Source organism: Zingiber officinale, chromosome 1A, assembly GCF_018446385.1.
Source record: "Zingiber officinale cultivar Zhangliang chromosome 1A, Zo_v1.1, whole genome shotgun sequence".
Taxonomy (NCBI): domain Eukaryota; kingdom Viridiplantae; phylum Streptophyta; class Magnoliopsida; order Zingiberales; family Zingiberaceae; genus Zingiber; species Zingiber officinale.
Window position 1 is genome coordinate 128,251,679 of NC_055987.1, and position 72,089 is coordinate 128,323,767.

At 36.9% G+C, this 72,089-nt stretch overlaps 4 protein-coding genes and 1 long non-coding RNA gene across 6 annotated transcripts; all 5 read right to left on the reverse strand.

The window, feature by feature from the left end:
* Window positions 1-23,641: 23,641 nt before the first annotated feature.
* LOC122032073 lies at window positions 23,642-27,981 on the reverse strand. Of its 2 annotated transcripts, none has more exons than XM_042591326.1 (3): window positions 27,789-27,981; window positions 27,194-27,718; window positions 23,642-24,189 (listed from the first exon to the last, which is right to left on the reverse strand). In XM_042591326.1, exons 2-3 carry the CDS (start codon window positions 27,631-27,633, stop codon window positions 23,967-23,969), a joined length of 663 nt encoding a protein of 220 aa, XP_042447260.1. In that variant the 5' UTR covers window positions 27,634-27,718; window positions 27,789-27,981; the 3' UTR covers window positions 23,642-23,966. The 2 variants fall into 2 exon arrangements, with proteins under 2 accessions (XP_042447260.1, XP_042447267.1); XM_042591333.1 differs by having other exon boundaries at window positions 27,194-27,722.
* Window positions 27,982-28,655: 674 nt separating this feature from the next.
* Window positions 28,656-32,624, reverse strand: LOC122032090 (cyclin-A1-1-like). Its single transcript, XM_042591345.1, has 11 exons — window positions 32,319-32,624; window positions 31,870-32,233; window positions 31,556-31,683; window positions 30,231-30,323; window positions 30,011-30,144; window positions 29,860-29,935; window positions 29,707-29,783; window positions 29,590-29,623; window positions 29,364-29,513; window positions 29,140-29,274; window positions 28,656-29,065 (listed from the first exon to the last, which is right to left on the reverse strand). Exons 1-11 carry the CDS (start codon window positions 32,448-32,450, stop codon window positions 28,985-28,987), a joined length of 1,404 nt encoding a protein of 467 aa, XP_042447279.1. The 5' UTR covers window positions 32,451-32,624; the 3' UTR covers window positions 28,656-28,984.
* A 413-nt stretch (window positions 32,625-33,037) lies between these two features.
* On the reverse strand, window positions 33,038-35,433 carry LOC122002772 (rho guanine nucleotide exchange factor 8-like). The gene is made up of 7 exons (XM_042558086.1): window positions 35,148-35,433; window positions 34,875-34,991; window positions 34,447-34,601; window positions 34,283-34,357; window positions 33,940-34,212; window positions 33,507-33,830; window positions 33,038-33,428 (listed from the first exon to the last, which is right to left on the reverse strand). Exons 1-7 carry the CDS (start codon window positions 35,431-35,433, stop codon window positions 33,078-33,080), a joined length of 1,581 nt encoding a protein of 526 aa, XP_042414020.1. The 3' UTR covers window positions 33,038-33,077.
* Window positions 35,434-42,887: 7,454 nt separating this feature from the next.
* On the reverse strand, window positions 42,888-44,015 carry LOC122002780 (zinc finger MYM-type protein 1-like). The gene has a single exon (XM_042558099.1). It carries the CDS (start codon window positions 44,013-44,015, stop codon window positions 42,888-42,890), a length of 1,128 nt encoding a protein of 375 aa, XP_042414033.1.
* An 11,908-nt stretch (window positions 44,016-55,923) lies between these two features.
* Window positions 55,924-56,868, reverse strand: LOC122009786. The gene is made up of 3 exons (XR_006119655.1): window positions 56,664-56,868; window positions 56,504-56,604; window positions 55,924-55,967 (listed from the first exon to the last, which is right to left on the reverse strand). It is a non-coding gene; the product is annotated as an uncharacterized LOC122009786 (long non-coding RNA).
* Window positions 56,869-72,089: the final 15,221 nt, after the last annotated feature.

The window sequence follows — 72,089 nt, forward strand, 5'->3', positions numbered from 1 at the left end:
TGAGACACCAAAGACACAATGAATTAGTTGCAGATCATATTGATATGAATGAGCATCCTAGGATTAAGACAAATTGGCCAATGGAATCTCAAATGGTTAAGTTGTATACAAAAAAAAATGGGTGGAGTTTCAAAGTGAAATGAGTGAGAGTCATGGTTATTATGTGCAACAAGTATTTATAGGACTTGACTCAGTTGTTTATCATGTGATGAATTTTCAAAGTTGTTCTTCCTCCAAACCAAGGGTTCTCACGCATGATAAACAGAGGGATAACATATCCTGTAGCTGTAGGAAATTTGAGTTTGATGGCATTCCATGCAGGCATATGTTAGCTTTTTTTCGTATCAACCAGGTGTTTCATTTGCCTGATAAGTATATACTCAAACGATGGACACGAGATGCAAAGGTTGGAGCAATATATGCTTTGGGGGTGCAAAGTTTTATTGATGATCCAGATAGGGTTTTGATGTCAAGGCACTCAAGGTTATCTTATAAAGCTTCAGTATTAATTGATGATGCATCTTTGACAGATGAGGGGACAAACTTCTTGGATGAGCAATTAGATTGTATTTACAATAAAATTCAAGAGATGAATATTAGTAAAACATGTGACAATAGAGGTCAAAGGAAGAAATCTATGGATGAGTCCCCTAATATTATTGATCCTTCTTTAGTAAGAACAAAGGGATGTGGGAAGAGATTGAAATCATCAAAGGAGAAGTCAACCTCAAAGTCCCGGTTATGTCGTGGATGTGGGCATCGAGGTGTGTCACATGACAAGCGCAATTGCCCCATTTTACAACAAGGGTATGTGTCGATTAATTCTCCATCTGTATAATAATTTTATTTGCAAATCATCTTTTATTAAATATATATATTTGACATGGTGTTGATTGTCAGATCAACTTTGGATAATTATCATAACAGCGATGATGACACATATGAAGAAGAATTGGCATCTATAGCAGGCAAGTACTATTAAAGTTTAATTTAAAGTTAGTGGTTGATTGATTGAGATATTAAAATTAATAATTGTCTTTATTATTGTAGGTTCTAACAATATTCGTTAGCAAATAAGAAAGCAGGTAGGCATCATTCTACAATTGGTACAATTGGTTTGTCCATGATGTTTTTTACAAGGATTAAATATTTGGCATTATTTAGATTTGGCATAATTAATTGTTGATTGATTGATGCAGAAACCGAAACAAGCTTCAGTTGGTGATGCAGAAATAGAAACATTTGAGCGGGCTGTTTTGAACTCTTTACTTATTTCTTATTTTCGTATCTATTTAAACAAGCAATTGATACTTTTCACCTTTGATTAGACTATTTTGAACTCTTTAAGCATTTCTGTCTTTAAGCATTTCTGTATGGAAAGTGGATGTTGGTATTTAAATTTGTCAATGTAAATTTCATCAAAAATTGCTCCAATTGTTGTCAGTCTTTGCAAATTTATTTTGAGACTAGTAGATTAATAGCAACAGGTAACTCTATCTGTACCCTGCGGGACTTAGAGAATGCGCTGTGCAGACTGCTGTGATGGCAGGTATGAATTACATTAATTAAAAGTTTTTGAAATCTATAGCAGTTGAATTTGTTATCTGTTGCTTTGTTATGCAGACTGCTGTGCTGGCAGGTATGCTGTGCAGACTGCATATCTGTTGCTTTGTTATGCTTCTTCACTATCATTTGAGGTGATCCAAAGGCTGCCAATTTTTCCCTCGCCTCACAGTCATCCAAGTCAATTGAAGATGCTGGTAAATTCATTTTTCTCTCCTATTATTTCCATCCAAGTGGACACGGTTCAATTATTTTTGCCTCGCCTCACTGCCATCCAAGTCATTAGAATCATTATATACTTGTCCAATGCTTTCATCATTTTCACACTTCTTTTCTTGTTTCTCTGTATTCTTGTAGCATTACTATGAATGCGCTGTGTGCGATCTAGGAGGCAATTTGCTTTGTTGTGATAGTTGTCCTCAAACTTATTACCTTGAATGTCTCAGCCCACCTCTTAAGGTAATTCAAATTTCTTTTATTCTTCATTTGCTTGATTATGATGTCTTTGCTGGATGCTGATTCTCATTTCTCTGTCTTCCCCGTTTCTTCAAGTGTGCTGATTTTCATTTGCTTCATTTTGCTATAATTGGCGTTTAGCATAAGGTGGCAACTTATCTTTTATCATTCTATTTTAGTTATTCCTATATAAAGCTTTGTTCTAGTAGGTTATGAGCTAATCAATTTATTATACAGATGTCATCTGAGCAAGCAAGCCTGTTTTCACAAGATTTGGATGAACAATGCACACAATCGAAATTAATGTTAATTTGTTTTATGGAATTTTATTTCTGGCAGACAGATCAAGCTTCAGTTTTGATGGAAACCATAACTTACATCAGGATTTTACAGGAGCAAGTGCAGGTAAGAACTGCAAATATCATAATATTGCAAAGCCTAATTTTGTGTAAAATAATAATAATAATAATAAATATTTGTGAATATTTTTTTTCATTTATTTTTATTGTCTGCCATGACAATGCAGCTGCTGAGTGATCCATACTTGAGGTTGAGTGCCATCAAGGTATAGATAGAACAATCAAATTGTCAATAAGAAACCGTTTTATTTTTGTAAAAAAAATAATAATAGTTTATGTGTTTTTAGGAGCAGGATAGTTCGTGGGACGGAAAGATGGAGACGACGGTGGAGTCAGAGGTGTATAAGCTGAGGAGCAAAGGGCTTTGCTTGGTTCCTGTTTCCTCCATCCCTCAACTCGAGAGTGAGCCGAATAGACCGGAATTTTGGATGTCGGCATTTCACAGCTGCTTGTTTTGATAATAGCTCGAAGATGTATCTTCTCGTATAACCTTGTGATTATAGTCGTAGACAAAGAGAGGGTAGCTAGAAGTACTATCTAGAGTGACTGAGCATAAGGCGTTTGTAAGTGTCGTCTTTGAAGTCCACAGTTGAATTCAAAGTTCTAGTATGTAGATGAGAGATAGGGACAGGGAATTTACGATGGCAATTGAAGTGTAAGGGATGAGAATTTGCAATAAAGCATTGGATGTGTTGGAGTGTATACTGAAAGCCTAAGCTTTGTAAACATTCATAATGAATAAAGAATCACATTTGGTCAAATTTTCTACATTTAGTTGTAGTTGTTCAATTAATTTATATTGTAGATAATATAGTATGTGGTGTCACATACAGAAGATGATATTATCAGTACCTTATAAATTATAAACAGTAGCTCACGACCAAAATGGAAAGGAACAAACCATTAGAAGGTCGTAGTGTAATTAGGTATCCGTTTATCTTGACTGTATAATTACACTAGTACACTTAGTGTGTATTGAGTAGGACCATTTGAGGTCGTTTCTTTTATACTGACTTTATAAAGAAACAAAGACCTCGGTTATTATGGAAGTGTGTGCTCTTAATCCTGATATAATAACAAACACATATATTTGATATTTATTTCTTTAATTTATCAATGGGTGAGGTTTAGTTCGATGAATCAATAAGCCCGATAAGTTGGGAAATGATATCACTTATAGTGTGTGTTGTTGATTATAGAAGGAAACTGTGTCCTAGAGATACTAGGTTGATAATGTCCCCAAGAGGAGCTCATAAGGATTGTCATGCTAAACCCTGCAGGTGGACTTAGTCCGACATGACAATAAGGTTGAGTGGTACTACTCTTGGACTTAGATATTAATTAAATGAGTTGTCAGTAACTCACTTAATTAGTGGACATTCGATATCTTAAACACAGGGAGACTAACACACTCATAATAAGAAGGAGCCCAAAAATGTAATTTGGGATTGGTGCGGTAGTTCAATGATAGTTCTCTAGTGGAATGAATTATTATTGATAAAATTAAGTTGTGTGTTCGGGGCGAACACGGGATGCTTAATTTTATCGGGAGACCAAAACCAATTCCTCCTCTCGGTCCCTATCGTAGCCTCTTATTTATAGAGTTCTATACCCACCTATACCCACCTTCAATACCCACCCAATAGGGGCCGGCCAAGCTAGCTTGGGAACAAGCTAGGGCCGGCCTAGGTATAATATTGGGTGGTCGGCCCTAGCTTGAACCCAAGCTAGTGGGGGCCGGCCAAATTAGATTTAAAAGGGATTTTAATTTTAATTTTTATTATGTGGAAGAAATAATTTATTAAAGAGAATTAAAATTAAAATATCTCTCTTGTAAAAGATCTACAAAAGATTAAAGAAAGAGATTAGATCTCTTTCCTTATTTGTAGATTGGAGAGATGTTTTATTTTCTCTTTAAAAATTATTCACATGTTGATAAAATTAAAATTATAGAAATTTCCTTTTATCAACCATGAAGAGATTTTAAAGAGAAATTTTATTTTTTTAAAATTTCCGGAAACAAATTAGGAAGTTTTAATTGTTGATTAAAACTTGTCCAATTTGTTCTCCAATGATGTGGCCGGCCATTGAAGATTGATTTGGAAAATTTATTTTATTTTTCTAAATTAAATCATGTCAAGGAAATTGAGGAAATTTTATTGTAATTAAATTTCCTAATTTGCCTAGGCCAAGGAATATAAAAGAAGGGGTGAGGGTGCCTTCATGAGATACAACCTCTATTATTTTCTCTCCCTCTTTTGTTCCTTGGTGTGGCCGGCCATCCTCTCTTTCTCTTCCTCTTGTGGTGGCCGAACCTCTCTCCCTTCCTTGGAGCTCTTGTGGTGGCCGGATACTACTTGGAGAAGAAGAAGAAGAAGGAGAGAAAGCTAGCATCTCTTGGAGCTTGGTTAGTATTTTGGTTTTCTTCTTTGGTGAAGTTCTTCCTTTGTGGCCGAACCTTGCTTGGAGGAGAAGAAGGTGGTTGGTGGTTTCTCATCTCGGTAGATCGTTGCCCACACAACGTCCGAGGTTAGAAGAGGAATACGGTAGAAGATCAAGAGGTTTTTCTACAAGGTATAACTAGTAATTTTTATTTCCGCATCATGCTAGTTATTTATGGAAATAATACCAAATACAAGAGGCTTACGTTCTAGTATTTCGAATATATTTTTCGATGTTGTGTTCTTTTATTTTCTTTCTTTTCCTTGTGATTTGATTGTTCTCTTTGGTTAACCTAAAGTTATTTTAGGAAATTAAATATTAGCTTTCTATTAAAGGTTTTGTCTAGTCGGTGGTGGTTGCTCCCATATCCAAGAAGGCCATGTGCCTCGCCACGTCAGTACTGGGAACCTTTTATGGAAATTAATATTTAATGGAATTAATAACTTAAGGAGACTTGGGTCGAACGTGTTAAGTTCCGCAGGAGATCCAAGTCAAAACCTAAAAGAACAAATAGATTAAGTTTTGGATCAAATGTGTTAAGTTCCGCAGGCGATCCAAAATTTAATTTAAAAGAACACATGGTAGCTAGGAAAAGGTTCAGACCTTTGTACAAAATTTTTGTACAGTGGAACCTCTAGGTTTTCCGAGTAGCAACCAACAGGATGTACATTAAAAAAGAGTTTAATTTTCTCAACAAAAAGTCTTCAAACAAAACTAAGAAACTGATACATTTGCAAGAGACCAAAAACTTCAAAAAACTTTCAGATGCAGTTGAAACAAAGATAGAACACAATCTATACTTGAAACAACCATACTGAGCATGGCAAGAAAGAAAACAACATAGTACCATCAGCAGCTGTCGAAAGTCAAATTAACTTAGCAGCGATTCGAAGGTCTGGAATGCCAGGTTACAAATCCAAGCTAGTTGGGAAACTGAGCGTGTGGCACTCTAGATTCCTCAGATTAAGCTGTGGATCAGCAGTTAAAGAGCAGATAGAGATGAGCTAGTTGATGTAAATGCATGACATAGAGAAGTAACATCATGGTAAAGAAAACCATGTCATTAGTTGCATTAATATGAATGATACCAGGCCACAATCTGGAGTAAATAAAAGCTGCGATGGCTACAACTATTTCCAGATAACATTTCCAATTGCAATCCAGATAATATTTCCATATAACATTTCCAATTGCAAGAGACGATTATAACCATCAAGCAAACATACAGTACGCTAAAACTATTAGCATTAACAATATTTTGATCCAAATCATTAATTCTCAAGGTGCATAGCAACAAACCACATCATGAAACCAATTCAGCTTAAAGTATCATTCTGATTTCAATACAACACTTGCAACTACTCAAAATAAAATTAGTGTTTGAAATTCAACTCATATAACGACTTGAAACAGCATGCCTAATCATCATCATTATCATCACTGATCATAAGAGAATCCAACTGATGTTCTAGCTCTTTCAATGCATCTTTCAACTTAATAATTTTTTCAGTTTTTGAAAGTTTTTTCTCTAAATTTGAACTTGAACTTGAAGTTGCACATGATATTTCATTTCGACTTGGTGCAAAGGAAGTTGGTGCAGATTTTTTATCCACGTATGCCTCAAAAGCTTTTTTTGCCTCCTCTCTACTTTTGAAAGATTTGTGTATAGCGCTCTTAAAGCGAATAACATGATCAGAAGCTTCTGCCCATGTTTCATAAATTCCCGGTTCACGTCCAACAAATACAACATATGTTTTTCCCTACATTTAAAACAACATTTAGAATCTTATAAAGACAATATATTAGAACTTAAATGAAATGATTACCATGGATTGGAAATAAATAGTCGAAGTTTTGCAAGTTTCCTATAAAATCTAGAACCAAAAGAATATAAGTTATCAAAGAAAAAATATTGAAATCCAAATGAGACATGTCAATTGTAGAGAAATTTCATAAATAACTGATTAGTATAATATTGATGCAACCGATAGACAAAACATAAATTTTCAATTTAACATTTCGCTATTATTAACTAAATTTTATTCATAACACTTCATTTGACTAAGGAACCATAATTATAACACTTCATTTTTGGAAGGTAAAAATAAATTAATAAAGAGGTTATATTTTGTTCTTGTAAATAAACTATAAATATTAGATCTCTAACATGTGGCCATTGTATTGTATGTTTTACCTAATCAAATTAAAACAGTATATTGTGATCAAATTATTAATGGTTAAAATATACGCAACAAAAATACTAGTGCCATTAGAAAAATGTAATTATATACAAAGATCCATGTTGTTGATTTTCTTGGAAATACCAGTGGTTATTATAGCTGCAACAAATAAAAGGCAAAGGTCCTGCAGGAAAAAACAAGACAATATGTATGTGACAACAACCTACCTTTCTCAATCTATCATCAAGTTAGAAGATTTTTTAAACAAATAAAGCTTTCGAGATAACAAACTGGCCACAAAGATCATTTAGCCTTACATAGAGGTGGTGACGAGCTCGATCTGGAAGCTTCGTGCCCTAGCTTCGCGTCGGAGCTTTGCCGACAGAGATCGCCCTAGCTTCGTGCCCTAGCTCCGCGTTGGCGAGGCCGGCGTGCCCTAACTCTTTGTCCCTTTGGTGTGGCGAAGAGAGCTCGATCTGGAAGATTCGAGAATGTAGAGCTTTGCTTCGTCGCTGTGAGAGTCGCCTCGCTACCCTAGCTTCGCTACGAAGCTTCACCGTCGAGGGAAGAGGACACCGCACAGGGAGGGAAAGCTTCGCTGTGAGAGGATGCGGCGAGCGTCGGGGCGAGAATGTAGAGCTTCGCTTCGTCGCTGTGAGAGTTGATGAGCACAGAGAGCGTCGCCTCGCTACCCTAGCTTCGCGGCCGAGAGAACAGCTTCGCGGCGAGGACGGCGTGCCCTAGCTTCGTCGAGCTTCCTTGCCGAAGAGAGTTGTGCGCGACGTTCTGTGAAAAAGCAAAGCATTGTATAAGTCAAATAAAAGAAACATCAAATAAAGCCACGTAATGGCTAAGGAAAAGAAGGAAATAAAATAAGCCACGTCGACTTTCATTTTCTGCAGTCGCGCACAAGCGCGGAAATGAAGTCCCGCAGGATATCACCATTGTATATATATAATATTAACATATTTATATTCTTACATTTAATTTTAACATTATTTTCTCATATTATTTTAACATTAACATTCATTATTATATAATTCACATGTCACATATCACATATATATTATATTAACATATTTATTTTTTTATATTTATTTTTAACATTAACACTTATTATTTATGGATCTCGTTATCCACTCATTTATCTTTAGTCTTATTTTATATTAAATAATATAATTTCAAGTTTATTTAGATAATTTAAATACTAATTAAGGTTGTTGCTATATTATGATCAAATATATTCAATTAAGTCAGCACGAAATTGGTAATGCACATGACTATCACGTAGTTCGGAATTTGTCAGGAGATAATCATGAAATACTTAATTTAAGCGTCACATTCATCGTTATACCAATTTATTACGTGACCCCCCTCCTCATCTTCAACAATCATATGTAGGTACTCGTTAATGTTGGTGCAATATCCCTCAGGTCAAGGTTGACCTGGGTGACCAAGCAGAGTCTTGGTTTGAGTTTAGATGTTTGACAATAAGAAATTGATTGAAGAAGAGTCAAGTAGGTCAAGGTTGACCGGATACTTGACAGGGAAGTCCTGGTGAGTGAAGCCAGGCAGAATGAAAACCCTAGTGAGTGAAGCTAGGTGAAAGTCCTGGTGAGTGAAGCCAGGCAGAAGGAAAACCCTAGTGAGTGAAGCTAGGTGAAAGTCCTGGTGAGTGAAGCCAGGTGAAAGCCCTAGTGAGTGAAGCTAGGCAGAAGGAAAACCCTAGTGAGTGAAGCTAGGTGAAAGTCCTGGTGCGTGAAGCCAGGCAAGGGAAAATCCAAATGGATCAAGGATGATCGGACATCTGGTGTTGGGAAGTCCAAGTAGGTCAAAGGATTGACTGGATACTTGGCATGAATAGAAAAGTCTAAGTGGGTCAAAGGGATTGACCAGACACTTGGTGGGAAGTCCTAGCAGGTCAAAGGAGTGACCAGATGCTAGGCATGATGTACCAACAAGTCAAGGTTGACCGAATGTTGGTTTGAGAGGCTTGGAACTTGGTTTTGGGCAAAAACCAAGTGTTGGATCGATCAGTGGATCGATCCAGGCTTCTCCTAAGCAAACAGAGAGCCTCTGGATCGATCCGTGGATCGATCCAGATGTTCCAATCGATCAGTGGATCGATTGGGGCGCGGCTGCTTCGCGCGATAAGCGCTGGATCGATTCGTGGATCGATCCAGGCGCTTTTCCAGAGCATAGAGGCGCTCTGGATCGATCCGTGGATCGATCCAAAGCCTCCCCGATCGATTGGGAACATTCGAATCGATCGGGATCCGACCGTTGGCGTCGATAAAGGCCGCAGGCGTTCATTTCCTTCGGCATCTCTTCTCCGATTCACTCCAGATTTCTCGCCAGCTCCTCCACAGCACTCACAAAGCTCAGATCGCCAGTTCTTGAAGGATCTTGGAAGTTTTCCAAGTCAAGAGGCGGATCAAAGCCAAGAAGAGAAGCTAGGGTTAGGGTTTATACTCATTGTAAGCTTGTAAGCTTGTATTTCTTGTATCCTTTCCCTCTCTTCTTGTATTGAGTCTTGTAGGGCTTCTCCGCCCTTGGTAGTTACCATAAAGGAGAGTTTTATTTAGTGGAGGGTGTGTGTGTTGGTGTGGATCCTTGGATTAGTCACCTCTTGTGAGGTGGATACCAAGTAAAACCAACCGTGTTAGCGTTGTGTGTTTGTTTCTGTATTTTCCGCTGCACATCTTTGAAGGAACGAGCAACGAGCGAACGCGACGAGCTATTCACCCCCCCCCTCTAGCTACTTTTGGTCCTAACAAGTGGTATCAGAGCAAGGCCGCTCTTCACCGGAATCATCGCCGGAAGGGTCAAGCATAACAAGAAGAGCTAGAGGGGTGAAGAAGTTGGAGCAAATTCTTCAAGTTCAAGATTTTATCAAGCTCAACTTCAAGATGCAATTCCAAGATGGACTTGGATTTGACACAAGGGTGGCTTCACCATATTCATCTACAAGCTTTGATTCTTGGAAATCAAGAATCGAAAATTTTCTTATGATGGAGATAGAGCAATGGTTTGCTCTCATGGAAGGTTTTGAAGCTCCCACAAATTCCAAGGGCAAAATACTCAAAAGGAGCAAGTGGAGCAAAGACCAAATCCAAAGATGTGAGGCCAATGACAAAGTGACCAAGCTTTTGGTCAATTTATTGCCAAGCAACATCTTGGAACAAATTGGAGAGTTTGAAGATGCCAAGGAGCTTTGGAGCAAATTGGCAAGAATTCATGAGATCCCCTCCACTGTACCAAATCAAGGAGAATCCAAAGAGGGCGACTCATTGGATCAAGACCAAGAGGAGGACTCCGAGGTTGAGAGATGCTCAACCTCCGAAGAAGAAGTTCAAGAAGAAGCTTCATCTTCAAGGGAATGCAACGAAGGGAACAAGGAGGGAGCATACTCCTTGTTTCATATTCAAGATGAAGAGATTGAAGAAGCTTCTACCTCCACGAGTCAAGAAAAATCAAATGGAGGAGAATCAAGATCGGATCAAGAGGAAGCTTCTACCTCCGGATCCAAAGGGAAGGATGCCACCCCTACAAGCAAAGGTATAAATATTTCAATTAAAAATAAAAATCATATTATATGCTTTGAGTGTAGGGAACATGGGCACTACAAGAGCAAGTGCCCTAAATTGACCAAGAAGAAGGGCCAAGTGGCACAAAAGGGCAAGGCGAAGCCCAAGGAGATCATCCCCAACACAAAGAAGAGCAAGGAGCATATTATATGCTTCTCTTGCAATCAAAAGGGGCATTACCGAAGTCAATGCCCCAAAGGGAAGAAGATGGTCAAGGCTCAAGGAGGCATTCGTCAAGGGGGAGCCTCCAAGGTAAAGAAGAAGGTAACATTTATTGAGCCTACCCTTTACATTATGGTAAAAAGCATGATAGTTCTAACTTATATCATTTTAATGCTATTTACCATGAAAATAGAAAGCATGATAGCGTTAAAGAAAAACATATAGCTTTTCATGCTAAAACCACTACACCTAAGGCTAGGAATGTAGGTAAAAGTCTAGGCAAGAACTCTAAGGATTTTAGATACAAGCCCAAGAACAAATATGCTCATGAATCAAATGAAAAATCTAAAACTAAGGACTTAGTGATAGAAAATCAAGTCTTGAGGTCAAGGCTTGATAAAATGGAAAGGACCCTAAAAAGGATGAAAAATATCCTAAAAGGGCAAAATGAGCATAGCCTAGGTCTAGGAGCACAAAGGTCATCTAATGACCATAGAGGTTTGGGATACAAACCAAAGGCTAAGAAGGATGTGCCCTCTTACCATAGAGTTCCATATAGTTATGGAACAAACCCTAGGTCTAGTGGTCAAGCCAAGAATACTAGGGAAGTCATCCCTAAGAGTATTTTTGCAATAAATGTGACTAAGACTTCTAAGAAGTCTAAGAAAGTCACAAAGAAGGTTACAAGGGAAGCTATCCCTAGAGTTGACCTAGAAAATGTGACCAAGGCTTCTAAGAAGCCCAACAAGGTCACTAGGAAGGTATGTAGGGAAGTTATCCCTAGTGAGTACCTAGAGCATCCAAGGAGCACCAATAGGTGTTGGGTTCCTAGGAGCATCTTCTCTACCCCATAGATGGGTTAGAGAGTGTCAACTCCGATTAGAAAGGTAGTTAACTCAACTTTGAGGAAATTGACACTCAAGGAGCATTTTCAAGGTTTTAGTTAACCTTTGAAAATGAAATGGAATTATTGATTACTCCTTGAAAGAGTAAAATGTGTCTAATGGTGAAAAATTGATTTTATCTTAAAATGGCACAAATTGGAAAAACCTTGAGAAATACCAAGTTGGGATTTTGGTATTCTCTTGGAAATTTAAGGCAATCCGGGCCTTGATTTATGTAATCACTCTTGAGGAAAAATGGAATATGCCAACATTTGAGGACATGTTTATTTTCAATTGGCATACATTAAATCAAGGAAATTAGAAATGCCAATTTAGGCTTTGGCATTCTCTTGTAGCACTTTAGGGCAATCTAGGTTTAAGGTGTAAGTTTAGCTAAGACTTTAAGGATACTTAGATAGTTAATCTAGGTATATTTTATTTATGCTAAATCTTGCCATGATTGTTTGCCCATCATATGCCATGACATCATGTCTAGTTTTGCATTCATGTTTAATTATGAAAAATCCAAAAATACCATGTCATGACATTCATACATCATGTAGTAATAGGATATTTTCTTTTGAAAATTATTTTCTTTTGATGTATGCCATAACATTATCACGCATTAAGTTTAATTCCTTGTAATTAAGGACAAATGGCATTTAACAACACTTATTAACGAGTGACATCCTAGGTGGATGTCTAATATTTCTAAAATGCCTAGATAAATATGCATGATCCCTAGATTAGGGCAAAAACCAAAATCTACATCTCACAAAGACTATAAGATGACTTGTATGTGTTTTGTCCACAATAGATACAAGTGAGATGTTAGGATGATGAACAAAACTCAACATGTTGATTTAGTGCATTCTTCTGAGTTTTAGGTTCATCAAAACACATAGTTATGTGTTTTCCCATCATTGGGAAAGCTAATGTACAAGTAATGTGCATTATGCCCAAGGAACATGATGGGATATTGGTTTTGAAAATGGTTTTAAAATGTTTTTGGAAAACCTTGGTGAAGGCTATCTTTTGATAGTAATCACCATTGAATAGTTAGACACAAACTTGAAGAAAAACACTAAAGTTTTTGCAAGTTTTCAAGTTTGTGTCAATCTTTGAAAATATGATGTATTTTCATAGAAAGCTATTTTTCCATGATTAAGTATGCCCTAAATAATGTCTACACGAAATTTCATGATTTTTAGATTTTTGTAGAATTTTCTAGGGTTTCAGTTGAATGAAATGGAATTTCAGCAACTATCGAGCTCCGATCGATCCATGGATCGATTGGAGTGCCGAATCGATCCGTGGATCGATTCGGAAGGCAAGTCTCCATTGGGACCTCTGGATCGATCATCCGATCGATCCAGGTAGTCTGAATCGATCAGTGGATCGATTCAGAAAGGTTCAATCGATTGGAACCCAACTCCAATCGATCCAAGTTGCTAATTTTGGCTGGGAAGGCTTGATTTCAGCATCTTTGAACCTCTTTGAGTCTAGGTAACCATTCCAAACCCCTAAAATACATTTGTATACATACAAAGGGTGTTTTCATGTGAAACCAAGGATGGATTGGTTAAGGAAGGCTTCATTGAAGTTTAGGTTGAGGTTTGTTTCAAATTTTGAGTATTTGAACCTCAAAACTTCTAAATTTGGGTTTCCTAAAGGTTTTAGGGATTCCAAATCATTGTTGGTGCAATGACAGAAGTCACCACCATGTTTTTAGGGGGAGGGACTCTTTAAAGACATGAAAAATTACTTTTCATGAACCTTGGAAGGTGGTTAACCTTCTTTAAAGAAAATGCTCATGTATGAGCTTTTGAACTTGAAATGGGGAGTGGATATCCTCATTATTTCAAGTGGGAACTCAAGTGGTTAGATAATGCTCAAGGTTGGGTATTTGTCTACATTGAGGGAGAAGTTAAGGATAAATGAAGGGTATGAGACCTTCATTATCGTGTTGATCACAACGAGTGATGTTGTGAACAATGATGAGTAACTCTTCAGGGGGAGAGTCGTCAACAAATGAATTTGTTGATGTGTACCCAAAATTAGGGCATGGGTTGATGTGTGCCAATAGGGGGAGAATGAAAGGACCTATGAACGGGTGTAAGTTAGGCTTTCATTACCTAGAGGGAGTGTGCCCTCGTAGAGGGAGAATGAAGAGCTTAATTTATATGTTCATTACCTAGTGGCATGAAGATTGAGGCTATAGGATTAGCCTAACTTACATGTGGTATTGTAAGTGTTATTGTGGTATTGTCAAATATCAAAAAGGGGGAGATTGTTGGTGCAATATCCCTCAGGTCAAGGTTGACCTGGGTGACCAAGCAGAGTCTTGGTTTGAGTTTAGATGTTTGACAATAAGAAATTGATTGAAGAAGAGTTAAGTAGGTCAAGGTTGACCGGATACTTGACAGGGAAGTCCTGGTGAGTGAAGCCAGGCAGAATGAAAACCCTAGTGAGTGAAGCTAGGTGAAAGTTCTGGTGAGTGAAGCCAGGCAGAAGGAAAACCCTAGTGAGTGAAGCTAGGTGAAAGTCCTGGTGAGTGAAGCCAGGCAGAAGGAAAACCCTAGTGAGTGAAGCTAGGTGAAAGTCCTGGTGAGTGAAGCCAGGTGAAAGCCCTAGTGAGTGAAGCTAGGCAGAAGGAAAACCCTAGTGAGTGAAGCTAGGTGAAAGTCCTGGTGAGTGAAGCCAGGCAAGGGAAAATCCAGATGGATCAAGGATGATCGGACATCTGGTGTTGGGAAGTCCAAGTAGGTCAAAGGATTGACTGGATACTTAGCATGAATAGAAAAGTCTAAGTGGGTCAAAGGGATTGACCAGACACTTGGTGGGAAGTCCTAGCAGGTCAAAGGAGTGACCAGATGCTAGGCATGATGTACCAACAAGTCAAGGTTGACCGAATGTTGGTTTGAGAGGCTTGGAACTTGGTTTTGGGCAAAAACCAAGTGTTGGATCGATCAGTGGATCGATCCAGGCTTCTCCTAAGTGAACAGAGAGCCTCTGGATCGATCCGTGGATCGATCCAGATGTTCCAATCGATCAGTGGATCGATTGGGACGCGGCTGCTTCGCGCGATAAGCGCTGGATCGATCCGTGGATCGATCCAGGCGCTTTTCCAGAGCATAGAGGCGCTCTGGATCGATCCGTGGATCGACCCAAAGCCTCCCCGATCGATTGGGAACATTCGAATCGATCGGGATCCGACCGTTGGCGTCGATAAAGGCCACAGGTGTTCATTTCCTTCGGCATCTCTTCTCCGATTCACTCCAGATTTCTCGCCAGCTCCTCCACAGCACTCACAAAGCTCAGATCGCCAGTTCTTGAAGGATCTTGGAAGTTTTCCAAGTCAAGAGGCGGATCAAAGCCAAGAAGAGAAGCTAGGGTTAGGGTTTATACTCATTGTAAGCTTGTAAGCTTGTATTTCTTGTATCCTTTCCCTCTCTTCTTGTATTGAGTCTTGTAGGGCTTCTCCGCCCTTGGTAGTTACCATAAAGGAGAGTTTTATTTAGTGGAGGGTGTGTGTGTTGGTGTGGATCCTTGGATTAGTCACCTCTTGTGAGGTGGATACCAAGTAAAACCAACCGTGTTAGCGTTGTGTGTTTGTTTCTGTATTTTCCGCTGCACATCTTTGAAGGAACAAGCAACGCCGAGCAACGAGCGAACGCGACGAGCTATTCACCCCCCCTCTAGCTACTTTTGGTCCTAACAGTTAAGATGGTCGACTAGGGCTCCATAAGCCAATTGGTGAATCGTAGCCGTGCTTTTTTATAGTGGTGACAAGCCTTTTCTTCTCACAGTATCGTCCTTTTGTTGAAAATATGATGAATGACACTCAAGTGTAATCACAATGCGACAAAATAAATCTGTTCGCATGCGAAATCATCTTCGAAATATTTGATCTCGATACATCGCGAGTTTGTGGAGAAATAATCATTGAAGAGTCTTGCATGCTCGACTTTACGATTTCTTTGGATGAACCTTTTTCTTCGCCACACAAGTGTAATCACTGCGAGTTTGTGGAGAAATAATCATTCAACTATTTGTTGGCTTTGTTGAAGTATCAATAACATTAGCTCATTTCCCATATCATAACCTTTGTCAACAACTTCAACTTGGACTTCGTTTTCACTTATCAACTCAAAACTGATGCTACTTGAATATTGAGACATTTTGGAGGAAATGAATTCAAGTCTATGTATTTGGCAAATGATATGTTCTTAGAATGAAGAATTGTAGAGCACAAGGTGTCTATTTTTTTTTTGTCAACGACTATTTTATAACGACTATATTCCAATTAATACTTTGCAATTGCTATATTAATTGACCATGAGTTGTATATTAATTGAAAAAAATACAATAATAAAAAATTACATTAATTGGAAAGTACAATAATTGTAAATTACAATAAATGAAAATTACATATTTCATCTCCTCCTAATCTCTTGACATAGATGTTCATGGATGATAAATTGCTTCTATATTAATTGTAAAATATCCTTCGAAAGGATTACATATTCCTTTAGTTAAACTTTGGCTAAGACAACTTTTGCTTTCATCTCCTCAACTTTGAGTTGTTTTTGTTTCATTTCAACTTCAGTCATTTTTATACTTATATACTTAGTAAAATTTGCAAACATATTATCCAAATTTATTGTCATACCTTCAATATCTAATTTTATTTTGCCTTTTCCCTTTCTTTTTGCTGCCTTCTGACCCATTGAACGAGTTTCTTCTTCATTTAGGTCTACATGTAGACTCGCATCTTGGTTAGATGAAGTGTTTCTTGCCCTAGACTCTGAGGTCCTTACCTTCTTCATGCCAACAAGATAATCAATAGATTGTGGAGTAAACATTGGAAGGTCTTTTACTTTTCTCCATACATGCTCGAGATTAAATGCAATGCCGTTATTTTCTTCTCAGTATTTTATTGGTGCAATTTTCATAGGTCAAGATTGACCAGTTTGATTAAGCTTGAGTCTTGATGTTTGAGTTTTGATGTTTGAGTTTTGATGTTTGACAATATATAGAGATTACAGATGCAATCGTCCATTTGGGGAGATTGTTGGTATAATTCCCCTTTGGTTAAGGTTTGACCAGTTTGATATGAAGAAAAGTCAAATAGGTCAAGGTTAACCAGATACTTGATTGAGAAATCCTAACTGAAGGTTAGGCAATGACAAGTCTAACAGAAAGATTGGCAGAAGATGAAAATCTAAGTGGGTCAGTGTTGACCAGACACTTGGTATGAAAAACCCTAATGAGTAAAGCTAAACAGTTATAAAATCTTGGTGAGTAAAGCTATGTAAAAAGCCCTAATGAGTGAAGATAGGTAGATGAAAGTCCTAGTGAGTGAAGTCAGACAATTGGGAAGTCTCGGTGAGTAAAGTCAGACAGTTGAAAAATCCTAGTGAGTGAAGCCAAGTGAAAGTTCTAGTGAGTGAAGTTAGGAAAATGAGAAATCCTGGTGAGTGAAGCCAGGTGAAAAGTCCTAGTGAGTGAATCTAGGCAAATGGAAATCCTAGTGAGTGAAGCTAGGTGATGAAAAGTCTTGGTGAGTGGAGTCATGTGAAAAGCCCTAGTGAGTGAAGATAGACAGGAAGTCCAATTAGTGAAGCCAGCCAGTTAAAAATCCAAGTGTGTCAAAGGTTAACTAGACACCTGGTGATTGGAAGTCCAAGTGGGGCAAGACTGACCAGACACTTGGCACAAGATGAAAGTCTAAGTGGGTCAAGATTGACCGAACATTTGGCACGAGGAGAAACCAAGTGGGTCAAAGGATTGATCGGACACTTGACACAAGGAGAAAAAGTCCAAGAGGATTGACCGGACACTTGGCACGAGGAGAAAAATCCAAATGAGTTAAAGGATTGACCAGACACTTGGTGAAGTCCTAGCAAATCAAGGTTAACCAGATGCTAGGCAAGAAGCCCTAGGATTCAAATGCGATTCAACAGACCGTAATCGATTATAACATGATTAATCGATTATCCTAATCAATTAAGCTAGTTTTATGCGAGTGCATAGAGAGGTGTCTAATCGATTAGGCACATCTTAATTGATTAGAGCAATTGCTTAAGAGGCTTTCTCACTAAAAGAAAGCTTCCTAATCGATTAGGAAGGCGTAATTGATTAGGGTAATCGATTACGCTTGAAAACTAGTCGTTACGAGTCCGATAAAAGGGTTTCGGAGTGCACTGTTTCATTACATTTCTCTTCTACTCTCTTCTCCGAGCTTAAAGGGCATCACACCAGTTCTTGGAGACTTAGAGAGAAGCGCTGCTGCACTTCTAAGTTGATCAAGAGGTGTTTACAAGCAAGAAGTAAGAAGCTAGGGTTTCATTTGTTATAAATTTTGTAAGATTTCATATTGTATTAGCTTCTTCTTGTTCTTTTTGTTGCATTTTTGTATTGAGAGCTTGTACGAGCCTTCTCCACCTCCGGAGTATTTTTGAGAAGGAGTGTTTTGATAATGGATGTGTGAGAGAGGGTTGGATTCTTAGATTAATCACCTCTTCTTGAAATGGATACTAAGTAAATTATTTGTATTAACATTGGAGGAGTTCACTTCAAGTTTTCCGTTGCAAAAGATCATTTTTGACAAAGCGAGCGAGCTTTCAACCCTCCCCCCTCTAGCTCTGAAGTATCGCAACATATTTTTCATACGCAAGTCGTAATATAGCCTTATCACTATGGCCGCTACGATACACACTATAAACACTATTGTAATTTACATTGAAGTGATATACCTTTTTTTAAATGGTATTGTGCCAATGCGATCGTATGACACTTGCAATTCTGCTGGGTGTACTTGGAGGATGATTCTCATTGTAGTAGCTTGCAACACATCCCCATAAAGCATCCACCTTTTAATCATTGCCGATGATTAGATCATCGTTGATAGTGACTAACAATTTCGCTAAAACCTCATCTTCAATCTTACTCCATGTTTATCGCTTTCTTCTATCCACAGCGCCAAAATCTGCCTTCTCTAAATTTGCGAGTTCAATTGGGGATTTACTGTCGGATAGTTGAGTCTCCAGAACAAAAGTTATAATAAATGGTTCATTTTCCGTCAAAGATGTAAAATGCATACCGATTGCATGTGGATTAGATGGATAATTTTCTGGATATGGATAATTTGGTGGATATATACCATATGAATTATTTAGTGGATATGGATTATGTGGATAATTTGGTTGATATGGAAAATATGGATAACTTTTCTAAAAAATCCTTGGTTATTTTCATCTATTTCGGAGGAAAATAGTATAAAGAAGATTTTTAGAGGGATTTAGGTGTTTGTACGATTGAAATAAGTTGGGTAAGATGATAAGTATTTACAGATGAAATTTTGATTTTTTTAATTAAAATAGTCGTTAACTAGCCGTTGTGTGATTTACTAGTTGTTAACTAGCCATTGTGTGAATCTACTAGCTATTTGTTTTTTTTTTATTTTAATCTCATCAAAAATATATCACCAATTTAATTTTATTTGTTTGTTTTTAATTTTAAAATATTTTTTTTAATTAAACAATTCTCTCACTTGGTGGGTGCACGCACACCCTGTGAGAATTTTGTTTTGTTTTGTTTTTCTTTTTTTCATAAATCAAACTTTTAAACGCGTTCAATTCATTAAGCACGTTCAATGATATCAACAACGCGTTTGAATTAATATGCGTCTCATATTAGTTTTAACACTAATAACATGTTATAACACATATTATAACGCCAATGTGGAAGCCCTAATAGTTACGTGTTCGACCTTATTATCTCTTATCATATGCATTAAATTCTGAATTAGTTGGGCATGTTATATTAACTACAAAATTATGGTTGCTACAAATGTTGCAGTAGCTACATATTCTATATTATTATCTCCTTTCACATGTATTAAATCCTAAATCGGTTAGGTACATTGTAGTAGTTACGAAATTATAATTGCTACAAACTATAATTGCTATAAATGTTATAACAATATTGTTAGAGTGTATACTAAAAGCCTAGCTTTTGTAAATATTTATTTTTGAAATAAAATAATCACATTGGTCAATATCTACATTTATTTGTTAAATGTAATTATTCAATTAATTTATATAATAGACAACGTGGTGTGTGGTGTGTGGTGTCACACACAGAAGATCATGTTGTCGGTTCTTTATAAATTATAAACAGTTGTTCACGACCAAGATGGAAAGGAACAAACCATCAGAATAGTCATAATGTAATTAAGTATTAGTTTATCTTGATTAATAAATTACACTGGTACACTCTAAGTGTATTGAGTAGGACCATTTTAGGTAAGTTCTTTTTGTACTGACTTAATAAAAGAACTAGACCTTAGTTATTATGAAAGTATGTACTCTTAATCCTGATATAATAACAAACACATATATTTAATATTTATTTCTTTGACTTATCAAAGGGTGAGGTTTAGCTCGATAAATCAATATGCCCGATGAGTTGGCAAATGATATTACTTATAGTGTGTGTTGTTGATTATAGAAGGAATCTGTGTCCTAGTTACCTAAGTTAAGAATATCCCCTAGAGGAGCTCATAAGAATTGTCATGTTAAACCCTGCAGGTGGACTTAGTTCGACATGACAATGAAGTTGAGTGGTACTACTTTTGGAGCTAGATATTAATTAAGTGAGTTGTCAGTAACTTACTTAATTAGTGGACATTCGTTATCTTAAACACAGGGAGACTAACACACTTATAATAAGAAGGAGCCCATAATGTAATTTGGGATTGGTGCGGTAGTGCGATAATAACTCTCTAGTGGAATGAGTTATTATCGATGAACTTGAGTTGTGTGTTCGGGGCGAACACGGGATACTCAAACTCATCGGAAGGCCAAAACCAATTTCTCCTCTAGGTCCCTGTCGTAGCCTCAATAAAGCCTCAAGTCCATCCAAAGAAAGGTCCATCTTGGTGTCCAAGAAGGGGGCCGGTCCATTGCTTGGTGACTAAGCAATGGCCGACCACCATATCCTCTTAAGGGGCCGGCCCCTTGTTTGTTGCCCAAGTAAGAGGGGGTCGACCACAATAATTCAAATAAGGAGGGGTGTTTTGAATTTTTAAAATATTCTCTTTGTAGAAAACTACAAGTTTTAAAAGAGAGATTTTAAATTTAAAAACTTTCCTTATTTGAATTATGCCACATGTTTTAAAAGAAAGTTTAAAAGTTTTACAACTTTCCTTTTTTAACCATCCTCATGGTTTAGGAAAAAAAGGAAGAGAAGTTTTAAAATTTAAAATTTCTATCACCATGTTAAAAAAAGAAATTTTATAAGAGAAGTTTTAAATTTTAAAACATGGTTTTAATTTTTTAAAACTTTCCTTTTTTAACTCCTACTTTAGGAAATTAGAAGAGAGCTTGTAAAATTTTATAAGGGATTATAAAATTTTATAAAAAATATTTTCTTCCTCTTTAAGGGGGCCAGCCACCCTTGCTTGGTTCTTTAAGGGGGCCGACCACCCTTGCTTGGTGCCCAAGCAAGGTGGCCGACCAAATAAAAATAAAAAAATAAAATCATCATCTAATGATTTGGTGATTGATTCAATCAAGAGGAAAGAAAAGGAAAATAAAAAGGGAAAAGGAAAAATAAGAGGAAGATTTTAATTTTTGTAAAAATTCTTCCCTTATTTGCCTTGGGCAAGTAATATAAAAGAAGGGGCGAGGAGACTTCATAAGACACAATTCTTATTATTTTGGGGGAGTCTCTCTAGGTGGCCGACCCTTCCCTCTCCCCTTCTCTTTTCCCTTTTGCTCTCTTCTCCTTGGTGGTGTTGGTGGTCGGATTTTAGAGGAAGAGAAAGAGGAAGAAAACTTTTGGGTGGTGTTTATCTTGGAAGATCGTCACCCACACGACGTCCAAGGCGAGGTGAGGAATATGGTAGAAGATCTCGAGGTCATTAGCATACAAAGAGAAGGTATAATTAGCAATTGTTTTTCGCATCATGCTAGTTATTTCTTTTTGTAAGAATTCTAAACACAAGAGGCATTAGATCTAGTTTTTTTTCGAATTTATTTTTCGAGTTTGTGTTTTCTTTGTTTTTCAAATTTGTGATTCGATTGTTCTTTTTGGTTAACCTAGAGTTATTTAAAGAAATTAAATATTAGCTTTTCTTAAAATGCTTTGTCTAGGCGGTGGTGGTTGCTCCCATATCCAAGAAGGCCATGTGCCTCGCCATGCAGTCCTGGAAGCCAATTTTGAAAATTAATATTTAATGGAATTAATAACATAGGTGGATTTGAATAAATAGTGTTAAGTTCCGCTTAAAATTCAAATCTAAACCATTAAGAACAGATAAGTTAAATTTGGAATCAATGATGTTAAGCTCCGTCTGCGATTCCTAATTTAACTTCTAAAGAACACAATAGGTTATTTAAGGAAAGGTTCGACACTTGTACAATATTTTTGTACAGTGGAACCGGTACGATTTTCTTAGGACTAACTAACAATAACAGCTATAGTTTCATAGGTGCTACAATATGAATATTGCTCCAGGGCGTAACACAGATGGTGGTGTATAACATTTCTGGTGTAACAATTACGGGTCGAATATCATAGGAACTCATGACCTAAAATTCATCCCATCATGCGCCTCCTGCATGTGTATCTAAATTTACCTCCCTCCATACCCGTAGGGTCGGATCTAAGGGACCGCTGAGGTGGCATATCCAATTTTATATATATATATATATATAATGTACGTTCCTCGTGGTAGTTTTGATGTGATCAACCGGGTTAAATTAGGTCTTATAATGTTTTGATCCCTGTATCTAAGTGTGCAGGAGCTTAGGAATACAAGAAGTCGAGCGGAAGACGCAACGGACGAGAATGATGGCACGGGAAAGGAGCTGACAGGTTCGGTGCATCTGAGGGATGAGGAGTTGCGGAAGAGTACACCGGTAGACGAGAATGATGCCTGTGATGTTTGAGGGATGAGAAGCCAGGAAGGAAGACTGCTCGAGGAGAAGGTCGATGTTTGGTTCGGGTGAGGTCAACTCCGGATAACCTGAGTATCACTCACGTGATGAAGACCAATTGGAATATGATTTGCCTTGTGGAAGGCGCCTTCCATGGCCTATGGAAGGTGCCTTCAATGCTTCATGGAAGACGTCTTCAAACCTACGAAAGGCGCCTTCAATGCTTCATGGAAGGTGCCTTCAAGTCTATAGAAGACGCCTTCACTAGCCGTTAGCCAAAGATAAAGTTTTATCTTTGGCGGATAAAACCTATCCTATTGAAGGCACCTTGGATCATTTTGAAAGCACTTTCAAGCTGCGGATAATTTTTTCTAGAAGCTATAAAAAGGTCCATGGACTTAGGAATTTAACTTCTATATTCAATTCCTAGCTTGAACTTTTCAAAGAGTTTAAGATATTTCTCCGCCTTCAACAAAGGAGATATTTATAGTTGAAATTTGCAATTGTCTTGGATTAATAATCACCTAAGTTGTAACCAAGTAAAAATCTCTGTCTCTTTTATTTTATGTGTTCATTGATTTTATGTTAGTTATCTAATATTTGTGTCCTTGCTAAGTTTAAAGTCAGAGAAATTTCTAAATCTTATTCAGATTATTCATCCCCCTCTAGCCGCTCGCATCAGGACCAACATAATGTGAATATTATTGAATAGAACAAATCTAAGTTATAGCAGTTACAATTTTGTAACTACTACAATATAACTGTTACAACATAAATGCTAGATGAATAGGTCGAATTCACATAGTAACAATTACGATTTCATAATAATTGCAATAAATGCTGTATTTGTAATTGTTACAATTTCATAACTAGTTCAAAATTTAATATATATGAATGAAGATAATAATATCACATAATATATTTGAGGGCAGCTATGCCATTTTAGGAGAGCTGGGACGCCTTTTTATTTTAATAAAACAAATCAAAAAGGAATACCCGATTCCCATAAAATAAAAAGGAGGAATGGCATTTTGATTATTGCCCAATAATCATCTAAGAAAATTAAACTTTAATAATTTTCTATATCATATAATTTTACAAATTAAGAACTGCAATTAGTGACATTCAAAATCTCACAAAACAAACAAACAAATGAAGCACTCAAACCAGACGTGCACAAAAGTATGTCCTACAAAGTATCAGAATTGTTGTTTCCACCAAACCAAAGGATCACATACATGAACTTCTCATATTGCTTCCCTCCGAAACATTTATCGACACTTCTTCCTTCTGTTATGATACAACAGAGGCTTTCGGCTTCGTTTGGTAATTCCACAGCAAATGGTGATGCACAGGGAGTCTTTGGTTCAAATTGCTTGCATTGCAATCAGCCGGGCATGTTGAAGTGAAAGAGCCAGGAGACGACGAAGGTAAGCACCAAACAGGCAAGCAGGAATTTGAGGAAACGATGTCCCTGCCAGAAGCCCTGTGTCTCCAATGGCAATGTGGCTTGTGGTGTAGAAGAGCTGGCCTCTGTCAACTGCTCCACAACTTCAGTCTCGCTCACACCATTGACATTTTGTGCTATGGAGCCGCATATCTCACAGGTCCTTCAATGAGAGACGGAGAAAGGAAGTTGCAGGTAGTTAAGCAGCAGAATAAGATGCGAGGAATGTATATAAGTCGAACATGTAACAATCAAAATGACAAAAACAATGAGGGTTTGGCACTGGCTCAGGCCAGATGCAAATCAAATTATAGCTCAATGTTCAAAGATGACAAGTGATACAATGATCATATCATGGCCTCTAAGACGTTAGAACACCAATGCAAATCTCACAGGCTATACAACTTCAATTATGAAAATCTTAGTAGAATCAAACACATCATTACCCAAGGATTTCAGCAGATGATAAATGAGAGAAAAATACAGTAAGACGACTTGGAAGTTCAAAAACTCTATTTAATGTCATTAAAGTGATCTGTATATTTCTATTGACAGTCTTTCATGAATTTTAATAGAGAGAAATGATTTATGTAGCTGACCCAAATAGTTTAAATTAAGAGGAGTTGACGATAATGATACTTGCCATGCCTCACCTAAGGTATCTTATGAAAAGATGCATCGAAGTGCTGAGAAGTTACATAAAAATTGTACAACAAGAAGAACGATAATAATAGTAATAACGAGAATATCTCTTACAATGCTATTAGACAGAGTGGTGAGAGCATCTACGATAGCAAGCACTTAAATCCAACTCTACAATTGTGACTAAAGGCAATAACAAAGGAATTGACAATAGTCATTAAGTGGGAATGCAAAAAAGTATGATAGATATATATGCACAACATCCTAATGTCCAATATAAATTGCAATCATCAAAAACCCAGGTGTCAGAAAAGAGTTATGCTTAATGTATTTCTATGCACTATCTCAGTCACAAGCATAGGTAGACCATTGAATTTCTCAGAACTCACTGGTGGTACCCAATTCTTGCTCGGTAGGTGACAACTGCATACAATTAGTTCGACAATATTGTGCCCAATACTAGTGCGCCACAACTAAACACTAGAATGCCTCATTGACATTACTTGTGCCTCATCATATGAGCAAAATAATATGTGCACAAATATAGACGAAAACTTTGATCAGATAACTTGCTGTTTATGTGTGCCATGTCAATACTATGCATTAGTAAAGTAAAAGGGCATGGATTGAATTTAACATAATGTAAATTTGTTGCAATAAAAGCCAATCCTGTTAGAATCCCAACATTATTAACTGTTGGGCATTATAACCAGCAAATGGGCCTATAGAACTACTGCACTTGAACACTCACTGGCAATAAATCTGTTGGGGAGGACCCGTTGGTCAAATGGAATTCCAGCACATGAGTTCATCCAGACAAAGCAGTTCCAACATTAACTTTTGCTTTAGTTATTATGAGTGCCGGTGTTATTTGTGTTGCAAAAGATGTGTAGCAGGCTGAACAAGGACGCTTCACTAAGTATTGTTAATAAATTTCTGATAAAACTATCTTTGAAACTAATCTGAGGCTAATAGTTGCATCGATAGTTGCATTTGTCAGGCATAAGTGCCCGCGAGAAAGAAAATAAATGTTGGTAACATCCTATTATGCTGTAGTGAAGGTTTTAGTAACAACAATAAAATAACAACGTTCAGTTACCAAAACCTAATCCGTTGAGATTTTCTTGAAGTGCAAAACTTAAGGAAGAGCACAAGCAAGGGGGTGACCATCCACTTTGAAGTGTTCTCATAGACAAGAAACTGAAGAAGTAAATTGATCATACTTTATGGTGCTATCTTGAAATAGAGCATCTTGGCACGAAGTTGATCATTTTTGGTATCGTCTTTGACATTGAATATGAGGGTTGGTGTGGGCTAATGTATTCCATCATTCTTCTAATGCATTATGCCATAGTATATTAGTATGCTCCAATATATGCAAGTTGTGAGTAAATAGTGAGAAGAAGTTGTCTCATTTTTTTTTATGATTAATGGAATCCTCTCCCCATGATTTTTTAACTTTGTTGTAGCAAGGGATTTCCCATATAAATTTTGGTGTGTGCAAATTTATCACAAGTGCACATTTAAATTTCTTTATTTATCACAATATTATTGCATTACATATTGTGCTATGTTGCTTGCTTAAAATTGTAGTGGTTTGGGCTTAACAACAGATATGATATTAAAACTTATCTATTATGTACAACAACATTAAAAAAATTGTCATGTTTCAGTATGAGTCAAAATGACATGTAGCATGATAAGTAATTAATCATAAGACAAACATCATATGAAAAAAATTCAAAAGTACAAAATACAATGGGTTTTCAAAATAAATAAAATGCTTTCAACCTCAACAATCTTCAAACTGAAAATTATTACTAGTCTCGGATAATCTACTACAAAACTACTTCTCACCCCTTAGACAAGGTTCATCTCCAAAACTTAGAAGGCAGCGCTTTGAAAATTGGACCATGTCATTACACAGATTAAGGACAAGTTTGGCTAAGTGAGATGGGCTGCATCTAATGTGGGTAACTACAGTTTCTTCATCTGAATTAGTTATTGTAGTTTCTTCATCTGAATTAGTTATTGTAGCTTTAAGATGCAAATTTTCTATGCCTATTATAGACATTGTCATTTCCTCCAACACTCATAAAAAACAATTTTTTTGGATGGCCTATCAGTGTGCAAGATATATATCACCAATTCAGAGGAGAAATGACTGAGGTACAACCTAGACTGGTTGATAAAGGACGTAGCCACACACATTTGGATGGGAGTGTATTCCTTGTTTGGAGTGGAAGCAACAAGATTAAACTCCTCCAACAATACCATTATATGGATTGAGATCCCACAAATTGGTGAAGAGTCCTCCGTATCTAACTCGCTTACTACTACACCAAGCAACTCTTGCTGAATGCTGATGTGCACTAATTTGCTAGAGGGTGATACTAGCTAGATCGAGTATATAACATTGACCTTTGTTAAAAGTGCATTCTTTGGGGACTATGGTAGTTCAAACAAATCTTAGCAAACTGACACTATTACAAGAGGACTATGTTAAGGGAAATCTGCAAGCTTACTTGTTTCCTTTGATCTTAAACCAAGTCTCAGCGCACTGCTTGTGCGCAGCACCCAAATCATCCTTGCAAGAACAGCCCAATACAATCGCCACTCCCGACTCCGGAGCTGCTTTCTCCAAGCTGAGATGGCAAATTCGGCAATCCCGTTCGCCCTTATCCACATCCTCCTTAGCCTCTGGATCATCGTCAAGCGAAGTCTCCAACCCCGAGACGCAGGACTTCCTACAGGGCTCTCGAAGCCCATCGATCTCGCTGCCGGATGCGCTCGAAAGCCGGCAGCCACAGCGAGCGGAACTGCCACATTTCGCGCCGTTTGGCGAAGGCCACGAATGCCCTTCCGCGTCGGAGAAACCGAAGCCGTGTTGGTCACCCCCACTCGAGTGAGTGTCCTGCGGCCCTTTTTCGACGTCCCTGTAAGATTCCTCTCCCTTTTGGGCCATTGCGCGCTGCAAGTTGCTATCTTTGCCACGGAGTAACCCAGAATTACTAGCTGATACTCGGTTGGGCTTCAAGATGCGGATCTACCTATCTAATCCATTTCATCAAGAACAAGAACGAAAGATTCAGAGTGAGATAACTCGGTACGCACTCTTACCAAATCAGCTTACGGTGGCGAAATGGTCCCCAAAGAACAAAACACGGCGAACGAATCTCGAGCTTCTGAAGAATTACAGGAGAAAACCTCTGCTGCAAATCGCATCTGGATCACACGGAACAGGAAGGGGATTGGAGAAGATTGCAGACTTGTTCTGCTCTCTGGAAGCAAAGATTGGAAGTGGATGATGAGGTTTAAACTGGTGGATTTGGTACTTGTTCATATTAAACAAGGGTAGAATGGTCATTAACTGTCCCTATTTGTTGCGATTAAATTAAGAGATCATTTCATTTTGGCCCCCCAAATACACTTTATCTTCTTTTCAACACTACTACTCTCCAAACCCTTATAGTTTTAAAAATCACCTTTTCAAAATTTTTAAAATATAATTCTACACGGCACGCGACCGCCTGAAATTTTCATTTCCGTTCCACCAAATAAAATTAATAAAATTTTAACAAAATAGGGGTGTTTTGCTTTGAATTCTTAAAATTTTGAGAGTTAATTGAAATTTTTTACAATTAAATTTAAAGTGGACTTTGGGGAGAAGCCAAGTTCTTGCAACTTGTGCATGTTTAAATATTGTCACAAGTAGAAAAATATATTTTCTATTTGAGAGGAAGAGTAAAATGGTTAAACTTTATTATTTATCATAAAATAACTATTGGTAAAAATATATATTAAATTAAATAGCTACTGACTACATGCATTAAATTAATTCTATTTTATATTATATGTTATTGAATACACTGTTCTTGATGTTCATTCAAGTAGTCTGAAGATAGACCAATAACAATTCTAAATTTTGGTGGGTATTTTGATGATTTTGAAACTCTAAAGAACATTTAAGAAAAACAACATAAACCATACAAAAGAAGCATTAAGGTTGAATGGAATTCGAAACAAACTTGGGAGTATGGAATGGAAATCTTCCATTTGAGCACAAAGTATTTATTTCTGTACAAGAAATGATTAAATTTTGTTCAAAACTCAATAGATTCTCTTCCTTGTCCACTCTCACAAGCATTTGTGTCCTTCATATGAGCATTTGAAGAACAATTTCTCTTTTCTTTTCTAGGATATCAAACAGTGGATCAAAGAGGGAGTTCAGCATTCCTCACCTTCGATTTGCCATGCATGCTATCGACAGTTAAAAAGAAACTTTGACGTCTTCTGTATCGGCCACGAGAGTAAACTCACTTCCAAACTTTGGTGTTATCTCGGAAGAACTCTGAGGGGATGGATGCAGGGCAGTATTTCTTGGCAACAAACTTGTACTGGAAGAACAACAAATCAAGACTACATGAGACAGAGCTATAGAATTCAAATGAGTTTCCAACAAGATATTTACCTTGTGCTGACTGTATTTTTCTCGAATAGCAGGCAGGCCGTTGCACGCACTGGTGCATAGTAGTCCATGTAATGCCTTGATGCAGTCTGAGAGTTCAGAAGGTTTATATAGTGTGTAATGGCTCAGTGTGGCGTTCTGCATCATTAGCCACAGCAAAACATAATTAATCTTGGTTGGAAAAATAAAATGATAATGTATGAATTGGAATGCATTGTGAACAGTACCCAAGGTGTTTTTGTTGGTTGCAATATGAACCTTGCCAAAAAGACAGCAGAGGCTGCCACTAGTGATGGAGCATAGCGAATCATACTGTACTCGAGTAGCGAGAGCTCTGCAACATAACTGGCAAGAAACTCGAGTTGCAATGTAGGAAGCTGGAAAAAAGAATGTGATAATAAATTCTTTGTTTCAATGTAGAAACTGCAAAGGAAACACAAGTGATGGGGTTACTTCATCGGATCCTTGAGCAGCACGAACAAATCTCCTATTAATTTCCACATCAGATATGATAATAAGCAACATAGTCATGGATAACACAAAGCTAATCTATATTGTTAAAAGTATTACCTCAAGAAACATTTGGCAGTCGGGACTGTCATTTCAAATTTCAAGTAAGTCAGCACTTTGAATTCCATTTGCAAAAGCTGTGCACCTTAGTTATGAATGGACAGCCCAAACATGCATCACAGAATTGTAAACTGGAGTTACAGAGATATCTACCTCATCAATCGAGTAAGTATTGTCGGTCATATAGCACAAATCTTCCCCTTCTGGGGCACATGCCTCCTCATATTTTCTGCAATAACAACAAATTAAGTTATTATGAACATAAAAGCTCTAAAAGTACTAAACACCATCAGACAATCCTTACGCAGCAATTAGCATACAAGCAGCACCAAGAAGTTGCAACTCTTGACGATTGATTTCATTTCCAGAAAGATATCTGTCGATGTAATTAACAGTGAGATATAGTGTATCAGGAACCATACGATACTCTTCTGCAATCTGTAGTCAAATAGGACTAAATTACTCCACCTAAGTTGGAAAACAAAAATCAAATTAACAAAATCTGTCAATCAGCGTGGATATACCTCTACAAGCCATTCTATTAGAATGGAGCGCATATTTGCATTTATATCCTTCTGAATTGTTTCCATGAAATCTATTGAAGGTCTTTTCTTAGTCTGTAAAAACAAATGTAGCTGTATTATCCAATAGAAAGAAATCTACTGTTCATCAAAACTACATGTTTTTTGTGCTAACATGTCTAGGAGCAGGAATGTAGTGCTAACTTAAAAGGTTTTCAGCAGTATAAAGAAATCAAAGCAAACGTAAACTAGCTTTTGGCCACATCATAACTAGAAAGCAGCAATAATTTGTAAGAGAAGTGTAGCAGGTAAACAATTTCCATGAGAACAATAGCATGAAATAAGTACTTTGCTATATATATATAAATGGAAGCACATGAGAATTACTTGTTTGTAATATTTCTTCCAATTAGTGTTCAGTCATACAAGTTGAAATTATAAACAAAAGCATAACTGGCATTAGTCATGGTATGTAACAATTAAATTGTATAATAGAATCTTCAATAACTTAAAATGAATAATCACAAAACAATTTACCAAGTTCATGGGCCTTCAACCTAACTTAAGGCATTTAATGATTAATCTAATTTATAGACAACACAAATGCTAAGGCAAAGCTGTTGCCAAATATGAACCGAGGATATAACTCACTTTTATTGTTTAGGACAAAGGACTAAAGAAACTAGTGAGAAGAAATTATAACGATTTGTATTTGATAGATTGAAGAAATTTAATAAGCAGTTGGAAACCAATTTGCAATCGCAGATTAAATGTAAAGTGTCTACTGATAATTATCATAATAACGCAAATCCAAATTCAATATGACATCAAGATAGTCAATAAAATTCTCAAAGCACCCTGGCAAGGTTTGAAACAGTGTAAACAAGGGTTATGCAATCGACCAGCATTATCAATGATCACAATGTGAGTAGTTAATTTACATATCCATCATAATTTCAAGACCAAAAGAAAAAAAGCTCGGTATGTTAATAACTTTACTATATATATATATAATAATCCAATGATCAAACAGACTTGGAGCTAGAAAATTAAAAACCTTAAAAATTATAATATTAGAGCTGATCATACTTATTAACAAAGAATTAGCAAGGAAAGTCATTATAATAAATCTGCAGGGTGCATATCATAACCATGATCAGCATTGGCGGTTTAAAATACTAAAACAATATTTAATACTGAATAAGGAACAATTGTGTTCAGAATATATGTGTATATCATAAATTATCAGAAAATATCAGAAAACATCAAAGAGAAGTTGGATAAAAACCATCAGAAGAAGAAAAATATACAAAAAGGCAAATTCTCACCTCAGCATTCCGTAAATTTTGATAGATATCGCAAGCAAGTGCACTACAAAATTGAGGATCATTGTTTGTATCAACATCCACAATATCTGCTCCCATCAGCATAGAACCATTACTCTTTAATTTTGATTCTGATAAATATTGTGAACACTATCAGTGGACAAATTAAATAAAACTTTAAATTTCAAATGTTGATTTTTGACCTACTTTCGATCTAAAACTCTCAAAAATTATAGCTTTGCTAAAAAATAAATGAGAAACAGGTGAGTCAAACAGCAACAAAACATAATTAGAGAATGTAATTAATCAAAAAGCACCTTCTATAGCTACATTCTCAGAGATGCTTCGATTCTCATTTTCTCGGCTCTCCAAAGTCATAGCCAGAGAATCTCTGTTATCTATATACTCAAACTCAGGGCTTCGAATCGAGTTGCATGTGGACATTGATGAAACAGAATCCACAGAAAAATTAGGTGACTTGAGCGTAGTGCAGGGTGCAAGGCAGGCAACAAATGTAGGTTTATGCACACTGTTCTGTGGCAGGGAACTTGTATCGCTAGATACAATCACACTTGGTTTGATAGTAGCTGAAATATACGAAGAGTTTCGACTCGATCCAGAATCGCAATGACTAGCGGAAACCCCTTTCTTTAACCTCGCAATCGATCTTGTGGCATGAGCCTGCTTATGAGTGGCCAAAATAAAACTGATTAGCTATTTACTAAGAAACGTGCGGACAAAGGCAAAAATGAGAAAAGATACTGACATTCTCCCCTTTAGCACCCACTGGCCTTGGAGTATCGCGCAACACATTGCTCTCTTTACTAATGTCCCGAAGAGCAACCCTCTTCTCTCCCTTCTCCGCCCTGGCATCCTGCAGCTTGGCGGCACCCTCCATCCCCGGTAAATCCCCGTAAGAACTCTATCCTTACAAGAAGCAGCCAATATCAAGCAAGAAGAAGGAGGAGCGCGACGACGAATAGATCGCCAGATTATTCGAAAACCTAATCTTGCTGGTTAGGGTTGGGGGGAGGGAATCGGGGAACGCACGCCACGCCACGCCACGCCACGCCACGCGAAGGACGACGAAAGCGGTGAGGTATTATTATTACGCTATTTTCTAAATTAATTATAAATTATTATTATTATTATTATTATTTTGGAGGGAAAAAAGTTAGTTTAAACAAAGAGCCATCTGAACTCAAATTAAAAGCTCCATAACATACATTCAAACTAAAATTCAAGCTTAAAAAAAAAAGGGAAAGAAACAAAATCAAGGCTTGAACAATGCAAAACTTGGTTCAACTTATCTCAATTACAACCCTACTTACTCGTGAAGACCCTCTTCATTAGTTTTGTTCAATATTGTAAACTAGAATCAGAAATCAAATGATGCATCGCGATATAGTAGTACCTCTTCTCAGCCAACAAGTTTAAAAGAGCAAATAAGACTGTATGATCTACAATGGCCCTTGTGCCTATAAACTATCTACACTCGAACACAATTGGGAGGCAATCGTGCCTATCAATGACGAGCCGCAGGACTTTTCGTGCCTCCTACGTGCTCCACCAAGTAACAAAACTTCTTGCCATCCTTCACTTCGGTAGGCCTCTTCACCATCCCCCCTCCGGCATTCCTCATCTCCGTGCCATGTCCGGTCTCACGATCCCAGCTCATGAAATCCGATAGACTCAATGAGGGTGATTTTGTTTCTTCTCTAGTATCGTGCATCGGTTGCCTCCCCTCTGGACGCTTGGTGGTTGAACCTTTCGCGAGAGAATCCGCATATAGGACATCGTCAATTCGCGAAATCAACACAAAGGCTAAGCTTTCTAGGATCCTAGAGTAGCTCTCTAGGATTGCTAGTCCTACATCCTGTGGAGATTTCGAATAAATGCTATCGACATGTTTGAAGACAATGAGAGAAATATAGATAGTTCGGTTTCAAATTACTTTGTTGTACTGGATCTTGCTGATATCGAGAGCTGATTGAGAGATGGCAGGAAACCTTTGCTTGATGAGGATTAAGATGATCTCAGCTCTCTCTTCGAACAGCTCCCTCTTCCCCAAACTGACCGCCGAACTCCAAGAATGATGCTTGCCTTCCTTGTCTAGCACTTTCCTCTTCCAGATCACAACCGAAGCCTCGATTCGGTTTTTCAAATCAAGAATCTTGTGCTCGGTTGACAAATCCACCATTCTGAGGAATTCTTCGGGGTCGAAGACATCATCTGTGATGCATTTGTAGATAGCATCTCCTAGGCTTGACCGCCCATTCTACGACCAAATCATGTAAAACCAAATCAATCAAACAGTAACTTTAGTTCAGAGTCATTTCTGTTCAGTTCGATTCGAAGGCAATTAAATTCTTCTAGTTTAGTCTTACCTTGGGAAGAGATTCGACATAGGCTTCAGGGACTTCCATTCCCATGAGAACTTGAGCATTGATCGCCATGGCTGCCTTGTGTACCTGTGAAGCTGAATCTTTCTGGAACTGAATCCATCTAGTGGACTCCTCAGGGAGTCCATTAGGGGGGACTCTCACTGTAGGAAGCCACCATTTGTCGTCCTTCCTCCGCGCTCTTCCCTTTTCTGATTCATCGGCATCTCTTGAATCATACCAAAACATGTTCTGGTCCATGAAGTCGTCAAGGGAGCCCTGAACAATCAAGGACAAGGATGGAGAGATAAGAATTTCACTAATAGTGTATCACAATGAATCTTCTTACTATGAGCATTGCATCTAGCTTGCGAAGCGCGGGGATGTTCATTTGAAGATCTCTGCGTTGCTGCGTCGTCATTATCTGCAGGAGGCATGCAATAACAACCACAATTAGGATGCAAAAGCAAAGATCTGATCTTGAAGAGGTAAAACAAAGAAAACTCCTTCGACCTCTATGGTAACCCCTTCCTTTGATGTCTGTCTAGAAGGAACAAACTCAACAATGTGATCGGTCACAGATAAAAGCCAGTCGATTTCCCTCCTCCACCTCTCTTTTCTTTCAGCAGGCATCGGTTCTAAGCGTGATTGTTCGCTAAATACAGATGCTGATTGATTCAGAAGCATAAAACAAAAATGTTACTTCTTCTATCAGTTTGAGACGATCAAACAAACCTACTACTGATACACTAAGCAGCTGTTCGCATCAAAGAACAAAGCAAACAAATCTTAGCATTAAATCTGTGTGCTAGAGAACATAAATACAATTTAGTCAGTTCCATGGATTGTCTCTGCTGAAATATCACACAAGAAATCTTTTTTAGTACCAAAAAATCCTAATGTTTTTCGAATAAATGAAGATCAAGGGAAGTGAAAAGTACCAGCAAGGTTGGTGAAGGCATTGGACAAAGCAAGAGCAGATGAAACTCCTCTGCCACCACCTGACATATCCTCTCCAAGAAGCAGCTTTGCATATCGATCTTTCATCAACCCCATCTCTAGAGAAAAAGATTATGATCATCATCATCAAATCGAACTGTGTTTGTTGTAACTATTTTTGATCAGCTACATTGAGATATGTTCATCTTCATCTTAAAGTGGTCGAGGCACAACATAGTTGGTGATTCAGTTTGATAAGGTGGTGCGATGGTTACCAGAAGGAGTTGCTTCTCTGGCGCCTCCATCCTTGCTCAGCCGCGGCCTCGAGCCGATGCAGGACGAGCGGTCAATCTGCAGCGCCCTGCGAGGGTGGTCGGCGCCGGCCTCCCCCTGCCAGTGGAAGAGCACACCGTAGTTGTCATCATCGTACGCTGGACTATTCCGCCCCACACCCTCCAGTATCTGACTCTGCACCTGGCGCACAGCGGCGTCAGCCTCCTCGTCGCCCTCCTCATCGTAGGGTTTCTCGAGGCCGTGCCCTCGCTTGAGGAGCCGCACCATCAGCAGGCTCAAAGTTCGGACCCTAGTCCATATGCTCCGAGGGTGCGCCAACTCATCTCCGCTGCTCTCGGAGGTGAGAGGCTGGAAGAGGGGGGAGCTCGCCGATCGCCTCCGGAGCGGAATTTTGACGGATTGCTTAAAACCCTCAAAATGAAGACCGTTAACGTTCGATCGAAGCTAAATACGACAATTTGGCGGCTCGATCATCTGCAAAAACTGAATCTTTGACGGCGCAAATGATCGATCCACCTCCGTAATCGATCAGAATAAAAAAGGTAGGATCTTTGACGAAGGAAATCTGTTCGGAAGAATGCGGAAACCGGTTAAGAAGGTGGTTTTAGCTTCCAAATGAGGGAAGAGTGGGGATTTGAAGTGCCGAGGATTTCCAGGAAGAGAGATCGAAACATGAGGCGCTGGTTGAAGCGAAGGCGGGAAGGAGAGGCGGGCAACGACTCGCTAACAATAGTTAAAAGAAAAGAATACGAGATTGCTAATATTGGCAACATGGTTGATAGTTAAAAAAATAAAATAAAACAAAAATTTAAAAGGCACCCAAAATTATTAAAAAAAACATTTTTTAAAACATTAAAATTAAAAGAGCATCCTATTAAATATTTTATCTTTATTATAATTCAATTAATTGTAGAAGAAGAGAAAATTGAGGGGAGAATTATCTTATATTTTATTTCTATCCAATACTTTTATATTTCATTAATCAACAATCAAATTAATCATCTATTATAGCACTCCCCTTAGATGATTTATGAAGAATTCAACGCTATCTTATTAAAACTTTACCTGTAAAATCCAACGGGAAAATTATGAACGAAGAGAAAAGAGAACAACAATATATACTTTCCTTGATTTCAATCATTAAATATCTTTTAATTAATATATCCATATATTGTGCACCAATTTCTTGAATGTTGATATCGGTAATACTTTTGTTAATAAATTAGCTACATTATCGCTAGAACGTATTTGCTGCACATCAATGCCACCTTTCTTCTTAAGTTTATGTGTGTAGAAGAATTTTAGTGAAATATACTATATTATATCCCCTTTAATATAATCTCCCTTTAATTGTGTAATGAAAGCACCGTTATCTTCAAATATAGTTGTCGGATTTTTTTTTTGTTGTTTTTAGTCCGCATGATTTTTAAATATGTAACGTCATGGATCTCAACCATATACATTTTTGACTTGCTTCATGCATTGTAATAATTTCAGAATGATTTGATGATGTCACTATTAAAATTTATTTTGTTGACTTTCATGATATAATAGTCTCTCTTCATGTAAACACAACCGGTTTGGAATATACCTTTATATGGATCTAAAAGATAACCTACATCTACATATCTTACTAAAGATGAATTTATTCTTATCGAATAAAATAACTCCATGTCTGTTGTACCACGAAAGTAACGTAATATGTGATTTATACCATTCCAATATCTTTGAGTTGGAGAAGAGCTATATTTTACTAGAAAGTTAACAAAAAAATGTAATATCTGGGCGAGTGCAATTGACAAGGTATGATAATGCACCAATTGCACTAAGATATGGTACTTTTGGACTATGGATGTTTTCTCCATCTTCGAGTGGATGAAAAGGATCTTTCTTAGTATCAAGTGATCGAACAACTATTAATGAAGGCAATGGATGTGTTTTATCTATATATAAGTATTTTAGTAACCTTTTGTGTATGAAGACCGATGAACAAATATTCCTTCTGGTAAATGTTTAAATTGCAATCAAAGATAAAAATTGTCTTTCCTAAGTCTTTCATCTTAAATTCACTTTTTAAATAATTGACAATCTTGTTGAGCTCTTCGGAAATCACTATAAGATTTAGATCATCGACATATACTATCATAATTACAAAACATTCTTCCTTCTTTTTTGTAAAAATGCACAAACAAATAGCATTATTTGTATAACCTTCTTGTAATAAGTATTCACTTAGACGATTGTACCACATGCTCCCTGATTGCTTTAATCCATATAACAATTTTTGTAACTTTATTAAGAACATGGTCTTAGGGGTTACATTATTTGCTTTCGGTGGTAAACCTTCAGGAATTTTCATATCTATATTGAGTGAACCATATAGATATGCAGTGATCACATCCATAAGTCACATGTTTAGTTTTTCTGATACATCCAAACTAATAAAAAATCATAAAGTAGTGGCACCCATTACATGTGAATATGTTTTCTCATAATCGATTCCAGGTCTCTATGAAAAACCTTAAGTTACAAGCCTGACTTTGTATTTCATAATTTCACCATTTTTTTCATTCTTTTTTTTATACAACACTCATTTAGGTTATATCTTGAAGTGTTCAAACTACAAACCCAAAAACTTTACGTTTCTCTAGAAATTCTAATTCAATCTGTATAGTTGCTTTCCATTTTGGCCAATCATTCTTTCTTTATAATCTTTGATAGATTATGGTTCGGGATCTTTATCATCTTGCACAATGTCAAGGATCACATTGAGAGTGAAAATATCATCACTGGTTGTGTTGCTTCGATTCCATATTTTACAAGACATCAAATAATTTATTAAATCTTATTATTTTCATATAACTGTGATGCTTTTAGGAACAACATTATCCACATTTGGTACAATGATTTCTCTTACTGTATCATCTGGAATTGTTTCTTCTGAAGTTTTTCATGCTTCCTTTTCTTGTACTTTTCATTTTCGGGGTACAATGTCTTTTAATAAAATTGGTCGACCACATTCTAACTTATTCTAGATACATTTGCAAGTAAAGTAATTGATAGTCCTACATATTCATCTCATGCGGCCAGCAAGAAAGGGGAGGTGAATTGCCTGAAATTACAAATGTATCATTCTCAAAGCTTTTGACTTAAGTTATACAAACACTTGTTAGGAAAATAGAAATAACTTGCATAAAATGAAATGAGACTACTGGATTTACTTAGTTTGCAATCGAGGAGGTTGCTAAACTAAGACAAATGAAGTGCAAACTCTCGGAGGCGGAGAAGCCTCGTACAATGATTTACTGCTAAGAACAATGAAAATAGAACGAAATGATTCGAATATAAGTGTTGTATTAAATATCAAGCACCATGGCTCTTTTTATAAACTCAATGGTCGAAGTGACTGTTTGATGACATGGCACAATTCGAGCTCCTGGACCCGGTCCGAGCGTCCCTAGCTGGTCATCTCAATCTGTTTTGCAATGGTAAAGGGATAAGTATTAATCCACTTCCGGGTACCTGGACCGCTGCTGATGTCACGCCCCCAAAGGAGCCCCTACTGAAAAATTTCAGTAGCATCTCTCCTGTACCAATGACAATCTGAGGTATACATACATACAAAATACATCAGCCACATACGGCTGGAATATACACACAACCACGCAGTTAATCCCAAAGGAGCCCCTACTGAAAAATTTCAGTAGCATCTCCCCTGTACCAATGACAATCTGAGGTATACATACATACAAAATACATCAGCCACATACGGCTGGAATATACACACAACCACGCAGTTAATAATGCAACCCACACGATTGAAACATAGCTTAATCACGCAGTTAATAATGCAACCCACACGACTGAAACATAGCACAACGGAAATCATAAAATAACGAACATGAAATGAATAAAACAACTGACTGCGAGCTGGCTCGACTTGACACAACATTACTAAACCTATACAATATACCACAAGGCAAAAATCCAAGTCGACATCGAATTATTATAATACCAAGATCACAAAATCAAAACACAAATAGCAAAGGAAACCAAAACCAGAAAATCGTCCTCTTATATGGCGTGGGACTGGCGAATAGAACCTCCAAGTGACTCCATAAATCCTTTACCTACTACCTGGCAAAATAAATTAGTTTATGGGGTGGTGAGTACTAAGACTCAGTGGGTAATAGATAGATAGTGCATGAACATAATAAAAAACTAGAGATATAAATGTATACAGTCTCGGAGAGATAAATAGCAGATACTACAGTGGAATCATAGTACATGATCATACCTGATACCATATCCTAAGCTAGTGGTATAAGGTCAGAGGTAACACTAATCTGCTACAGTGCTGCTCATAACTACCAGGATCACATGTACGGTATACTATCAAAGAAACTAGTGTCCAATCATATATATAACAGGTATATAACAAGAGAAACAACATAAATAAACAAGCAGCAGCATGAGTATGCAACAACCGCATAAGTAAGCAACAACAGCATAAGTAAGCAACAACAACATAAGTATAATAACAACAGCGTATGTACGGATGGTTACCCCACCCACCTCTCTGCACCACGACACCTGTATGGTCGAGAGGCCGGATCGATGACAACTATACCACTCAAAAGCCGCCACTACTCTCGAGTGACCGAGTGGACATGTTCTGAGTAACTATCTAGCTACAAAGCAAAAGGGGTCCCTGCTGCTCGCAACTCCAGCTACCACTACCCATGAGTAGTCGAGTGCGGTACAACAGGACAAGCGACATCTCCTCCAGCTACCACTTCCTATGAGTGGCCGAGTGTGCGGTGCGACCCGACGACTCACTCCCCCACAAGGAAGACGTGGTCGCCTGCATGCATGCAATGACATGATGCGTAAAATGCAACAGTTATCATATATATATAAACAGAAAACAGGTATGTTACATGAAGCCAACATGCTCAGTAAGGTGTGTAAATAACAATATTCAAGTAAGTAAGCATGATATCTAGTATCCATATATCCAATATCTAATATCTAGTATCTGGTATATGGTATCTGCTAAATATCATAGATAATAACGAGAGACTGTATAGATATAGAAACGAGTTTCTCAAAGATTGAGTGGATAAGTATCAAGCACAAGACAAATACGAGTGGAGTCGAGATAAATACAGGAACTATCCGAAAATATAGCTCATGCACTAAGATCAATGTACTAAAAAGATAAAGCAAGAAGTACCCACCTTTATCTGTCGATCGTGCTAAACTCATCCCACGTCGAAATGCCCATCTCAAAATTAGAGTCCTGCATCAATGTATTTTACTTAGCTAAATCCATATGAATAAGATAGTTAAATAAAGTCCCCAAACCTAATTAGGGAAAACCTCAATCACCGATCATTAATAAATTCTAATTAATGATTAACTCCAATTAATTTCCCTTTTCCTTCACATAATAACATTAACCATCTTAATCACATCAGACAATCCAACCTAAGATAACTAATTACTCATTAATCATGTTCTCACATATTAACATCTCAAATAGAATCCAATACCAATCTATATTAACCTAACACCATAATCAAATAACAATCATTTAATCCATGAAGACAAACAACTACCTAATCAATTAACCCCTAACCATATCATAATCAATTCGATTAAGGCTATACATAATTCAATTCTAATTAGCACATTGCTCTTATTACCTCTTCGTCTTCAATAGCCCGAGGTGACAATGGATCCGTTGAAGATGGCTACAAGCGATCGAAAATGTGGAGGCAGAAGCCAAGCGAAACCACTGCCTACCAAACAATAATCCCAAATCAACACTACATCAAGATCAAATGCCCAAATCAAATTAAATGCTAGGTTTAATCACTAACCTCCAAGATCAGTGCTAGGGCACAGTGCCACGAAAGGGAGAGGGAGGGGATTGGGATGAGTACCGCTGTTAGGGTTGCATCGACAATGGACGGTGAGTGGCGCGACGTCGGGCACTGGCGATGCCAGGCAGAGACGATGCTAAAAGAAGGGAGAGCACGCTGGATCGGTCGAATCGACGCTAGGCAAAAGGGAAGGTGATCGACGCACGGTGAGGGAAACGAGAAAGAGCGGCTAGCGTCGGCGATCGGAAGACTCCTTTTCATCGGAGCTTGATGGTCCTTCTCGTCGGAGCTTGATGGTCCTCGACGATGAGCAATCGAGAAAGAGAGACAGCGTGTGAGGGAGAAGAGAAGGAAGGCACGGTCGGAGGTGGGTCAAATGGCGCCGACGACTGCTCCGTTGGGTCCAGAGCCGGTCCTTATTGTTCAAAGGCCCTGGGCGAAATTATAAATTATGCCCCAATTTTATTTAACTGAGCATTATTTTTATTTAATTAAAAAAATCATATATAAAAAAAACAATAGAATGAGAGGTCAAATCTAATCTCATACTACAATTTACAAGGACTCCACAAACTTACATATATTCTAAACAAAACCATTTTCTCCATACTTACATTCCAAGAACACAATATAAAATAGACTTTATTACACACTTTCTAACAAAAATATTCTAACAAATCCAAGATATTTCAACCTCTTCCTTGAAATAAAACCACCAACAAAGAAAACCTTTAGAAATCCACCAAATAAAATTTTACTCAATGAATCAACCACATATATGACCCTTCAAAAATATGCATTGCTCCACTTTCTTTAGAAACCATAACATGAGACTCCAACACCAATAGTATTTCACAATCAAAACATATCAAATACTAACCCATATCAGAACAAAACCAACCAAATACACATACCCCTACACTATCAGAATATCACATTTTCTAATAAAAGGAAAGTACTAGACATTAAAAACTAACATTTACAAATTTCCAACAACCAATACAAAAAACCACTATAAACACAGCACATCATACTCACATTCGAAGCACATTCTGTAAATAAGCTTCTCCTCCCTGCAAGATACCCACTGCAACATCCATACTCCAGCCGGCCAACCACCAAATGAAGAGCCACCCAATCTGACATGAATAAAACCTCTTTGTATCAAAGCATATCAAGAATACTCCATAAAAAAGGATGCTCATTAAAATAAAATTTCCAACACAGAAAATGCTCCACCATTTCCCTCCGAAAACCGCATTAAACAAAAAAGTATCAATTTATCAAACTATCAATTGATCTAATCACCAAAAGAAAAAGAGTATGAGTAGCACCAATTAGCATAAGTACTAGAGTTGTTATGACTTATGAACACTTTAAGAGCATAAATACAATGTCACGTGTACTCATAAGTAATAAAATGTTTACCTACAAGTGCGAATGAGAGTGAATGTAGAGGATATAATTAAATTATCGGTTGTAATACACCTGCAAAAAACACAAAGGTAACTCATTTAAAGTGTATTCGTGATGCACTTTTAAAGGCAAAATCATTAATAATAACATCATATTCTATGTTTTCCAAAATATTCTTTTCAATGCATAAAATTGCTAATCCATTTAGTCTATCTTGAGTCATTGTGGTCCGTAAATAAGATTTTATTAATTTTAATATTGAAAAACTTCGTTCGGCAGATGCCACTGTCACGGGTATTGTCAATAATATCCTATAAGCAATCATCACGTTTGGAAACATATCCATCGTTTTTAAAAACTCTACTATTAGAATGCCAGACCATTTTTTCCTTGTTTCATAAGATTCACTTGGTAACATTACTTGCTAAACTTGTAGTTCTGAAAACATATATTTTGCATCAATATCGAAGTGTCACCATTTCTTAAAGTATTTTCAAGGTTAACACAAGAACTCATCAATTCATCATCATCTAATGAAACTAATTTTGCAACATCATACAAGAACCCAAATATAGATTCAAAATATTGCAACTGTTCAAATCTACTCTTCAATTGCCCAAGAGCAATATCGACCACTAAGATAAAATAATCTATTCGAAAAGATTCTTCTGGTGATTGATTTTCTCTTTCAGTGTTAGCAATTTCATCGAAATGTCTCTTTCTACAAATTTTACGTTTTATAGGAAATACAGGCTCAATTTCCATATCAGATGCTATTTTTTTAGCATCAACCATAGCAGAATCAAAACCATTTTCTCTATATTTTTCAAAAAAGGAAACAAGACCAGACAATTGTTTTACAGCAACATCAAGACGCATATCCTCTGACTGTAATTTTTTACTAACTAAATTAATTTTATGCAAAATATCATGCCAAATAACAAGGCTTAATATAAACTCAAAACTTGAAAGTTCACCAGATGCTAAAGTTTCAGCATCTCTACTTAATTTACCATCTTCACTTATTTCTGCTAATTTGAACAAAGCTTCTCTGATTTGGGAAGCTTGAGATAATATTGCTTTGACCGTTTCAATATGGCTTTCCCATCTTGTAGTTGACAATGATTTTAAAGTTAATCCATCAATATATTCAAGCAAAATATTCCATCTTTTTGTTGAATTAGAGAACACGGTGTACATACATTGACATGCTCCAAAAAATGATTTTGCTTTAGCACAAGAATTTGCCATGTCACAAACAACTAAGTTAAGAGAATGAGAACCACATGGCATGTAAAATGCTCTAGGATTAATGTCAAGCAATCTTCTTTGCACACCTTGGTTTTTACCTTTCATATTAGATCCATTATCGTAACCTTGCCCTCTCACATTATCAATATCAAGTTCTAAAGATCGTAAAACAACTTGCAATTCATTGAAAAGACCTAAACCAGTTGTATCTTCTACATTTATAAATTCTAAAAAGTACTCTTCTATTTTAATTGGAGTCTCTGAAACATCTACGCATCTTAATATGAGAGTCATTTGTTCTTTGTGACTTGCATCCGGTGTACAATCAAGAATTACTGAAAAATATTTTGCCTCTTTTACTTTTTTAATTATTACATTCTTGACTTTAGAAGCTAGAAGAGATATTAACTCGTTTTGAATTTTATGACTAAGATAATGATAATGAATCTTTTTATCTTGAATGAGTCGAAAATGCTCTTGCATTATTGGATCAAAATCTGCAATCATTTCAAGTAGACCCAAAAAATTACCATTACCATCTTCATAAATTTTATCATGTGTACCACGAAATGCCAAATTATGTATAGCAAGACATTTGACAACAGCAATTATTCTTAGCATAACATGTTTCCAATGTTTTGTGTCCTTTTTAATTTGTTCTTGTATTTCCTTATCAATTGTCAATGTTTTATTTAATCTCATTTGTAGTTCAACAAAGGCTCTCAGATTAGTGAGGTGTTCAATACTATTTTCATGTTGTTTAAGTTTGTCACATAAATGTTTCCAGTCATTAACTCCTTCTTTTGCTAAATTACTTTTGGTGTGTATTACTTTAAACAACTTACAACAAATACAAAACACTTTGTCCAACTCTTTCGAATATACTAACCATTTTCGATCACGAGTTTCACCATTTGGTAGCATTTGAACATAGTAAGTATGAGAAAAGTGTCGAGATTCTTTATCTAAAGGAAACTTAAGAATATCTTCTCTTTTAGGACCTCTTTCCACAAGTAAGTCTCTCATTTTTGTATCAAGGTTATCCCAAACTCTTGGATCAAATATGTTTATATCATATCTAGGTGTCGAACATTGATATTCATTTATACGCTCATCATCACAACAATTATCAATATCTTTAGTTTTGTTTCAGTTTCATTCAAATCATTAAGATTTGTATTCTCTTCATTCTCATTTTCTACAAATTTCTCATTTTCATCACTTTCATTTCTTATAAATTCTTCATATTCATTATTATTATTTTCAACAAAATCTTCATTTGCATTTGATTCATTACTTAAAATCTGGACTAAGCTTTCTGATGTGTTATATGATTCTTTACTAAAATATTTATTCAATGAACCTCTTAAGCTTTGGGCTATCTCCTCATCTTTTTTCTTTTTTTGTCTTTTTTGATATCCAGAGAGTTGTTTCATGATGATAGATAATTATGAACAATAAGCAATAAACAAAGAACAATAAAACCTGATATGGAGAATTTTTCTTTGATTCGATCCACTTATATAAGACCTAACATGGATATCCTGCAAGTTTATAAAAAAACACAACAATTTAATTATTTAGAAGTTGGGACCTTATTCATGCAATTAAAGACACAAACACATTAATCTAACTAGCTAAATGACATGAAAACTTAGTTAATCTACCTATCATTTACTAGCTAAAAGAATCCATCTGAACAGAATAAACAACTAGAAGCCAAGACTTTTTAGAGTAAACCAATAAAAAAGTTCTTGTATCTCACACACACACACACAAAAATCCATTTGTTGATATCTGCTTGTTTTTCTTAAGTATGAGATTTCAAGCCATGGTGACTTACGACACTAACAATGTTCAAGTTGTTCTAGGGGAGAACATGGACCTTTGGTTGTCATCAAGCTTGCAATGTGACCACAAAGTACATGTTGCAACTTGCAAATTTGGCTTAGGAGAGAAGGGAACTTCAACAACACAATGGGGCCTATTTCATTACTCACTTGTGAAGAGAGGCTAATTAGTAATTACACATTCTGGAACCAATATAAGAGAGGTGGCTGGTCCGTCCATCATATTCCATGCCAAAGGTGCAGAGGAGTGCTTTGGTTGTATATGAATTATGAGAAGAACGAGAGGGTTGATGTAAAAGGAGGAGCACATTGGCATCTTCATTATTACAAAATACAAAAAGAGTAAGTGTGACCAACTAGTTTAATTTGTAACAAGGAATAAGAAGAAAAAGTCATCTTCTTGTGAGTTGTGATAATAAGAACATTTCTATTCAACTTGAAAAATGTAAAAAAAAAATTGATAAAAATATAAGTACTAGAGAAGAAGAAGAATCTGCATATTGAGAACTATTTCGATGCAAATTAAAAAGTAAAAATTAAAATTTTGGTAAAATCCAGGTATACAAACCCTAATCGATTGCCTAATCTGCTAATCAAACAACAAAACCCTAATTAACTAGGCTAAGAATAGAGATCTGATCGCAGTCGCAGACCGCGGTTGCCCAAATCGAAGTACTGACCGTGACTGGAGGACAGGAGGAGGAGCAGTTGAGCTGTTGAGGTTGCCGACGCTGCCGATATCCTCTCGATGGTAAGGTTAAAGGCACTGGAGACGCCGGGTCGGTGAGGATGGCAGCCGAGGAGAATCGCCGTGAAGGTGAAAGTCGAGAGAGCTAGGGTTTCATGCCTTCGTCGCTTTGGAGATGACTTCGGCAACGGGCGACGAGAAACGCGAGGGTGAGTCCGTGAGAATTGAGAAGAATAAAAATCTTATTAAAAAAAAATATATTTAACAAAGTATATATAAAAATACTTATACTTTTGGGCCCTTGGTATTTTTGGGCCCTGGGCAAGGGCCCTGGTAGCCCTGGCCCAGGGCCGGCTCTGGTTGGGTCGGTGATGAAAGCAAGAAGAGAGGTGGATTCAGCGCCGGGTGTGAAGAAGGGAGTCGGGTAAAATGAATGGGAAGAAGTTAGGTTTAGGTTTTTAAACCTAGGATTTAATTAACCAACTATAGGTTAATTTAATCAATCAACTCCCACTAAATTTGGATATTCCAAATAGGTTTTTTTTTCAAGCCTATTTATGCATCCCCTCGAAATACGCTATACTAGCTCCGATTAAATTTCAGAAAATTTCTAAAAATTCTGTTAAGGTTTTTCATCCATTAAATATTATTATTTAATTATTATTTGGGTGTCATATTTTACAACTGATGTGAACTTGAAATTAATCCACTGTGACAAGGCGCTCATTGGGGACCAAAGTGGTCAAGGAGCCCGGATCATCTTGTCTGAGCGCCTGGACAGTTTGAGCGCTCGGACCAGTTGGTCCAAGTGCCTGGATCAGTTAGCTAAGTGTTGACTGTTTGACGCTTTCTCCGATCACTTGGGTGATCTTTTGACCTTCCAGAGTTGAGTTCACTCGAACCCAACTCCGACCTTCTCTCCTCGAGCAGACTTCTGCTCCAGCTTCTTGTCCCTTAGAAGTGTCGCTTGTGCCCTTCTCGCTCCATCGGCGTACTCTTCCAATAGTTTCTCGTTCGTGTCATCATTTTCGTCCGCCGCGTGTTCTACTCGACTTCTTACATTCCTAAGTCTCTGCACATTCAAATGTAAGGCATCAAATATACAAAATCTAGTTTGATTTGGTTGATCATATAAAAATCAATACAGGGTACTTACAATTTCCTCTTTTTTGATATAATCAACCCAAATTAAGTTAGGCTTTAAACCAAGATAGTAAAGTGAAATGACTATGCAAAATTTTAAATGCAATAAATATATGCAACATTTAAATGCAATGCAAAGTAATACTTTTAATTTTTAAATAACTCCCCATAGACTTAATTTCTTAGTTCTCTCCCTTTTATCAGATTAAAAATAAGGATAAAAATTTTTTTTTAAAAAAAATTCTAAGGGATACATAAGCAGTGACTAATACATAGAAAACTTATGTGAATTATTTTTTGAAAATCTCAATTTTTATGATTTAAAAATCAATTTTTGAAAAAATATTTTTAAAAATATTTTTATTATTTAAAAAATCCTAAAATTTTTTATCACTATTAAACATAATAATATAGAATTGTGATAAAATTTCAAGAATAAAAAATATTAATATAAAAAATAATAAATTATTTTATACAAATATATGTATTTTTTTAAAAAAATATTTAAAAATAGATTTTAAGCTTGAACAAACTGATAACTTTTTCTAAGTATATAAAATAGAGAAAATATATATAAAAACAAATATTTTGAAGATTGACTTTCTAAACAATTTTAATATTAAAAATTAATATTTTGATAAAAATTCATAAAAAATTAATTAACAGTAGAAAATTTTTAAAAATTTTTTTTGATAAAGAACATTATATTTTATTATAAAAAATATTTTTTTAAAAATTAGTTTTTTGAAATAATTTTAATTTAAAAAATATAATTTTTATTGAAAATTAAAAAAAATATATATAACAGTAAAAAAAACTTCAAAAAAAAATTATGTTAGTAAATAATATTTTCATTTTTCATAGATAAATTTTTTAACATAAAATATGACTAGAAATTTGACAAAATAATTGATTTTGTTGAACCCCGTGGTTGTTTTGATGTGATGAACCAAGTTGGTTAGGTCCTGCTTTGTGTTTGATCCCTATGTCTGAGTGTGCTGGAGCTTAGAAACGTAGGAAGTCGAGCGGAAGATGTAGCTAGCGAGAAGGACGGCATGGGAAAGGAGCCGACGGGCTCGGTGTGTCCAAAGGACGAGAGAGTTGCGGAAGAGTACACCGGTGGGCGAGAAGAACGTGCGCGGCGTTTGAGGGACGTTAAGCCGGGTAGGAAGGCTGCTCGAGGAGAAGGCCAGAAATTAGGTTCAGGTGAGTCCTATTTCAGTTGGCCGCAATCACCCAAGTTTATCAGAGCTTTGGAAGCTGAAACAAAGTCAAAAGGAGCTAAAGAGCTAGCTGTAGGCGCCTTAAAGGAAGTGCTGGAGGCGCCTGCGCAGTCCTCCATCTTGGAGGTGCCTTCAACAATGGAGGCGCCTTCAACACTGTTGCAGGCGCCTCCAAGCTAGTCAAAATGACCGTTCGAGCACCGGATAGAATTCTATCCACTCACCTAGTTGGAGGTGCCTTGGACCCTCGGGATAGACTTTCCAAGCGCTATATAAAGGCCCTTGGAGATAGGAATTAGAAAAAACTTAGTAACCAATTCTGTATTCATTCCTAGCAATTAGTGAGCGCTCTAAGTGTGTAAAAAAGGCTTCTCCGCCTACAGTGAAGGAGACTCTGCTAGTGCGATTTCCGAACTCCTTGGATTAACAACCCCTGGGTTGTAACCAAGTTAAAAGTCTATCTCTCTTCTATCTCTGCTATTTATTTTTATTATTGTTGCTATCTGTTTGAATTGAAAGATGAGGAGGGTATAGTTTTTATTTTTCAGGCAATTCGCCTCCCTCTTGCCGGCCTCTGCTGCACCAACAATTGATATCAGAGCCAGACCGCCTCAGAAGGACTAACCGCCGACTGAAGCACAACGATCAAGACGATGGCCGGAGCGAATATTCATCCCCCGAAGTTCGACGGAGACTTCGCGACGTGGAAACGCCGGATGGAGGTATTTTTCAAGACAGAATTTGATATTTGTTTAATCATGAAATATGACTATGTAGTTCCAAAAGACAAAGAAGAATTCAACTGGACAAAGAAGGAGCAGGCAGAATTTGTGGCCAACTGAAAGGCGGAATTCCACCTACTCAGCGTGTTGCCGCCCCAGGAGGTAAGTCGGATCGAGAGCTACGATTCCGCTAAAGACCTCTGGGACAAATTCCTAGAGCTTCATGAAGGTACCTCGGAAGCTAAGCTAGTGAGACGCGACATCCTTCGGACCCAGTTAACAAACCTTCGGATGAACAGCGGCGAGAAGGTAGTGCAACTCCAAGCAAGAATTAAGGAGCTAATAACTCAACTAAACAATCTTGGAGAAGAAGTATCAAACCAGGACTCGATCCGGTACACACTCAACGCCTTCCCCAGAACTCCAGAGTGGGCCTCCTTAGTAGATGCGTACTACATCTCTAAGGACTTCGAGGTAAGTACTTTAGAAAATTTGTTTTCTACATTTGAACTTCACGAATCTCGGATTACAGAGCCCAATAAAGTGGAGAAAGAAATTCAGAACATTGTCTTGAAGGCAAGAACAAACGATTCTGACTCCGAAGCCTCGATCGACCAATCGAAAGCGACACTACTGGTAAAGCGTTTCAATAAGTTTTTTTAATTATGATAAATTTAGATCGCAGACAAAGAGGCATTAGCAAAGAAAAAGAACAGTTTGTTGTTACAATTGCAACGAAGAAGGGCACATCAAAGATGACTGCCCAAAATTAAAGAAAAAGAAGAAAGAGGAGGAAAAGACAAAGTACAAGAAACCAGAATCCTCCAAGCATAAGAATCTGAAGGCCACTTGGTCAGATTTGTCTTCTTCCGAATCAGACGTCGAAGCCTTCTCTGGGTTAGCACTAATGGCTAACCATCAGCTGGAAAAAGAGTCAAGCTCAGAAATGAGCATAGATGAAGGGGGAGGAACTTCAGACGAAGAAAACGACGATGAAGGGGGAGCATCACCGAGTCAAGTAAGTCAGGTACGTAATCTAATCTCTACTCAATCGTTTCAATTTATTAAGTCTCTTTCTAAAGACTTATTCAAATTAGAAAAAAAAATGCTGAATTGAAATTGAACTTAGCAAAAGTATGTCCACTAGAAATGTATGATAATCTAAAATTAGAAAATGAAAAATTAAAAGTTGAAATTGAGAAATTGAAGAATAATGATGCATGCTTAAATAAATTTCCAAAATCAAAATTAAGAATTTATGGAAAATTGAACTGGTATATTAGAAAACATCAGGGACAACTTGGGAAAGTCCCAAGAAATTATGTATCTCCTAAATTTTTGAATAACCCGGTAGGATGGAATCTATAATGGATTCCAAAATCCTTGCCAGATTAAAAATTTTTTTAAGGCTTTCAGAAGAAAAATTAAACGTTAAAATTTCTTTATGGAGCTTTGTCTAAGGAAGTGGTTGCTGCTCCAATAACCAAGAAGGCCTAGTGCCTCGCCACGACCTGGAAGCTGAAATATTGAAATAAAATATTTAATTAACTTTCTAAAAAAAACATTAAACTAGAATTAAGTAATGCTTTGAAAGTTTTTCAAATATTTTTTTTTTAAAATTCTAAAAATTAATTTTGACTTAGAAATTATTTTGCAAAATTCTAAAAATTCAAGTTACTTAGAAATTTATTCTGGAAAACTCTAAAAATCCATTTTTGCTTAGATATTTTTTTAAAGTCATCTTGCTCAGAAATTTTTCTAACTTAAAATTTGCTAAATATTTTTCTAAATCATATAATTATTACCCCATTTTTGCTGTGATCAAAGGGGGAGAGAAAAGTGCAAGTTCAGGGGGAGAGATTTTTTAAAAATTTAAAAATATTTTTGAAAAAAACCTGCTTAAATCTTAATTAATTAGTTGCAATTTTATTTATTGCAAATTTATGCTTAACATGTTAATTTAGTAATTTTCTTTAAAATTACTGTTTGTCTATTTTTACCCTAACTTGAACTTGGGTTGATGCACATAAAAAAGGGGGAGATTGTTGAACCCCGTGGTTGTTTTGATGTGATCAACCAAGTTGGTTAGGCCTTGCTTTATGTTTGATCCCTGTGTCTGAGTGTGCAAGAGCTTAGGAACGTAGGAAGTCGAGCAGAAGACGTAGCTAGCGAGAAGAACGGCACGGGAAGGGAGCGGACGGGCTCGGTGCGTCCGAAGGACGAGAGAGATGTGGAAGAGTACACCAGTGGGCGAGAAGAACGTGCGCGGCGTTCGAGGGACGTTAAGCCGGGGAGGAAGGCTGCTCGAGGAGAAGGCCGAAAATTGGGTTCGGGTGAGCCCTATTTCGGTTGGCCGCAATCACCCAAGTTTATCAGAGCTTTGGAAGCTGAAACAAAGTCAAAAGGAGCTAAAGAGTTAGCTGCCACTACAACAAAAACCTTCATAGACATCGGTTTTCCACCGGTGTCTATTTCATTTTCGACCGATGTCTATGAAGCCGATGTTAAAAGTCTGCCATTTTAGATATCGGGTTAAAACCGGTGTAGTATCACTTAACGACACCGGTCTTCGAATCGGTTATTAACCGGTGTAGTATCACTTAACGACACTGTTTCATCAACGGTGTAAAACCGATGTAATATTGTATGTTAATAACACCAGTTTTGGCAGCGGTAAATGACCGATGTAATATTAGTTAATAATACCGGTTTTGCAGCGGTGGAAAATCGATGTAATATGTATATTTTTTAACAGCACAAATTTGATTTCCGAAACAATGAAAAACCGACAATAAAAAAAAACACAAATATTCATAAATTATACAAATATTCTCCATTCAATAATATCCATAAAATACACAAATATTCATAAATTATATAAATAATCTTCTTACAACAATATCCATAAAATACCCAAACATTCTTTTTACATCAAAAGCTAGCTAATAAATATCAAAATCAAGGTAGAACATTCTTTTAACACATCAAGGTAGAACCACACTTCAAATGTAATCTAGCATGCATTTAGCCCACTCGAACCGCACTTCATCAATTTCAACTCTGGAGTACTTGAGATTTGTAAACTATAAAAACACATAAATAATATATTAGTAAACCAAGACTAAAAAGGATACAGCATGCAGAGTATCAATAGTACAAGATGTTAGCAGTTCCTGCTAACAGAATTATATGCAAAGCTATATAAAGAATATTAGGCAGTAAGAGCATGGATAACAATGAGTCTGTCACATACTGATGCTTATATGGACAACTTAATGCCTATCCCATTGGATAAACTTTCATACACTCGAGCAAACTATTATCCTAGGCATGCATTCCATGCATAAATTTGTAGATATATATGATTCTATCTTATATGCGTTTACAGCAGATGAAAGAAGGGGTAACAAAATATGTTGCACAAACAAGAAACAAGGAATAAAGTTTAACAATAGAGCATTGCCTGCAAACTTGGCTATGAACAAAAAAAGGCAAGATAGTCTACATAGAAATAGATACTTAGAGAACAAGAAGATCTAGAAGGTATGGTCACTTTCACACATCAGTACTTTAACAAACAGAATATTACAAAGGCCAATCATAGGAAGGAGAATTTTACCGAGAAAATAAAGTTGTATCCCATTTCGAGAATAACACGTAGAAATTCTATCCTTCTCCACATCATTGACAAATATCCAGCAGTCATGTAAATCTTCTCATCTGAGAAATCCATTCTCTCAGTATAAAGAGAAAAACAGTGAGTATGCAAGGATATGCACCTTATGTACGCTTTCTTGTCCAAGGCAATGATTACCAAATGGTCCAGGAGTGTGCGTGTTCCATCTCCTGTCCGAAAACTTTGAAAAAACAAATATATAATAGAACCAGGAGAAGCCCAGGCAGCATTCAAAGTTGTTAATATTATTGTTTTGTTTTCCATAGCTGCTTCCTTTAGAACTTTCTCAAGCTTAACATCGTTCTTTTCCTGCAAGCAGATATATAATTCTCTATAAAGGAGGAAAATTCACAATTGTTTACAGGCACACAAGTTAAACGATATAAATTAGGGGGGGGGGGGGGAATGACTTATTATATTGCATAAAATGGCATAAAGCAAGTGATTTACTGACAGCTTAAGCTCATGGGGCAGATAATCATCCAATCGGATTTAACATTGTATTAAGCAGAAGAAACAAAATCAGTCCAGGTACTAGGCTTGTCTACAAATTCAACTTTGCCAAAATGAAGTGTGTTGAGAATATAGCATTCAGAATTCAACATCAAAGGAATGGTAGCTAGAGAGTATCCTAGAAAGTCACAAGGCATAAAAATTTTGAAAACAGTTATAACTTTTCAATAGTTTAGAAACATTATAGACTAAACTATAGTAATAGGGTTTAGTCTATAATGTTTCTAAACTATAGACTAAACCCTATTACTATAGACTAATGGCTAACCATCGGCTGGAAAAAGAGTCAAGCTCAGAAATGAGCATAGATGAAGGGGAGGAACTTCAGACGAAGAAAACGACGATGAAGGGGGAGCATCACCGAGTCAAGTAAGTCAGGTACGTAATCTAATCCCTACTCAATCGTTTCAATTTATTAAGTCTCTTTCTAAAGACTTATTCAAATTAGAAAAAAAAATGCTGAATTGAAATTGAACGTAGCAAAAGTATGTCCACTAGAAATGTATGATAATCTAAAATTAGAAAATGAAAAATTAAAAGTTGAAATTGAGAAATTGAAGAATAATGATGCATGCTTAAATAAATTTTCAAAATCAAAATTAAGAATTTATGAAAAATTGAACTGGTATATTAGAAAACATCAGGGACAACTTGGGAAAGTCCCCAGAAATTATGTATCTCCTAAATTTTTGAATAACCCGGTAGGATGGAATCTATACTGGATTCCAAAATCCTTGCCAGATTAAAAATTTTTTTAAGGCTTTCAGAAGAAAAATTAAACGTTAAAATTTCTTTATGGAGCTTTGTCTAAGGAAGTGGTTGCTGCTCCAATAACCAAGAAGGCCTAGTGCCTCGCCACGACCTGGAAGCTGAAATATTGAAATAAAATATTTAATTAACTTTGTAAAAAAACATTAAACTAGAATTAAGTAATGCTTTGAAAGTTTTTCAAATATTTTTTTTTAAATTCTAAAAATTAATTTTGACTTAGAAATTATTTTGCAAAATTCTAAAAATTCAAGTTACTTAGAAATTTATTCTGGAAAACTCTAAAAATCCATTTTTGCTTAGATATTTTTTTAAAGTCATCTTGCTCAGAAATTTTTCTAACTTAAAATTTGCTAAATATTTTTCTAAATCATATAATTATTACCATTTTTGCTGTGATCAAAGGGGGAGAGAAAAGTGCAAGTTCAGGGGGAGAGATTTTTTAAAAATTTAAAAATATTTTTGAAAAAACCCTGCTTAAATCTTAATTAATTAGTTGCAATTTTATTTATTGCAAATTTATGCTTAACATGTTAATTTAGTAATTTTCTTTAAAATTACTGTTTGTCTATTTTTACCCTAACTTGAACTTGGGTTGATGCACATAAAAAAGGGGGGAGATTGTTGAACCCCGTGGTTGTTTTGATGTGATCAACCAAGTTGGTTAGGCCCTGCTTTATGTTTGATCCCTGTGTCTGAGTGTGCAAGAGCTTAGGAACGTAGGAAGTCGAGCAGAAGACGCAGCTAGCGAGAAGAACGGCACGGGAAGGGAGCAGACAGGCTCGGTGCGTCCGAAGGACGAGAGAGATGTGGAAGAGTACACCAGTGGGCGAGAAGAACGTGCGCGGCGTTCGAAGGACGTTAAGCCGGGGAGGAAGGCTGCTCGAGGAGAAGGCCGAAAATTGGGTTCGGGTGAGCCCTATTTCGGTTGGCCGCAATCACCCAAGTTTATCAGAGCTTTGGAAGCTGAAACAAAGTCAAAAGGAGCTAAAGAGTTAGCTGCCACTACAACAAAAACCTTCATAGACATCGGTTTTCCACCGGTGTCTATTTCATTTTCGACCGATGTCTATGAAGCCGATGTTAAAAGTCTGTCATTTTAGATATCGGGTTAAAACCGGTGTAGTATCACTTAACGACACCGGTCTTCGAATCGGTTATTAACCGGTGTAGTATCACTTAACGACACCGTTTCATCAACGGTGTAAAACCGATGTAATATTGTATGTTAATAACACCAGTTTTGGCAGCGGTAAATGACCGATGTAATATTAGTTAATAACACCGGTTTTGCAGCGGTGGAAAATCGATGTAATATGTATATTTTTTAACAGCACAAATTTGATTTCCGAAACAATGAAAAACCGACAATAAAAAAAATACACAAATATTCATAAATTATACAAATATTCTCCATTCAATAATATCCATAAAATACACAAATATTCACAAATTATATAAATAATCTTCTTACAACAATATCCATAAAATACCCAAACATTCTTTTTACATCAAAAGCTAGCTAATAAATATCAAAATCAAGGTAGAACATTCTTTTAACACATCAAGGTAGAACCACACTTCAAATGTAATCTAGCATGCATTCAGCCCACTCGAACCGCACTTCATCAATTTCAACTCTGGAGTACTTGAGATTTGTAAACTATAAAAACACATAAATAATATATTAGTAAACCAAGACTAAAAAGGATACAGCATGCAGAGTATCAATAGTACAAGATGTTAGCAGTTCCTGCTAACAGAATTATATGCAAAGCTATATAAAGAATATTAGGCAGTAAGAGCATGGATAACAATGAGTCTGTCACATACTGATGCTTATATGGACAACTTAATGCCTATCCCATTGGATAAACTTTCATACACTCGAGCAAACTATTATCCTAGGCATGCATTCCATGCATAAATTTGTAGATATATATGATTCTATCTTATATGCGTTTACAGCAGATGAAAGAAGGGGTAACAAAATATGTTGCACAAACAAGAAACAAGGAATAAAGTTTAACAATAGAGCATTGCCTGCAAACTTGGCTATGAACAAAAAAAGGCAAGATAGTCTACATAGAAATAGATACTTAGAGAACAAGAAGATCCAGAAGGTATGGTCACTTTCACACATCAGTACTTTAACAAACAGAATATTACAAAGGCCAATCATAGGAAGGAGAATTTTACCGAGAAAATAAAGTTGTATCCCATTTCGAGAATAACACGCAGAAATTCTATCCTTCTCCACATCATTGACAAATATCCAGCAGTCATGTAAATCTTCTCATCTGAGAAATCCATTCTCTCAGTATAAAGAGAAAAACAGTGAGTATGCAAGGATATGCACCTTATGTACGCTTTCTTGTCCAAGGCAATGATTACCAAATGGTCCAGGAGTCTGCGTGTTCCATCTCCTGTCCGAAAACTTTGAAAAAACAAATCTATAATAGAACCAGGAGAAGCCCAGGCAGCATTCAAAGTTGTTAATATTATTGTTTTGTTTTCCATAGCTGCTTCCTTTAGAACTTTCTCAAGCTTAACATCGTTCTTTTCCTGCAAGCAGATATATAATTCGCTATAAAGGAGGAAAATTCACAATTGTTTGTAGGCACACAAGTTAAACGATATAAATTAGGGGGGGAGGGGGGGGGGAAATGACTTATTATATTGCATAAAATGGCATAAAGCAAGTGATTTACTGACAGCTTAAGCTCATGGGGCAGATAATCATCCAATCGGATTTAACATTGTATTAAGCAGAAGAAACAAAATCAGTCCAGGTACTAGGCTTGTCTACAAATTCAACTTTGCCAAAATGAAGTGTGTTGAGAATATAGCATTCAGAATTCAACATCAAAGGAATGGTAGCTAGAGAGTATCCTAGAAAGTCACAAGGCATAAAAATTTTGAAAACAGTTATAACTTTTCACTAGTTTAGAAATATTATAGACTAAACCCTATTACTATAGACTATAGTAATAGTTTAGAAACTTTTCAATAGTCTATAACTTTTCAATAGTTTAGAAACATTATAGACTAAACTTTTCAATAGTTTAGAAACAAGTTGATCGGGAAGGTTAAAGTAAGTTAATCAACTTTTCATATATGTTGGATTTACTATAGAAAACTTGCTGCATTATGCAGAAAAGACATTCAATTGCACTTTATAGTATCTTAAAGTTTTTCAAGAATAACAAAATACTCTACAAAAGACTATTGTATACTTCATAAGTAACTCATATCATACACATACTAAGTGTATAATGAAAGTTGTTAAATTGTAGTTAGTCCAATAGAAATGGCTTCATAATTAGCATCAAGAAGTTCACCAAAACACAAATGATTAGGAAGACTAGCATATGAGGAATAGATTTAAATCATGAAACTTCTGACGCAGAAGGTACATGCTGGTCCAACAAAGTTGTACACAATTTAGTTGTTAAAATAAGTGAGATGAAACGTAAAGCAAAAAAACAGTTATGTGCAGAAATACATGTAATAATAAAATCGCTGCATAATTGAACATGCCCAAGATACACAGGATCATGACTCACTAAAACGTTGATGTTGTTGCTCAAATGTTATAACACGAGGAGGAAGGAACCCAAAGCCATACATGATAAATATATAGAGCCGAACCTGATCATAGAAGTAACCCAAAGCCATACTATGCAATCTTAAATACTTAAAAGAGAAACATTTTATCACCTGTTTGAGACCAATAATGTAATTCTCTTCCATGACTTTATCCCAATCAAACCTCTCTGCCAAACCATTTAGCAAGTCTGCGATCTGCTCATAATTCATTGGGCTCAAAGTATCAACTTCAAAACCAAACTTTTCATGTTCAGTACCAATTCTGTTTCAGCAAAAAAAACATACAAGTCATCATAACAATATGACCAATGACAGTGAAACGTTTCTTTAAACTTCAAAGATAAACAAAGAGGCATCCCTTCCATATGGAATAGAAAAAAATGAAACAATTCAATAAGTACAAGGAAATTAATTTTCATAAGAAACAACATCGATAAACTATTGATTCCTAGAGGCCAGCTCCATGGATCTTTTCTCAACATTGACCTCTATGTAAGGAAATGAATGGAAAAAAAAACAAATTCATAAACAAGGAGCCTTAAATAAGGAAATAAAGCAGTTTATTCAGGGTACAATAAATGGACAAGATTAATTTGCAATATTAATACGAAGGAAAAAAATCTTCTTTGTTCCTGTACTTCACAAGGATACTAGGACAGTAACTAATACAACCAGCCAAGTCTTCCTCGACTTAGATAATTAACAGGATATGTATTTAGTTCCTACAGAATTCCATATACTAATCATTCAAAGAAAACTTTAAAAAAAACATAATAATTGGAAAGGAGAAACAAAATCACATCAATAGAGATCCTGTATAAACTTCTGTACACCAAATGCATGATCAGAGGCAATCCATATTTATCCACCAATGATCCCAGGAAGGACAAGCAGGCATAGTAGAAAAGCCAGATGAAGAGTATATACCTCCATTTCTCCTTGGGCTTGCAACCCGAAGCGAGATACCTCACGAGATCGGAGTAGAAACCGACACCAAATGGATGCCTCACCACATTTAAGATATCAATAACCTTACTCTCCTTCATTGACCCGGTTGCATTTTGCAATAGGGCTTGCACAAGGATAGACATAGAAGTAAATGACAGAGGAAAGTATGCAACTGAACAATCACATTTTGGATATTGGCAAACAAATTCGACTAGACTGACCATTCGAAAGTTGTCGAACGATATGTGACCTTCTCCGTTTGGTGCTAGCAGCTTAAACTGTGATCTTAGATAAAACAGTTGATCCTCTGTTAGGGCTTTGGATAGCGCCTGAAAAGTGCGATGCAATAAAAAAATATTAAACAAGTAAGATAGAGTATATAACCATTGTATAAGTTCTGCATGTTGCTGTAAACAGACTTCGAGGTTTTGATGAATTGAATATGATGGGTGCAAAATTGTTTGCCCGGGAACCGCTGTTTGTATGTTTGTTGTACTACTGCCTTAAGATATGATAAGAATAGGTTCAACAAATCAGCAATCAAATTTTAAATGATTTTTTTTTAAATTATTAGGTTGGAGAAAGCCTCAAGTAGTAAAGACCAACACAGCTTAATCATGATAATGATTTATCAAGAATACCAAGTCTAAAAGATTTGAAATTTAAGCACACATTTACCCGGTTTGTAGAGTAGTAGCTCTAAGATATCCATATTGGGTTTGCCTTCTAAGTCATCTATTGCTATATCAATACTTTTGCAAGCTCTCTGTAGAAGTTAGAGAAAAGACACAGATAAGATTAAATAGGGTAACTCAAAGTGTTCTTCTAACATCATCACTGAGTAGGATAATGCCACCCCATGAAGGCTATTACCTTTGCTTACATTGTGTTTAATTGAATAATTGGATTCATCATTTAATGCATCTTGATGCAAGCATAACCCACAACTATTAATATATTGGGCTATTAAATTATTGTATTTAAACATTCATCTCTGCATCATACCAAAAGCCACAGTTGTAAAAAAAAACGTACATAAAGAACAAATTCTTAAGTTAAACCATCAAATAGAGAAGTCAACCTATTTTTTTCAATGTATGTATGGGTCAATGCCACATTGTATATTAAAGAAATGAGATTAGCGCAGCCACCATAGTATAAACTCCATGAATGCATCTTATGAGAAACATCATCTAAACACCCTACCATATTATCTGGCAAGTTTGTCATAACTATTTTTTTTTCTTGTCTTCATCCGTTAGTTAAATATAGTTTCTTTTTTAGGTGAACTCCCACAGTATGCAAAATTCTCATTATCACTAATTCAGTAATTAAAAAAAGGCAAATACACACTGCTATGTGAAATAGGGAATTATCCAAGCCATGGCTAGCTTTTCGCAGGCAGCCATTCCGGCGGACATAATCTGCCTTGAAGAATTTCCAAATAATGTCCACCTCAAGTATTCAATATTACTCCTCAAATTCCATGGTATAAAGGAAACATTTTTCAGACTTGTAGAAGAACCTAAAAACCCATCAAAGTCATACATATCGGTCCGACAGGCACAAGGAATTAGAATCGTTTCAACGATGGGTGGTCGATGATGAAATACTTGTACATCGACAAGTCCCACGACATACAGTGAGTGATCCAGAGAGAGTATGAAATGATAGCACGGACGTTTCGATGGCAGATCCCTAGGTATGGATAGATGAGTTAGTTAGTAGGGAAAGAGATGGGCGAGATCTCACAGCAGGGTAGAATCTCTGACGGAGCCATTGAGGTGGGCATGGAGCTCAATCTTGGGCAGCAGTTTGCACCATTCCGGCAGCTCCATGTCTCCACCTGCGTCCAAGTAAAAGAACTTATGTTAGCCCAAGATCGAGCTAACATAACGTCGAGTGCTTTCGTCATGCAATTATAACCTGGAAATCATTTGCTAAATAGGAAGTCCAATTGAAGATGCACCTCAAAGGAATTCGAGATCTCAAATATTGAAGTACTCAGGCATTAGGTGAAAACACAGTAGTGAAGAACAAAATTTTAAATAGAATCAAGTTTAGGTACTCTGATAAATTGATCGCCAATGGCATGTAAACTACTATGACTACAGAAATGTGATAACCTCTCGACTTCATTTGTCTGTCGAGGGAAGGATCAAGATTCCAGATAACAAAAAACAATTAAAAAAAACATTTTTTTATTTAATCATTGATAGAAGCTACTATTTCATATTTTATTAGAATTCTCCTTATTTATATGAATTGCCTAAAATTTACAAAAAGGGGCAAATCACACATTTGTTCAAAATTTAACCTTAGTTAAGAATTTGGAGAATAAAATAGTAATAAAGTTAGGTTAGGGTTACAGAGGGTTCTTATTTTTTTCCCCTTGTCAAAGTCTCCTCCTTGGATTATGAAATCCTTGATCACACGATGAAATGCAAATCCTTTGTAACCGAAGCCTTTCTCACCTGATCAAAATAGTCACATAATGAAAATACTTTCACCAATCAAATGAAACAGAAATCTGTTGGGCGGAGAAAAAAATCAAGAACAAAACCAAAAGAAACAAAAGAGAAGATGAAGTGACCTGTGCAAAGAGCACGAAAATTTTCTACGGTTTGAGGGACATCATCCCCGTACAACCCTATCACAATCCTGCCCACATCCTTCCCCACCGGGTTGCCGATGCTGATGTCGAAGTAGACTTTGGTGGTCACCTTAGACTGCAGCGCAGCTTCCTAAAACCCCAGCACAAAAACACATCGTAGTTACATTTTTCATTTCTAGAGAACAAAGACCAAATAGATACCAGATCTCGGAAAAGATAAAGTCAAAAAAGGATGCGGTGTGGTTGGAGGAGATACCAGGCCTCCTCTTCTCAACCAAATGGAGGAGTTGGAGGAGATGTGGTGTGGTTGGACGGAGAAGCAAGGACATCGTGTCTTGATCCTAATCGGGAGAGGAAGGGGCGTCGATCTAGGAAGGGGGAAGAGGGAGATGAGGTTGAGAGAGATGGTCGGAGGTTTAGGTTTAGGCTGAGAGAGATGGTCGGATGGTCGGAGGTTTAGGTTTAGGTTTAGGCGAGAGAGATGGTCGCGCAGAGGAAGGGGCGCGATATAAATTTAGGTTTGGAGGAAACTTCACAGTGTTGCAAATTTTGGCTAGTGGGAAAATTAAAATATTTTATTTTGGTTCATTAACACCGGGTTTTATAAAACCGATGTTAAAATCGGTGTCTATTAACGAAAAAAAGGGCGCTCATAGACATCGCCTAAAAAACCGATGTCTATGAGCTAAAATCTGCGCTCATAGACACTGCTTTTTGGAAAAACCGGTGTAAAATACTCAAAGCCATCGATTTTTGCTTAAAACCGTTGTCGTTCCACTGATGTCTATGAGAGTTTTTGTTGTAGTGTGTAGGGGCCTTAAAGGAAGTGCTGGAGGTGCCTGCGCAGTCCTCCATCTTGGAGGCGCCTTCAGCAAGTGTTGAAGGCGCCTTCAACAATAGAGGCGCATTCATCACTGTTGGAGGCGCCGTGAACCTCATTGGAGGCACCGTGAACCTCATTGGAGGCGCCTTGGACCATCGGGATAGACTTTCCAGGCGCTATATAAAGGCCCTTGGAGCTAGGAATTAGAAAAAAAACTCAGTAATCAATTCTGTATTCATTCCTAGCAACTAGTGAGCGCTCTAAGTGTGTAAAAAAGGTTTCTCCGCCTATAGTGAAGGAGACTCTACTAGTGTGATTTCTGAACGCCTTGGATTAACAACCCCCTGGGTTGTAACCAAGTTAAAAGTCTGTCTCTCTTCTATTTCTGTTATTTATTTTTATTATTGTTGCTATCTGTTTGAGTTGAAAGACGAGGAGGATATAGTTTTTATTTTTCAGGCAATTCACCTCCCTCTTGTCGGCCTCCGCTGCACCAACAGATTTTACCAAAAAGAATAAATCAAGAAAATTAATTTTCTAACTCAAAATTAATTTATTGATCTAAGTATGATTTTGGTATCCAAAATAAATTATTTTTACTAGATTAACCAAATATGTTATGTAAATTAAATTTTGTAAAACATTTATGGTATTAAAGGTATCAATTAAACCTACTATAATTTCAAAACTTTGAATTTTGACAAGAACTAAGATTTAGACATGCATCATTTCTTTTCAATATTTCTATTTATTGTTTTAATTTTTAACTTTGTATTTGTCGAAATCTTCTAATCGACATGATTTTGCTAAGATTCCTTTTAATTCTAAGCTTTCTTTTATTAACTTTTCATTTTCAGTTTCTAATTTACAAGAATTTTTAGAAAGAATTTTAATGGATTGGTATAGTTTGTTCAGAGATAGAGATCGTACCTGACTTACCTTATTGATCTTAGTATCTGACGCTCCCTCTTCATTGGTGCTTCCCTCTAAAGTAGCTCCCTCTTCCTCGATTCTCTCGATGCTCATTTTGGATGAGCTTACTTCTTTAAGTACACTGTGATAGTTTTGATATAATCAAACAAGTCAAGTTATATCCTATTATGGTTTAATGCCGTGTGTGTAAGTGTGCAGAAACTTAGGAACACATGAAGTAGAGCGAAAGATGCAGCTAGGGAGAAGGATGACATGAAAGAGAGTCAATGGGCTAGTACGTCCGAGGGACGAGACACTGCGAAAGAGTACATTGGTGGACGAGAAGAAAGTGCGCGATGTTTCCGAGGGACAAGAAGCCAGAGCAGAAGGTTGCTCAATAAAGTCAGAAAATGGGTTCGAGTGAGCCCCTATTACGGATGGCTAAAATCACTCAAGCGAGCAAAGTCGAAGCAGAAGACCTAGATAAAAAGTCAACTTGGTGTTGACTGGAGTCCGGGCGCTCGAAGCCATTCCGGGCGCCCGGAGTCCGATCACCCGAACTAGTTTGGTCCAGGCGAGCCGCCTTGGCGAGGTGCCCCTGTGTGAAGGCAATCCAAGCGCCTGGAACCCTTCCAAGTGCCCGGACTCGAAAATTTTATCTAAATCAAGTTGTTGTGATCCATTGCGCTGTGGATAAAGTTTTATCCACAACTAGGTAAGGCTATAAATACAGTCCTGATCTTGATAGTTAGAACAACACTTGTAACAACTTCTGTGCTTACACTTCTAATTTTGTTTTTTACTTTTTATGCTTTCAATGTTGTAAGAGGCTGCTCCACCTTTGGAAGAAGGAGATCTTAGTAAGCTTTATTCGTCTTGCATTAGCAATCATCTGATTACAAACCAAGTAAATCTTTCTTGCCTCTATCTATATTTTATTCATTTATTTTCTATTCTTATACAAGTGTTTGCCTAACTTAATCTGAAGATTGAGAAAGGGTATTCATTTATTTTTTAGGGCTATTCATCCCCCTCTAGCCAGCCATCAAGGGACCAACAATTGGTATTAGAGCGAGGATGCTTCAGAAAGACTAATTGCTAACCGAAGTAAAGAAATTAATGGACGGACCAAGCCTTATCCCGCCAAAGTTCGAGGGAGAGTTCGTATACTGGAAACGTCGAATGGAGGTATTCCTAAAAATTAACTTTGAAATTCTTTTAATAATCAAGTATAGTTTTGTAGTTCCTAAAGATCAACAAGGTGTAGAGAAAGAAGAGTACCTCTGGACAAAGAAGGAGAAAAGTAATTTTGTATCCAACAGTAGAGCGGAATATTACTTATTAAGTGTATTACCGCCTTAAGAAGTAAATTGCATCGAAAGCTACACATCGGCAAAAGATCTGTAGGAGAAGTTCCTAGAACTCCATGAAGGCACATCTGAAGCGAAGCTTGCACGACAGGACATTCTTTGAAGCAAGCTAATGAACATCTATCTAGAAAAAGGTGAGAAGATAGCCCAACTACACGTGAAGATCAAGGAGTTGATCACCGAACTGGTCAATCTTGGCGAAACGATAACCAACCAGGACTTGGTACGCTACGCACTCAACGCTTTTCCCATAACTCCAGAACGGACTTCGAAAATAGATGCCTACTACATCTCGAAGAATTTGGAGGTAAGTACTGTAGAAGAATTTTTTTTTTTACTTTGGAATTACATAAAACTCGATGTGCAGGTACAACAAAAAAGTCAATCCAGAATCTGGCACTAAAAGCCACCAAGAAGGATGAACCTGAGTTAGGCTCAGATCTGGAAGGAGACCAAGAAGCTTACATAGTAAGGAAATTTAGTTTAAATCTAACAAATTTAAAGAAATGTAAAACAGAAAAAATCTAAAAAATAGAAGAAAGGTTCTATGCTAAAGAAGGACACATAAAGGAGGACTGCTCAGAACTCAAAAAGAAAAAAAAGACAAGGGGCCTATGAAAAACAAGCACAAGAATCTCAAGGTCACTTGGGACGAAAGCTCATCATCCGAGTCAGAAATAGAAGTATATGTCGAACTAGCACTGATGGCTAGCCATGAAGAACAAAGCACCTCAGAAGCCAGCATCGATGAAGGAGGAGCAACTTCTGAAGAATGCAGCGAAGCAGAGGGAGAATCAAACTTCAGATCTGACATGGTAAATGAGGTATGCCTCTTACCTCCTGGTCAACTATACTTGGGTATTAAATCCATGACTAAATCAATGTGTAAATTAAAAATTAAAAATATTTTTTTTAAAAAAATTAGAAATAAAAATAATCTTGGCAAAATCTTGTTTAATAGAGGATCTTGAAAAATTAAAAATTGAAAATGCTAATTTAAAGGAACAAATAGAAAATTTAAAAAATCCCACACACTCAAATTTTAGATATTATTATAAGGACTAAATTGGTATTATAGATTTTATAAGGTCAAATCAGAAAAGTAACAAAAACATACATTCTTAGAAAATACTTGATCAATCCAGTAGGAAGGAACTTATATTAGGTTTCAAAATCATGCTTAGTTTAAATTGTGTATATTTCTAATTTTAATTTGATTTAATATTTGCCTCTTAATTGCCTAATGTGATCACATAAATTTCTTCATACAATATTTGTTCAAAATTAATTAGGTATTAATTTTTTCGAAAAAGAAGATTTTGTATAAAATTTTTTTAGATTTTTTTGACCATTCTATTATTATTATTATTATTATTTTAACAAATATTAAATTTTTCAATTTAAAAATATTTTACAAGGTTATTTTTATAAAATTTATATTTTGATAAATACTTATAATATTCTCTGTCTAATAAAATATTTTTAAATTTTTTTTACCAATATTTAATCTTCCATGAATTATTTATCCAAATACTAATTTTAATATTAAAAATTTTTGAACACTCAATTTTTGAAAAATTATTTTTTTTACAAAATACTTACTCTATTACAGTATTATAAAATTTTCAAGATTTTTTGAAGCTCAAAACTATTTTTAAGCATTTTTAAGAAACTATTTTTAAGTTGGAGCGGAAGGTTGCTCGAGAAGGCCAAAAAATGGGTTCGTGTGAGCTTTATTCCGGATGGCCGAAATCATCCAAGAGAGTGGATCCAGAGCATAAGACCCGAACAAAAAGTCAACTAGGTGTTAACTGGAGGTCAGGTGAAGGCCGGGGCCATTCCGAGCGCCCAAAGCTACTTCGGGTGTCCGGACCGGTTTGGTCTAGCCGGGCGCCTTGGCGAGGCGCTCCTGTGCGAAGGCGGTTCGGGAGCCTGAAACCCTTTTAGGCGCTTGAACCCGAAAAATTTATCCAGATTGAGCTATTGTGATCCATTGCACAGTGGATAAAGTTTTATCTACACTCAGGCACCCGGAACTCTTCCAGGCACCTGGAGCAAAGCTATAAATACAACCCTGATCTTAGTAGTCAGAATAACACTTGTAACAACTTCTATGCTTACACTTCTAGTTTTGTTCTTTACTTTTTACGCTTTCAACGTTGTAAGAGGCTACTCTGTCTTTGGAAGAAGGAGATCCTAGTAAGCTTTATTTGTCTTAGATTAGTAATCATCTGATTGCAAACCAAGTAAATCTTTCTTGCCTATGTCTATATTTTATTTATTTATTTTCTGTTCTTATACAAGTGTTTGCCTAACTTAGTTCGAAGATCGAGAAAGGGTATTCGTTTATTTTTTTAGAGCTATTCATCCCCTCTAGCCGGTCGCTAAGGGACCAATAGCTTCGTCATCTTCTAGGTGACTTGTCATCAGTGCACATCTGGTGTAGGCTTCAATCTCTGATTCTGATGATAACATTTCATCCCACGTCGCCTTTAGGTTCTTGTGCTTTATCCAAGTCAATTTTTATTCTTGTCCTTGTCCTTCAGTTTTGGAAAGTTGTCCTTGATGTACCATTCTTCTTGACAATTATAGCATTGCACCTTTCGTTTGCTTCATGAAAGTTTCTTGGCCCGCGACTTGTTAAATTTGTTAGACTTAAGAAATTTATCAAACTTTCTTACCATAAATGCAGCCTCATCTTTATCGAGTGATGTGTCTAAATCCGATTCACCCTTCTGGTTAGCCTTCAGTGTTAGGTTATGAACAATCTTTTCTTCTTTTTTCTTAAGCCTGCACATTTCGATTCGTGAATTTCAAAAGTAAAAAATAAATTTTCTAATATACTAAGCTCGAGGTCCTTAGAGATGTAAAATGAGTCGACTATAGATGTCCACTCGGGTGTTCTCAGAAATTTATTTAAAGCATACCTTAATGAATCTTGGTTTGTTACTATTTCTTCGAGATTCATGAGTCCAGTGATCAACTCCTTGATCCTTGAGTGTAGATGTGTGACTGATTTGCCTTCTTCCATTCGAAGATTGCTGAGTTGGTTCCGAAGCAAATCCCGTCTTGCGAGTTTTGCCTCCAAGGTCCCTTCATGTAGCTCCAGGAACTTCTCCTAGAGCTCTTTGGCTAACTCATAGGCTCCGATCTAGTTGACTTCTTGTGATGGTAAAATGCTTAGCAGATGAAATTTTGCTTTGCCATTTGCCACAAAGTTATCTTGCTCCTTCTTTGTCCACAGGTATTCCTCTTTATCAACTCCTTGCTGATCTTTAGGTGCTACAAAATTATATTTTATAATTAATAATAATTCAAAATCTATTTTGGAGAATACCTCCATCTTCTTTTTCCAAGTCATGAACTCCCTCTCAAACGTAGGCAGGTAGATACTTGGTCCGATCATTTCTTGTGTGTTTCGGTTGGTAGTTAGTCCTTCTGAAGCGTCCTCGCTCTGATACCAATTTGTTGGTCTCGTACAACCGACAAGACGGGGGTGAATTGCTTGAAATTAAAAATGTATCATTCTCAAAGCTTTTGACTTAAGTTATACAAACACTTGTTAGGAAAATAGAAATAACTTGCATAAAATGAAATGAGGCTACCGGATTCACTTGGTATGCAACCAGGGAGGTTGCTAATCCAAGATGAATGAAGTGCACTAGCAAAACTCCTTCTTCGAGCAAAATCTTGGAGGTGGAGAAGCCTCGTACAATAATTTATAGCTCAAAACAATGAAAACATAAAGAAATGATTCGAATACAAGTGTTGTATTAAATCTCGAGCACCGGGGCTCCTTGTATAGTCTCACTGGTTGAAGTGACTGTTTGATGACACGGTGTGATCTGAGCACCTGGACCTGGTCTGGGTACCCTAGCTGGTCATCTCAATCCATTTCGCAACGGTAAAGGGATAAGCATTTATCCACTCCTGGGTGCCCGAACCATCTCCAGGCACCTGGACTGCTACTAACTTGGACCTGAAGTTGCTCCACTATAACGAGGCACCTGTTGGGCACCAAAGTGGTTCGGGTGCCCAGACCATCTTATCTAGGCACCCGGATCAGTCAGCTAAGTGTTGACCATTCGACATTTTCTCTGATCGCTTGGGTGATCCTCCGACCTTCTAGAGTTAAGCTCACCCAAACTCAACTCTAGCCTTCTCTCCTCGAGCAGACTTCTTCTTCGGCTTCTCGTGTCTTAGAAGTGTCATGCATGCCCTTCTAACTCCACCGACGTACTCTTCCGCAACTTCTCATCCCTCGGATGTACTGAACCCATTGACTTGATTCCCGTGTCATCCTTCTAGTTCGTCGTATCTTTCGCTTGACTTCTTATGTTCATAAGTCCCTGCACACTCAGACACTAGACATCGAATACATAGAGTTTAATTTGATTTGGTTGATCACATCAAACAAATACAAGGTACTTACACTACAAGGACATTGATTTTTAATGGAGTATTCTTTACTTGTATGTATGACTTTGCCACATTTTTTATAATAACAAAAGCATCAGGAAATTTATTTATAATTTTTTGTAAGTGAATGATTCTTTCCACTTCTTTCTCACATTGATTGTTGCAGGGATCAAAATGGGATGTCTTTTCATTCCAATAATTTTTTTTTTGTTCTTCAGGATACAACTTGCCTCCCCTAGCATTGGAAGATTCATTTCATCAAGTGGCAATATACAAATCTTGCAGTAAATAAGTCACCTATTAAAGGCTCCAAGTATTTAATAATGAATGGTGAATCATATCCTACGTAAATTCTAAATCTATGTTGTGGACCCAGTTTAGTTCTTTATCTATGTGTGATATGGATTTGTATTGTGATATGGGTTAGGTTTAGTGGGTCCCTGATGAAAAAGGGAAAGGAGATAGTAGAATTAAGAAGACAAATCAATATCGACCGAGATATACCTTGATGAAGGAAGACTAATATCGATCAAGATATGCATCAAGGGAGGAAAGCTAATATCGACCGAGATATACCTTAAGGGAGGCAAGTCAATATCGATCGAGATATATCTTAGGAGAGGCATGTCGATATCGATCGATATATACCTCAAGGAAAGTAGGCCAATATCGGCCGAGATATACCTTAAGGGAGGCAGGTTAATATCGACCGATATATACCTTAAGGAAAGTAAACTAATACCGATGAGAAATACCTTGAGAAGAGTAGGCCAATACCGGCCGGGATACATCTTAGGAAGGGTAAATCAATATCGGCTGGGTTTACAAGTTTAAGATAAGAAGTCAGGATTGTTTGAGGTGGCATATCTAAAATTAATTAAGTATACGTGATCGCCCGGGAATGAAAAGATCTAAAAGCTTTATAGAATTGGTAATATATTACTGAACGATTAGTTAAATGATAATGATAAACTGACCGAACAAGGTCTGGGTTTAATATTCGATCAATATAAAACATAGTATAATACCAAGCTATCTATAACATAAATAAAGACAGGATGAGCAAGTAGACTCATAATTAATTTAATAAAGATATCTGTATGTGATTGAATAACAGGTTTACCTATTTGGCAGGAAGTGTGCTTCTAGACTTTTCTGCAGGTACTAGACGACAAAGAAAGTACATCTGGGGTGCAAAAAAGATTCCTTAAAAGTCATTTACCATAAGTACGCAGCTTACATCATCTCATAACAAACTATAACAAACCGGGGCCCACTTCATGACTACGGAGGTTATGTGAAGTGGTATAAAAAGGGGAATCCTCTCCATTGGCCAGGTAAGTTCACATTACTACTTGCACTCACGAACCCTAATTGGGAACTACTGCTCATCTTCTTTTTCTTTCTTCCACATCAAGAGAGATCACTAACTTGAGCGTCGGAGGGCCTAGACAGGGATTCCCACCCCGGTCTTAGGTCACTGACGACAGTGTTGGTTGGTCTCTTGTGCGCAGGAAGTCTTGGAAGCTCCAGATCTCGGTTTTCTTCAGGTATATTTCTCTCTCATCATTGAATCTTCGCAGGAGAAGGACATTCTGTGATTTCATTCTCCTAGATTCGCTTTGGGTTTCTCGGATCAGTGTTCTGCAAGTATTATTCTTCATCAGCAGTAGGTTTTTCTCCCAGCTTTTCGTTTTGCAAGTTTCTCAGACAGGATCAACTTTGGCGCCGTTTGTGGGAAACTTCACCTGAATCTGAGACTACAAGATGGAAGAGGCTGGAAAATCAAATCTACTCACTATTAGCCGCGAAGATCTAGATTTTCTCATCAATACTCATGTACAGAAAGTTTTGCAACAACAACAACAACAACAACTTCAAGCTCATACTGGGGCTACTCTGCCGGTAGCTCATAATCCGATGATTTCGACTACTGAGCACCGGAAGGGAAAAGAGCCAGAACAAGAAGAACATGTATATTTCCCTTTGGCTACAACTTCCCCGACTAGGCGTCCTCGAGCTTTCCTTCGTACTCCTTTGGAACAGGGAGGATGAAAGCCTATATTTTAGGAATCCTCTAGAAAAGCACCAGATAGGGAGAAGCGCAAAGTTAAGATGATAGCCAGTGATAGCTCGCCAGAAAGAATCATTTCTCCATTCTCTCAAAGTGTACTGGATGATCTGCTTCCCAAGCAGTATCAAAATCTTCAGATCGACGAGTACACTGGGACTACAGATCCGGAAGATCATTTGTTAAAATTTGAGAACATAGCATTATTACAACAATTTTCTGATGGAGTCAAGTGCCGGATGTTCCTCACAACACTCGGAGGAGCCGCGCAGCGTTGGTTTAAGAGATTGCCGGAAAAATCTATCCGAAAGTTCAAGGACTTCAAGAAGGTTTTCTTACACCATTTCTCTAGCAACAAGAGGTACCATAAGACTCCCTAGAGTCTATTTTCAATTAAACAAGCATCTAAGAAGTCCATTAGAGCCTCTATCAAAAGATTTAATCAGGTAGCTATCGATGTACCTAATGCTACTACTAAAATATTAGTAAGTGCTTTTTCTCAAGGTCTGAATGATAATGATTTCTTTAAAGATCTAGTAAGAAATCCTCCTGTCAATTTTGACTCCTTGATCGAACGTGCCATTGAATTCATTAACGTTGAAGAAGCTCAAGCTGCCCGCAGGAAAGAAGGCACTACTTCTTCTCCTACCCCTGTTAAGGAGAAGGCTCTTGCTCCTGTCCCTCCACCTCGAGGAACTTGAGTAGTTTATCCACCTCATCGTCATCCAGAATATCGTCCGCAAGCAATACAACACGTGGAGATGCAACAAGAAGCACCAAGAAGGTGGTGTACATACCATAAGACCAGTAGTCATCATACAGAGGACTATTTTGTTTTGAAGAACAAGAGAGCAAACAGGGATCCTTATCAAAGGTAAAATTATTATCGGCAACAATACCCTAGACAGCAAAGTCCGCTCAAATTGGAATATCGCCCGGTCAAGCCTCAACAAGGCGCATTGCCAACCTTGGCCGGTACAAGTCAGGCGCCTGAGAAAACTCAGCCTGACGTCATGACC

Coding starts and splice junctions, on each gene's coding strand:
- LOC122032073 (XM_042591326.1), bottom strand. CDS start 27,633: ATGGCCCAAAAGGGAGAGGAATCTTACAGGGACGTCGAAAAAGGGCCG. Junction 24,190..27,193: donor TTTAAGATCAAAGGAAACAA/GTAAGCTTGCAG, acceptor CTCTCATTGAAG/GACCTGTGAGATATGCGGCT.
- LOC122032090 (XM_042591345.1), bottom strand. CDS start 32,450: ATGGAGGGTGCCGCCAAGCTGCAGGATGCCAGGGCGGAGAAGGGAGAG. Junction 30,324..31,555: donor AAAATTTACGGAATGCTGAG/GTGAGAATTTGC, acceptor TTGTTTTTACAG/ACTAAGAAAAGACCTTCAAT. Junction 29,624..29,706: donor ACTGCCAAATGTTTCTTGAG/GTAATACTTTTA, acceptor GGAAATTAATAG/GAGATTTGTTCGTGCTGCTC.
- LOC122002772 (XM_042558086.1), bottom strand. CDS start 35,433: ATGGTGCGGCTCCTCAAGCGAGGGCACGGCCTCGAGAAACCCTACGAT. Junction 34,992..35,147: donor CAGAGAAGCAACTCCTTCTG/GTAACCATCGCA, acceptor CTTTTTCTCTAG/AGATGGGGTTGATGAAAGAT. Junction 34,213..34,282: donor AGCTAGATGCAATGCTCATA/GTAAGAAGATTC, acceptor TTGATTGTTCAG/GGCTCCCTTGACGACTTCAT.
- LOC122002780 (XM_042558099.1), bottom strand. CDS start 44,015: ATGACTCTCATATTAAGATGCGTAGATGTTTCAGAGACTCCAATTAAA.